At 46.4% G+C, this 71,850-nt stretch overlaps 1 protein-coding gene and 1 long non-coding RNA gene across 2 annotated transcripts; one reads left to right on the top strand and one right to left on the bottom strand.

The window, feature by feature from the left end:
* Window positions 1-19,517: 19,517 nt before the first annotated feature.
* Window positions 19,518-29,395, bottom strand: LOC135228616 (uncharacterized). The gene is made up of 2 exons (XR_010319305.1): window positions 29,148-29,395; window positions 19,518-21,036 (listed from the first exon to the last, which is right to left on the bottom strand). It is a non-coding gene; the product is annotated as an uncharacterized LOC135228616 (long non-coding RNA).
* Window positions 29,396-29,654: 259 nt separating this feature from the next.
* PEDS1 (plasmanylethanolamine desaturase 1) lies at window positions 29,655-62,724 on the top strand. Its single transcript, XM_003419892.4, has 6 exons — window positions 29,655-29,805; window positions 42,569-42,688; window positions 56,363-56,454; window positions 57,882-58,026; window positions 58,332-58,544; window positions 60,831-62,724. Exons 1-6 carry the CDS (start codon window positions 29,682-29,684, stop codon window positions 60,950-60,952), a joined length of 816 nt encoding a protein of 271 aa, XP_003419940.1. The 5' UTR covers window positions 29,655-29,681; the 3' UTR covers window positions 60,953-62,724.
* The last annotated feature ends 9,126 nt before the right edge of the window (window positions 62,725-71,850 follow it).

The raw sequence follows: 71,850 nt of genomic DNA, 5'->3' as shown, positions 1-71,850 counted from the left end.
TTCATCTGTGGCCTTAGTGGTTGGTGTGTAAATTTGAATAATAGTCATATTAACTGGTCTTCCTTGTAGGCGTATGGATATTATCCTATCACTGACAGCATTGTACTTCAGGATAGATCCTGAAATGTTCTTTTTGATCATGAATGCAATGCTATTCAAGTTGTCATTCCTGGCATAGTAGACCATATGATTGATTTGAAATGGCTGATACCAGTCCATTTCAGCTCACTAATGTCTGGGATACAGATGTTTATGCATTCCATTTCATTTTTGATGATTTCCAATTTTCCTAGATTCATACTTCGCACATTCCAGGTTCCGATTATTAATGAATGTTTGCTGCTCTTTCTCCTCGTTTTGGGTCATGCCACATCAGTAAATGAAGGTCCTGAAAGCTTTACTCCATCCACGTCATTAAGGTCGACTCTACTTTGAGGAAGCAGCTCTTCCCCATTCATCTTTGGGTGCCTTCGAACCTGGGGGGCTCATCTTCCAGCACTATATCAGATAATGTTCCACTGCTATTCATAAGGTTTTCACTGGCTAATTCTTTTCAGAAGTAGACCGCTGGGTCCTTCCTCCTAGTCTGTCTTAGTCTGGAAGCTCAGCTGAAACCTGTCTGCCACTGGTGACCCTGTTGGTATCTGAATACCAGTGGCATAGCTTCCAGCATCACAGCAACACACAAGCCCCCACAGTACAACAAACTGACGGACACACAGGGGTTCTGCCCCTGGGAACCACTAATAAACTTTGGTCTCTACGCATTGGTTTATTCTAGATATTTCATATAAGTATCATAGACTATTTGTTCTTTTGTGTTTGACCTGTTTCACTCAGTGTAATGTTTTCGAGGCTCATCCATGTCATGGCATGTATCAGAACTTCATTTCTCATTATGGTTGGGTAATGTTCTATTGTATGTATATACCACGTTTAGTTTATCCATTCATCTATTGATGGGCACGTGGGTTGTTTCCACCTTTTGGCAACCGTGGATAGTGCTGCAATGAACATTGATGTACGTGTGTGTTTGAGTCCCTGTTTTCAAGGCTTCTGGGAATATACCTATGAGTGGGATTGCTGAGTCATATGTAATTCTATGTTTAAATTTTTGAGGAACCACCAAGTGTTTTCCACAGCCATCCAAGCCCAGTTTTAAAGAGAAATATCCCACCCCCTCCTCAACTCGAAATTTGCTTCCTCAGGCAAACTGGCCTTGATTATAGGCATGCCAGCCACTGACAGATGCAGCCTCCTGATGAGTCTCCAAAATCCTGTACTGAGTGAAAGACACCAGACACCAGAGTGCATCCACCTGGCTCCATTGATGGGAAGCCCAGGAATAAACACACAGGACCCCTGGTGGGGCAGTGGTTAAGAGTTTAGCTGCTAACTGAAAAGGCTGGCAGTTTGAATCCACCAGCCACACCTTGGAAAGCCTATGGGGCGGTTCTGTCTGTCTTACAGGGTCATTATGAGTCGGAATTGACTTGACAGCAATAGGTTTGATTTTTTTAATCTATGATGGAAAATACCAGAACAGCGTTTCCCCCAAGCTGGGAGTATAGGGATGACAGAGAAGGTGTGAAGCAGATCTGGGGTGACAGTAAATGTCTGCCTTGGTTCCCTAGGGCTGTCGTAACAAAGTACCACAAACTGGGTGGCTGAAAACAACAGAAATTTATTATGGGTTGAACTGTGTCTCCCAATAAGACATGTTGAAGTCCTAACCCTGGGACCTGTGACTGTGGTCTTGTTGGCAAGTAGGGTCTTTGAAGATGTTACCAGTTAATGTGAGGTCTTGCTGGAGTAGGAGGGGCCCAAGTCCCATCTGAGTGCTGTCCTATAAAAGAGAAGAGCCACAGATAGACAGAAGGAGAGCAGCGAGGCTTAGTCCCCTTACTGGAGTTATGCTGCAGCTGCAAGGCAAGGAGAGCTGGGGCTACAGAAGCCGAGAGAGACCATAAAGGATCTTCCTCTGGAGCTCTGGAGAGGGCACAGCCCTGGCGACACCCTAGATGTGGACTTCTGGCCTCCAGAATGGTGAGACAATAGATTTCTGTTCTTCTAAGCCTCCCAATTATAGTACTTTGTTACGCAGCAGCACTAGGAGACAAATGCAATGCCCTAGTCAGTGGAGCACCAGATGTTTGCCAGGTGTTGACACCCTCTGTCTGGCACCCTCCAGACAAAAGAGTTTGGTCTCCTTTGCTAGCTCATCTTCTCAAAGAGCCCTGGTGACGTAGTGGTTAGGCACTCAGCCACTAACAGAAAGGTTGGTGGTTCAAACCCACCCAGCAAAAGACCTGGCAATCTGCTCCTGTAAAGACTACAGCCTAGAAAACCCTATAGGGCAGTTCTATTCTGTCCTATGGGGTTGAAACTGACTCAACAGCACTCAGCAACAAGCCAACAGCTTAGTGCCAATCCCAGCCCTGTCATCAGCCGCAGGAGGGACCTGGCCTCTGCTTCCTGGCACTTGCCACGGGCCCAGACATCATGCCAGGGGGGTTTGGTTTTCTTCTTCACACATTTATTCTCTCATCTCCTGTACCTGCCATCCACCTCCTCCCCAGACCCACTCATGGACACCCATTCTATTGTTCTAGGTCTTTCTGTTTGACCAAACCAAAAACCAAACCCATTGCCTTCGAGTTGATTCCGACTCACAGCGACCCTATAAGACAGAGTAGAATTGCCCCACAGGGTTTCCAAGGAACGCCTGGTGGATTTGAACTGCTGACTTTTTGGTTAGCAGCCATAGCTCTTAACCACTACGCCACCAGGGTTTCCTTCTGTTTGACAGTCTTCCTGAAAAACATGTGACATGAATGTCTAATTTTGGTAAAGAGTTTTGTGTATGCGTCTCACCCTTTCACTTTTGCTCAGTGGTAGGATTTTAGGATCCATCCATGTGGCGCTGGGTACAGGCAGCCGCTGCTCAAACAGCTGCCCAGTCCTTCCTGTGAGTGTCCCCCACATTCCCAAGGGGGGCACCTGACCCCAACCCCCCCTCACCTCAAATAAAGTAAACCTCCTCCTTCATATGCCCTCATGAGCTTGTGTGAGGATTTTTCTGGGACTTTTACCCGGGAATAGAACTGCTGGGCCACAGGATATGAGGGTACTTAACTTGACTAAGTACCACCAGGTTGCTGTACAAGAAGGCTGCCCACACCCCACACTCCTACAAGCTGTGCCCAAGGGTTAGTATATCCCCGTATCTATCCCCTACCAAAATTTGGCACTATCCACCTTCTCACTGAAAATATATATACGTATTTTTTAAAATAATTTCAGACCTAGAGAAAAGCTACAAATAGACCAAATATTTCCCATATAATTTTCATCCAAATTCCCCCAAATATTATCATTTTACTCCATTTGCTTTATCATCGCCTCTCTCAATCTCTCTCTCTCCCTCCCTCCACACTTCTTGTTGTTGTTGGGTGCCGTCAAGTCGATTTTCCACCCATAACAACCTTATATGACAGAGTAGAGCTGACTCATAGGGTTTTCTAGGCTGTAATCTTTGCTCATATGCAAGTTCAAATTGAAATTGAAGAAGATTAGAATAAGTCCACGAAAGCTAAAGTATGACCTTGAGTATATCCCACCTGAATTTAGAGATCATCTCAAGAATAGATTTGACACATTGAACACTAATGACCAAAGACCAGACGAGTTGCGGAATGACATCAAATATATCACACATGAAGACAGCAAGAGGTCAATAAAAAGACAAGTATGAAAAAAACAAAATGGATGTCAGAAGAGACTCAGAAACTTGCTATTAAACATAGAGTAGCTAAAGTGAAAAGGAGAAATGATGAAGTAAAAGAGCTGAATTGAAGATTTCAAAAGGCAGCTCAAGAAGACAAAGTGAAGTATGACAATGAAATGTTCAAAGACCTGGCATTTCTCAAGCTGAAAGAACTGAAGAAAAAACTCAAGCCTCAAATTGCAATACTGAAGGATTCTATGGTGAAAACATTAAACAACGCAGGCAGCATCAAAAGAAGATGGAAGAAATACAAAGAGTCACTGTACCAAAAAGAACTGGTGGACATTCAACCATTTCAGGAGGTAGCATATGATCAAGAACTGATGGTACGGAAGGAAGAGGTCCAAGCTGCACTGAAGGTGTTGGCAAAAAACAAGGCTCCAGGAATTGATGGAATACCAATTGAGATGTTTCAACAAATGGATGCAGAGCTGGAGGTGCTGACTCATCTACCCCAAGAAATTTAGAAGACAGCTACCTGGCCAACCGACTGGAAGAGATCCATAATTGTACCCATTCTGAAGAAAGGTAACCCAACAGAATGCGGAAATTACCAAACAATATCATTAATATCACACACAAATAAAATTTTGCTGAAGATCATTCAAAAACGGTTACAACAGTACATTAGACACGGAACTGCCAGAAATTCAAGCCAGATTCAGAAGATGATGTGGAACCAGGGATATTATTGCTGATGTCAGACGGATCCTGGCTGAAAGCAGAGAATACCAGACAGATGTTTACCTGTGTTTTATTTACTATGCAAAGGCATTCGACTGTGTGGATCATAATAAATTATGGGTAACACTGCGAAGAATAAGAATTCCAGAACACTTAATTGTGCTCATGCAGAACATGTACTTAGACCAAGAGGTAGTCATTTTAACAGAACAAGGGGATATTGCATGGTTTAAAGTCAAGAAAGGTGTGCATCAGGGTTGTATCCCTTCACCATACTTATTTAATCTGTATGCTGAGCAAATCATCCGAGAAGCTGGACTATGTGAGGAAGAATGAGGCATCAGGATTGGAGGAAGGCTCATTAACAACCAGTGATATGCAGATGACACAACCTTGCTTGCTGAAAGTGAAGAGGACTTGAAGCACTTACTGATGAAGATCAAAGACCATAGCCTTCAGTATAGATTACACCTCAACATAAAGAAAACAAAAATCCTCACAACTGGACCAATAAGCAACATAATAATAAATGGAGAAAAGACTGAAGTTGTCAAGGATTTCATTTTGCTTGGATCCACAATCAACACCCATGGAAGCAGTAGTCAAGAAATCAGAGGATGCATTGCATTGGGCAAATTCGCTGCAAGAGATCTTTTTAAAGTTTTAAAAAGCAAAGATGTCACTTTAAGGACTAAGATGCACCTGACCCAAGCCATGGTGTTTTCAATTGCCTCATATGCAGTGTGAAAGCTGTACAATGAATAAGGAAGACCAAAGAAGAATTGATGCATTTGAATTATGGCATTGGTGAAGAGTACTGAATATACTATGGGCTGCCAGAAGAACAAACAAATCTGTTTTGGAGGAAGTACTGCCAAAATGCTCATTAGAAGAAAGGATGGCAAGACTTTGTCTCACATACTTTGGACGTGTTATCAGGAGGGACCAGTCCCTGGAGAAGGAAATCATGCTTGGTAAAATAGAAGGTCAGTAAAAAAGAGGAAGACTCTCAACAAGATGGACTGACACAGTGGCTGGAACAATGGGCTCAAACATAACCAATAATTGTGAGAATGGTGCAGGACCAGGCAGTGTTTCCTTCTGTTGTACACAGGGTCACTGTGAATCGGAATCAACTCAACAGCACCTAACAACAACAACAATCTTTATGGGAGCAGATCGCCTGCCAGGTCTTTCTACCGAGGAGCCACTGGCTGGTTTAGAACTGCCAACCTCTCAATGAGCAGCTGAGCACTTAACCATTGTGCCACCAAGGCTCCTTACACATACACACTCAATTTTTTCTGAACCTTTGAGAGTTAATTGCAGACATCATGCCCCCGCTTTATCCCTAAATACCTCAGGCATATTTTGCAAGAATAAGGACCTTCTCTTACATAACCACAGTTATCTGGGAATTAACACTGACACTATACTATTATCTAATCTACAGCTCAAACCCAAATTTCACCAATTGTCCCCGTAATGTCCTCTATAGGTTCAGGGTCCAGTACACCTGCATTCAGTTGTCCTGTCTCTTTGGTCTCTTTTCATTGGGAACAGTTCCTCAGCCTCTCTTTTTCATTCATGATCTTAACACTTTGGAAGAGGACAGACAGTTATTTTACAGAATATCCCTCCTCATGGATCCATCTGGAGTTTCCTCATGGTTGGACCCAGGTTATGTGTCTTGGTCAGGAGCCACAGAAGTGCCACCATGTCCTTGATGCAGCCTCTCAGGAGACACACGGGGTTGGTTTGTCCCATGACTGTTGGCTCAAGGCCTCAGTTCCTCACCATGTGGGCCTCTTGATAGGACTGCTTGAGTAACCTCATGACATGTAAGCTGTTTCTCCTCAGAGGGAGTGATCCAGGAAAGAGAGCAAATAGGAGGCCGCATGCCTTTTATGACCTAGTCTCTAAAGTGACACATAGCATCACTTCTGCCATATTCTATTCCTTAGGATCAAGTCACTAAGTCTAATCTCCATTCAAGTGGGAGTGATTAGACTCCACCTTTTGAAGCGTGTTCAAATAATTTGTAGACATATTTTAAAACCACCACACATACCCCCCGTCCCCATTTATCTGCTTACTCATTTATATCAGCTTGGACTCATGAATTTAATTTTATTTCATGGGTTATAAGTCATTACTACCATTATTTATTTTGATGCTCAAATTGCCCCAGGTTTGGCCAGTGTGAGCCCTTTAGGCTGGCTCCTGTGTCCTTTCAACATGTCCTCATCATTCTTTGAGCATTTTCTTATTTTCTGGCACAATGATATGTTCCGGTTCAATGTCTATTTTTCTTACCCCAGCCTGTAATCTGCCATTCCTCCAAGTATCCCTGGTTTATTTTAGCGAGAACGGCATTGCCATGGATTGAACCGTGTCCCCCCAAAATATGTCAACTTAGATGGACCATGAGTCCCAATATGGTGTGATTGTCCACCATTTTATGCGATTTCCATATGTGTTGTAAACCTTATCAGCATGATGAAATGAGATGGATTAGTGGCAGTTATACTGATGAGATATATAAGATTAGATAGTGCCTTAAGCCAATCTCTTTGAAATACAAAAGAGAGAAGAGAGCAGAGAGACAGGAGACCTCACACCACCAAGAAAGCAACACCGGGAGCACAGTATGTCCTTTGGACCTGAAGTTCCTGAGCTGAGATGCTCCCAGACCAAGGGAAGATTGATGTATCACAAAGACCTACCTCCAGAGCCGACAGAGAAAGAAAGCCTTCCCCTGGAGCTGACGCCCTGAATTTGGACTTGTAGCCTACTGGACTGTGAGAGAATAAGCTTCTCTTTGTTCAAGCCATCCACTTGTGGTATTTCTGTTATAGCAGCACTAGATGACCAAGACAGGCATTTGGAGACCGAAATCTGGGTGCTATCCAACTTTTGAACTTTTACCAATCTAAAATGTAAAGTGACATCTCATTGTTTCAGTTTGCATTTTCTGTTACTAACAAGGTTGAGCCTTCATATACACTTGTGGTTTTCCTCTTCTATAAGCTGCTGCTCACATCTGTTGCCTTTTTTCCATTGAGGCAGCTAGTTTTTCTGTTGTTGATGATTTGCGAGAATTTCTTGTATGGTCTAAACACTGCAGTTTTAGACACTGCAATGTCATCTTTCACTCTGTCATCTGCCCGTTAACTTTGTCCATGGTATCCTTCTTTGTCCAGGATTTCTTAATTTTGATGTAATCAAAAAAATTTTTTTTTGCCGTTTATATATTTGTACTTTTGAAGTTTGCTTTAAGAAGTCTTTTCCCATCTCTAGACATAAAGATACTTTCTGACATGTTTCCTCTACTAAGTTTTATAATTTTGCATTTCACATTTAAGTCTTTAATCCATCAAGGGTCCACCTTTGTGGTATGAGGTAGGGATCAAGTGTGACCTGAGGCCAGTTTCCCAACACCAACTTCTGAAAAATCTCTCCTTCCCCAATGGATTCTGGTGCTGCCTTTACTGTATACTTAGTTCTCATAAAGCCACAGGACTGCTCCAACCCCACTGTTCTGTCTCATTGTCCTGTTTCCTTACGTCAGTATCCCACTATTTTTATTATAATGCCCATGTGTCTTTTAACAACTAGGAGGAGAGATGCCCTCTTTACCATCCATTTTTAAGATTGTGGCTAAATTCTTTCCACGGGCAGCTTACCAAATCCTCCTAACGGTCCTGTGTCAATAAGTACAATCCTTATGCCCACATGACAGATGAGGAAACTGAAGCCTCTGAGAGGGGAAGTATACAGAGCTGCAAGTGGCGGAGCTAGGATAAAACAAGCTCTGCCTCTCCCACCTGTAGACCCCCATGTTTCCATCTGAAAGAGAAGGAAGGGGTTGGAGAGGCCTGCTGGGCCAGTCACTTGCCAATCTGCTCTCAGGTCTATTCCCTGTATTCGTCAGTGTTTAACCTGGAAACGGAAAAGACTTGAGTGTTTAAACAGAGGGACTTTCCTCCAGGGAATTGGTTAACAGATATGATGGAGGAGCCAAGAAGCCAACATAGGCTTAGCAGCATCAGGAGGCCATGGCAACTCTAGGCTGGAGGAACCATGGGAGGGAACAGTGTTACAGTAGCCCAGGGAATGTGGTCACTCAGCAAAGCTGGAAACACCATGGGCCTATCCTGTGGGAGCTGGAGCCACAGAGGAGACTCAGTCATTGATGGAGATGTAGCTCAAGGTATGAGAAGGCGGGGAGAAATACTCTCACTTCTCCCTTCCTCCCACCCTCCAATCTCCCACCAGGGCCTCCCATTGGCTAGTGGGAAGTCAGCTGACCAAAGGAGCCTGGGAAACACAGCCTGCAAAAGTCAGCCCCCCGATAATACAGAGCAGAACAAGGACAGGCAGGCAATGGATCTGAGTACAAAGAAGGCTAACTTCTGCCCAACAGGCCTCCTTTCCTGGTCCCAGTTCCCACCAGGCAACCTCTACTATGATTCCAGCCCTGGCTTCTTGGATTCAGTGATTCCACCTCCTCCTTCTACCCATCTGGCCTAAGGTGGGGGCAACCTCCAGTTGTTGCTAATCCTGGGGGTGCCTCACCCTGCCCATTTGGCATCTCAGCTCTTCCATCCCTTGGATACCCAATCCCCTGTATTTAGTACTTCTGTTTGAAATACCTAGGGTGGTTTCCATTTTCTAGACGGGGCCCTGAGTGATACACAACTCTACCATAATCGATAGGCTGGCCAGAGTGGTATACATGAAGTTTGTAAATTGCCTGAGAATGAACCACAGAGGAGGGCAGGAATTGAGTGAGCTGGGTCCCTAAGGCAGGGCCAGTCAGTAAGCCCAGTGTGGGCCGGGCTGTCGGAGTGTGACTACAGCAATCCTAAGCCTGATGATGAGGCCTGCAGGGTGCTGGGTATTAACTAGTCAGGCCCTAGGCTCAGCTGAAAGGCTCAATGTGGCTGTGGCTCTGAGCCAAGGAAACCAGCCTCTGCTGAGACCCACTGTGCGCCCGCCGGTATGCATACATCACCTCCAGCCCCCCAAGGAAGGGCAGCCACTGTTTTCCAAATGAGGAAATGTGAGTCGAGACAGTGACTTCCTCAGGCCTGAGCTCTGTTCCCTCCACCCTGTTCCACCACCCTATAAGCTAGGACTGGTTCTCCAGCTGCCAGGCCCCAAGGAATCTTCTCTCTCACTCTCTGTGACTGCCTCAGATCCTAGAAAGTAGATCCCGGTCTTCTCTTTAATTTTCTTCCCTCTGATTTGTGTGATAATAATGTTATTGTTATTAGTTGCCATGGAGTCAGTTCTGATCCATGGAAGCCCCATGTGTGCAGAGTAGAACTGCACTCTATAGAGTTTTCAAGGGTGTGACCTTTTGAAAGCAGATTGTCAGACCTTTCTTCAGAGGTGCCTCTGGGTGGGTTTCAACCGCCAACCTTTTGACTAGTAGTCGCATGCTTAACCATTTGTGCCACCCAGGAATAATAATATAATCCACCATTTATTGAACATTTACCACGTACCAGGCTCTCCAGCTGGCATTTTATATGCACTCTGTGTACACATGGGATGTATCTCCTTCAGGCCTCTACTCAAACGTCACCTCCTCAGAGATGCTCTCCCTGACCACCCTATCTGTAATTATGCTTCCACCCACACAAATCTGCTTTATTGTCCTTTACAGCACTTATCAATACCTGAAATTCTCCCCATTAGACTGTAAGCTCCATGAGGGCAGGAGCCAGGTCTTGTTCACTGCTATATCCTTAGCACCTAGATTAGATTATCAACCAATCATTGACATCACAGCTATTCAGTATCAGTTCAATAAGTGATTGAATGAATGAATTCTCTCACAGAATCCCCACCATACATCTATAAGGTATCCCTTATGATCCTCGTTTTATAGAGAAGGGTACTGAGGCTCAGAGAAAGTCCCAAACTTGCCCAAACTCATCAAGCTAGTTAAGCAGTGAAGCTGGAATTCAAACCCAGGTCTGTGGATTCTAGAGCCTGTGTTCTCAACTGCCCCTACCAGACCAATCTCCTTGCCTTGACCTTGTGATTCCTTCCCTGCCCCCCTTGCCCCATGGCTTCCCCAACTACACTCACAACTACCCTGAACCTCTCTTGTTCTGGAAATTCCCAATACCTAGGCAAGCTGGGAGCCCCAGTGGCACAGTGGCTAAGAATTCAGTTGCTAACCACAGGGTTGGCAGTTCCAATCCACCAGCCGCTCCTTGGAAACCCTATATGGCACCTCTACTCTGTCCTATAGGGTCGCTAAGAGTTGGAATCCACTCAACAGCAACAGCTATGGGTATGGTTGCAGTATCACTTTATGCCAGTAGGAATCAGCAGAGAATTCTTCATAACCACACTCAGGAGTTTAACACGCCAGACCATGAGCATACCACAGTTTAATTACCTTTAAGGAGTGATTAACTAAAGTTTTGATTAAGTTTTTGATTCACATACCAAACTTCAGTTGCACCCTTGCATATGTGTTCGTGGGTACTGAGGGGAAAATTTCTCTGCGAATGGATGCCTAGAAGTGGAACTGCAAAGAGCATCTTTAAATTGCATGTTGTGGTTCTCATTAGGCGCTGTTCAGTCAGTTCCAACTCACAGTGACCCTAAGTGCAACAGAACAAAACACTGCCAGGTCCTGCATCGTTCTCACAATCGTTGCTATGTTTGAGCCCATTGTTGCAGCCACTGTGGCAATGGGTCTTCCTCTTTTTCACTGACCCTCTACTTTACCAAGCATGATGTCCTTCTCCAGGGACTGGTCCCCCCTGATATTATGTCCAGCGTACGTGAGATAAAGTCTCGCCATTTTTCGCTTCTAAGGAGCATTCATTCTGTCTGTACTTCTTCCAAAACGGAATTGTTCATTCTTCTGGCAGTCCATGGTATATTTAATATTCTTCGCCAACACCTTAATTCAGAGGCATCAATTCTTTGATCTTCCTTATTCATCGTCCAGCTTTCACATGTACATGAGGCAACTGAAAATACCATGGCACACCTTAGTCCTCAAGGTGACAGCTTTGCTTTTTAACACTTTAAAGAGGTCTTTTGCGGATTTGCCCAATGTCATACTTCAATTGATTTCTTGATGGCTGCTTCAATGGGTGTTGATTGTGGATCCAAGTCAAATGAAATCCTAGACAGCTTCAATCTTTTCTCCATTTATCATGATGCTGCTTACTGGTCCAGTTGTGAGGATTTTTGTGAGGATTTTTGTTTTCTCTGTATTGAGGCATAACCCATACTGAAGGCTGTAGTCTTTGATCTTCATCAGTAAGTGCTTCAGGTTCTCTTCATTTTCAGCAAGCAAGGTTGTATCATTTGTGTATCACAGGTTGTTTATGAGTCTTCCTCCAATCCCGATGCCCCATTCTTCTTCATATAGTACAGCTTCTTGGATAATTTGCTCAGCATACAGATTGAATAAGTATGGTGAAAGGATACAACCCTGATGCACACCGTTCCTGATTTCAAACCACACAGTATTCCCTTGTTCTGTTCAAACAATTGCCTCTTCATCTATGTACAAGATCTGCATGAGCACAATTAAGTGTTCTGGAATTTCCATTCTTCGTAGTGTTATCCATAATTTGTATTGATCCACACAACTGAGTGACTTTGCATAGTCAATAAAACACAGGTAGACATCCTTCTGGCATTCTCTGCTTTCAGCCATGATTCATCCAATATCAGCAGTGACATCCTTGTTCCACATCCTCTTCTGAATCCAGCTTGAATTTCTGGCAGTTCCCTGTCAATGTACTGCTACCACCACTTTTGAATGATCTTCAGCAAAATTTTACTTGTGTGTGATATTAATGATATTGTTCAATAATTTCAGCATTCCTTGGATCACCTTTCTTTGGAATAAACATGAATGGATCTCTTGCAGTCAGTTGGCCAGGTAGCTGTCTTCCAAATTTCTTGGTATAGACGAATGAGCACTTCCAGCGCTGCATCCATTTGTTGAAACATCTCAATTGGACTCCATCAGTTCCTAGAGCCTTATTTTTCACCAATGTGTTCAATGCAGCTTAGACTTCTTCTTTCAGTACCCTTGGTTCTTGATCATATGTTACCTCCTGAAATGGCTGAACATCCACCAATTTTTTTTTGGTACAGTAATTCTGGGTATTCCTTCCATCTTCTTTTGATGCTTTCTGCATTGTTCAATTTTTGCCCACAGAATCCTTCAATATTGCAACTCGAGACTTGATTTTTTTCTTTCGTTCTTTCAGCTTGAGAAATGCCAAGCATATTCTTCCCTTTTGGTTTTCTAATTCCAGGTCTTTGCACATTTCATTTTAATACTTTACTTTGTCTTCTTGAGCTGCCTTTTGAAACCTTCTGTCCAGCTCTTTTACTTCGTTTCTTCCATTCACTTTAATTACTCTATATTCAATAGCAAGTTCCAGAGTCTCTCCTTTGGTCTTTTCTTTCTTTCCTGTGTTTTTAATGACCTTTTGCTTTCTTCATGTATGAGGTCCTTGATGTCATCTCATGACTTGTCTGGTCTTTGGTCATTAGTGTTCAATATGTCAAATCTGTTCTTGAGATTGTCTCTAAATTCAGGTGGGATATACTCAAGGTTGTACTTTGGATCTCATGGACTTGTTTTAATTTTTTTTCACTTCAACTTGAACTTGCATATGAGCAATTAATGGTCTCTTCCACAGTCGGCACCTGGCCTTGCTCTGACTGGTGATATTGAACTCCTCCATCGTCTCTTTCCACAGATGTAGTCATTCCTGTGCATTCCATCCCGTGAGGTCCATATGTATAGTTGCCATTTTATGTTGTTGAAAAAAGTATTTGCAATGAATAAGTCATTGGTCTCACAAAATTCTATTATGTGATCTCCAACGTCATTTCTATCACCAAAGTGATATTTTCCAACTACTGATCCTTCTTTGTTTCTGACTTTCCCATTCCAATCACCAGCAATTATCAATGCAGCTTGACTGCATATTTGATAAATTTCAGACTGCAGAAGTGGGTAAAAATCTTCAATTTCTTCATCTTTGGCCTTAGTGGTTGGTGCATAAATTTGAGGAACAGTCGTATTAACTGGTCTTCTTTGTAGGCGTAGGATGTGAGCCTGTTGCTGCCAGCGTTGTACTTCAGGATAGATCTTGAAATGTTCTTTTTGACAATGAACGTGATGCCATTCTTCTTCAATCTGTAATTTCCAGCATAGTAGACTGTCGTGGATTGAATTGAGTCCCCCAAAAATATGTCAACTTGGTTAGGCCATGATTTCCAGTACTGTGTGGTTGTCCTCCATTTTGTGATTGTAATTTTATGTTAAAGAGGATTAGGGTGGGATTGTAACACCCTTACTAAGGTCCCACCCCTGATCCAATGTAAAGGGAGTTTTCCTGGAGTATAGCCTGCACCACCTTTTTTCTTACAAGAGATAAAAGGAAAGGGAAGTGAGCAGAGGGGCAGGGGGGGACTTCATACCACCAAGAAAGCAGTGCCAGGAGCAGAGCGCGTCCTTTGGACCTGAGGTTCTTGCATGGAGAAGCTCCTAGACCAAGGGAAGACTGATGACAAGGACCTTCCTCCAGGGCCAACAGGGAATGCCTTTTCCCGGAGCTGACGCCCCAGATTTGGATTTCTAGCCTATTAGACTGTGAGAGAATAAACTTTCCTTTGTTAAAGCCATCCACATGTGGTATTTCTATTATAACAGCACTGGATGACAAAGACATAGACCATATGATTGTCCAATTCAAAATGGCCAATACCAGTCCATTTCAGCTCAATAATGCCTATGATGTTGATCTTCAAGCATTCCATTTTTGAAAACTTCCAATTTTCCTTGATGCATCCTTTGGACACAGGGTCCATGTGCCTGAGAAGCTCCTTGACCAGGGAAAGATTGAGGACAAGGACCTTACTCCAGAGCCCACAGAGCCTTCCCCTGGAGCCAACGCCCTGAATTTGGACTTGTAACCTACTAGACTGTGAGAAAATAAATTTCTTTGTTAAAGCCATCCACTTGTGGTATTTCTGCTATGGCATCACTAGACGGCTAAAACACCAAGGGTACACAGCAAACTGGTGGAAGGGCCAGGATTAGAACTGGCTCCTCTGGCCATGAATTTTTCCATTGCACTTGGACCTGGTTTCTACCTGGGCTCAAATGCAGTCTTTGTGTGTTTATATACATGTGGGAGCCCGGATCTGACTGCTCCTTCTATCATTCAATCATTCATCCATCCATTCAACAAAATGTATGGGTGAGGAATGGGCTCAATGCTGTAAGAAAAGCTCAAATAACAGTATCTCGTAGACAATGAAATTGTTTATTTTACTCTCTTGTATCTGAACGAAAGTAACCTGAGGCTGGATGACGGTTTTATGGTGTCAGGAACCCAGGCTCTTTATATCTTGTAGTTCTTCCATCTTCAACCCACAGTTTCCATCTCATGGGCCAGGTACCTGCCATCACATTCACATTCCCGCTAGTGGGCAGTATAGAAAAGGAAGTAGAAGCCGGCCTTTTTAAAAGCAAGAACTAGAATTGTCATATCACTTCCACTCTCATTCTATTGGTCAGAATTAGTCACGTGTCACACTCTACTGTAAGGAAGGCTAGGAAGGGCAGTCATTAACTAACATGGCTAGGTAACCATGTTCCCTGCTAAAATTCAGGGGTGCTATCACCAAGGAACGGGAGAATGGATATTGTCCATTCTCTGCCATGTTTACCAAGCCCCTACCATGTATGGGAGAAGGTACAACAGACTAGAAACAGCACAGACATTGGAGTTTGACACATCCTGGGTTTGAATCCCGTGTTTGCCTTTCCCAGCTGTGTGTCATTATCCTCTGTCAAAGCACAAAAGACCACCAACACAAACTCTGTATTAAGAAATCAACAGAGATTTATTCAGCGAATAGAACAGCCCAGCTGGGAAACACAATGTGGAGTCACAAAGCGTTACGACTCATTGGAAAAAGGGTAAGCCTTTTACACAGTAAAGTGGGGAAGGAGTATGTGATTATAGCTGCAAGGCGGTCACATGATCACAGTCTCTCTTAACATCAGCAACCTATTTTAAACATACATTATTCTTGGGTCATGCTGTGTATTCTTGATAAACATCTTCTGACAAGCATATCCTGAACTTCCACAAACCACATTCTTGTTTTATCTTCATTTAAAGTTTTACCAGGTTGGAACACTTATTTTAAGACAGAAGCGAGAGCTGGGGACAAAATGGAATTTGATTCAAACCTGAGTTAGCCATTTTGTCATGCCAGGTGCCTCAATTTTAGGGTGCTCTCACACACCTGAGTCTCAGTAGCCTCTTTTGTAAAATGGAGATAAGAGAATATGTGCGTTCATTACACGCAGGAATCGTGAAAAGTCAGAATGTAGACTCAGCTTCGAGCCTGGTGGATAGCTGGTACTGAAGGAATGGAAGCTGCCTTTCAAATATGCCAGACCCTGCCTGAGGCTCCCGAGGGCCAGAGATGACTCAACAGAGGCTCCACTCTTGCTTCCTATGGGGGCACATTCCGGGGCAGCCTCATGTCGATAAAAGCCCAGAGGTGTGTCACCACATAATCCCAAAGAGTCAATCATGCATGAGTCACAGGCAGTTAAGCTTATAAGCTGTAAAGTAGCAGCTGGGTCCAAGATTCTTAGAGTCCTTCCAATCCTACCTCCCCAGCTCCATTTCTCAGAGGAGAAAACAAAGTCCAGGGAAGACCCATAAGCAGAGCATGACTACACCGTTTCATTTCACCCGTCTCCTAATGAGCCTGTGGGTTGGTTCCAGTTTGGTGCGATTGTAAATAGACTTGGTTGGGTCTCCCTCCACCCACATGGGTGAGTTATTCCAGGGTAGCTGAGGAGAAATGAAATTGCTGGGGTGAACTGCAGACCCATGAGGTGCTCCAATTGCAAGTTATTTCCATGCAGAAGGAGGCGTTTCTCCTCAATTTGCTGAAAGATCAGCTTTTCTCAACCGCTGCACTACTGACATTTTAATCCAGATCATTGTTTGTCTTGGGGGGCTGCCCTGTGCATTGTAGGATGTTTAGTAGTATCCTTGGCCTCTATCCACTAGGTGCCAGTAGCATCCACCCACACACCTAGTTGTGACAATAAAAAATGTATCCAGACATTGCCAAATGTCCCCTGGGGGCACAATGGCTCCCTGTTGAGAAGCCCTCTTTGGGATGAACAAAGCCATATGCAGGGTTTCTAAGTACAGAATCTTTAAGCAGATTTGTGGATGTTAATGATTTCTTTTAAAAATATTTTATTGCGATTTTGGAGAAAATTTGCATAGCAGATTAGTTTCTCACTTAAAATTTCTATACATATTACTCAGTGACATGGGTTACACTTTTCACAACATGCCAGCATTGTCATTATTTCCATTCAGGTTGTTCTGTTTCCGTTAATCTAGCTTCCTTTTCACGGCTTACCTTCTCATCTTTGGTCAAGCGTATTGTAACTGTTGACTATTAGGTCTCACTTAGATGATTGTTTATAGAGGAGCACAGTACTTACGGGTGATATTATATATGTTATGAGCCACTCTATCTTTTGGCGGATAGGTAACCTCCGGGAGTGGTTCAAGGTCCAAGTTTAAGGGTATTCTAGGGTGATAGTCTCGGGGATTCCTCTAGTCTCTGCTGGTCCAGTAAGTCTGGACTTTTTTCAGATATTTGAGCTTTGTTCTATATTTTTCTCCCATTCTATCTGGGACCTTCTATTGTGTCCCTGGTTGGAACAGTCAGTAGTGGTAGCTGGGCACCATCTAGTTCTTCTGGTCTCAAGGTAGGTAAAGCCATGGATCATGCAGACTATTAGTCCTGTAGACTAGTTTCTTCTTTGAGTCTTTGGTTTCCTTCTTTTTCTTTTGCTCCAGACATATAGAGACCAATAGTTGTAACTTAGAATATTAATGATTTTCCTGTCTTTAAACAGATACATGTTTTATCTTCTTGGAAGATGGAACAATGACTTTGGTAGTCACTAGTTTGAGAATAATTGTTTCAATACATTGTTGGGACAGACGGCAGGAGTTGAATATGGGCAATAGAAATTAAATTATAACACTGTATCAATGTTAAATTTCCTGATTTTCAAAACTCTACAGTGGTCAAGTAAGAGAACATCCTTGTTGTTAGGGGGGGCACACTGAAGCATTTAGGGTAAAAGGGCATCGTGTCTGTAACTGACAGTCAAATGGTTCAGAAAAAAATTAGAGAGGCAGAAAGAATGATAAATCAAACGTAGCAAAATGTTGACAATTTGAGGTTCTGGGTGAAGGGACCATGCAAGTTTATGATACTACTTAGTTTCAAGATTATAGACAAGTTGTAAGAAACTAAATTATTTCAAAACAATTTAGAAATTTTTCTTTTTGTTTGTTTTTGTTTTTTGGTCACATTTTATTCTAGTTTTTAAATCATGGTTTTAATCTATTCCCACCTGCTCTCAGAAAAAGGAAAAATAATTGCATGATAGTGCTGAGGACCTGGGCCCTATTTAGGGCACAGTCCTAAGGTTCCCAGAAAAGGTTCTCAGTATAAGTGTAGCAGGCAGGAAGATCCTCTGTGTTCACTGTACCAAGAATACCTAGACAAGGTCATGGTAGCTTCATAGACACATCCAAACTCCCAAGGGACTGAATTGCTGGGCTGAGAGCTGGTGGGGACCATCTCAGAGAACATCTAGCTCAGTTGGCATAACATAGTTTATAAAGAAAATGTTTTACATTCTACTTTGGTGAGTAGTGTCTGGGGTCTTAAAAGCCTGTGAGCAGCCATCTAGGATACTTCACTTGTCTTACCCCTTTGGAAGCAAGGAATAATGAAAACTAAAGACACAAGGGAAAGATTAATCCAAAGGACTAATGGACCATATCTACCATGGCCTCTACCAGACTGAGTCCAGTACACCTAGATGGTGCCTGGCTACCACCACTGACTGCTCTGACAGAGATCACAATACAGGGTCCTGGACAGAGCTGTAGAAAAACATAGAACAAAATTCTAACTCAGAAAGAAGGACCAGACTTGCTGGCCTCACAGAGACTGGTGAAACCCTAAAGTATGGCCCCCAGATGCCCTTTCAGCTCAGTAATGAAGTCACCCCTGAGGTTCACCCTTCAGCCAAAGATTGGACAGGTCCATAAAACAAAAACAAGACTAAAGGGGCACACCAGCCCAGGGGCAAGGACTAGAAGGCAGGAGGGAACAGGAAAGCTAGTAATAGGGAACCCAAGGTTGAGGAGGGAGAGTATTGACAAGTCGTGGGGTTGTTAACCAATGTCATGAAACAATATGTGTACTTACTGTTTAATGAGAAATTAGTTTGTTCTGTAAACCTTCATCTAAAGTACAATAAAAAAGGTGAGTAGTGTCTGGGGTCTTAAAAGCCTGTGAGTGGCCATCTAGGATACTCTACTGGTCTCACCCCTTCAGGAGCAAGGAAGAATGAAGAAAACTGAAGACATAAGGGGAAGATTAATCCCAAGGACTAAAGGACCACATCTACCACGGCCTCCACCAGACTGAGTCCAGTGCAACTAGATGGTGCCCAGCTACCACCACTGACAGCTCTGACAGGGACCACAATAGAGGGTCCCAGACAGAGCTGGAGAAACATGTACAACAAAATTCTAACTCAAAAAGAAAGACCAGACTTGCTGGCCTGCAGGGACTGGAGAGACCCTGAGAGTATGGCCCCTGGGCACCCTTTCAGCTCAGTAATGAGGCCACTCCTGGGATTCACCCTTCAGCCAAACATTGAACAGTCCCACGGAACAAAACAAGACTAAAGGGGCATACCAGCCCTGGGGCAGGGACTGGAAGGTAGGAGGAAACAGGACAGCTGGTAATAGGGAACCCAGGGCTGAGGAGGAATTGTGTTGACATGTTGTGGGGTTGTTAACCAATGTCATACAACAATGTGTGTACTGTTTAATGAGAAACTAGTTTGTTCTGTTAACCTTCATCTAAATTTCAATTAAAAAAAAAAAAGTACAATAAAAAAAGAGAGAGAGAGAAAAAAAAAGAATGCCTGGAAAGAAATTCCACAAGAATTTCTATCAGAAGTAGATCGCCAGGCCTTTCTTCCAAGGCTTCTCTGGGTGGACTCCAGCCAACATTTCTGTTAGTAGCCAAGCACTTAATTGTTTATACCAGCCAGTGACTCCCCAATTATGTATAAAAAACTAAACTAAACCAAACCAGTTGCCATGGGGTTAGGAATTGCCCCTGTTGTCTGTTGCCTCTCAGCAACCATCCTGGCCCTCACCCCTAGTTTTGTTCAAGTGTCTACCTCTCCCCCAGGCAGCCAGGGGTCTCAGGGACATGATCCCCTCTCCAGCTTCTTAGGAGGGACTGATGGGCCAAAGGGTAATCTCATCCTCCTGCTAGTGACTGGCCCGGAGTCCACCCAGAGGAGCCTTGGAAGAAAGGCCTGGCAATCTACTTCTAGTAGAAATTCCTGTGGAATTTCTTTCCAGGTATTCTCCGTACCCAAAACGTACCAAACAGTTAACATGATCGGCTGCTAACTGAAAGGTTGGAGGTTCAAGTCCACCCAGAGGCACTTCAGAAGAAAGATCTGGCAATCTACTTCTGAAAATCAGTCATTGAAAACCCTATGGAGCACAGTCCCAGTCTGATACCATGCGGAAGGTGAAAGATCAGCTAAGGTTTGATCTAGGGGCTCAAAGCTAATGATAACAATTGTTGTTGCTGTTAGTTGCTATGAAGTCGGTGCCCAATCATATGGTGACCTTACGCATAACAGAATGAAACATTGCGCCATCTCCATGATCTTTAATATGTTTGAGCTCATTATTGAGACCATTGTATAAATCCATCTCATTGTGGGTTTTTCTCATTTTCGTTGACCCTCTGCTTTAACAAACATGATGTCCTTTTCTAGATGACATGTTCAAAGTAATCAAGACAAAGTCTCTCCATCCTCACTTCTAAGAAGCACTCTGGTTATATTTTTTCTAAGACGGATTTGTTTGTTTTTCTGGCAGTCCATGGAATACTCAATATTTTCCATTCTTCCCCAGCACAATTAGAATGCATCAATTCTACCTTCCTTTTTCAATGTCCAGCTTTTGTATGCATATGGGATGATTGAAAAGACCATGGCTTAGGTTAGGCACACCTTAGTCATTGATTGTCTTAGGGTGGGTTCCCTAGAGAAGCAATATCAGCAAAGTGTATAGAGACAGACAGAGAGATTTATATCAAGGAAATGCCTCACATGGCTGTAGAGGACAGAAAGTTCCAAGTAGGTTGGTTAGGCTGGAGGCTTATCCTGACTCACATAGCTGCAGAGGCTGATGAAACCAAGATAGGCAGATCAGACACCAGGGCACTGACTCACAGGATGCAGAGGCTGACAAATCCCAAGATCGGCACGTAAGATGGCAGGCCACTGGCTCACAGCCTGTAGAGGCTGACAAATCCCAAGATTGGCAGGTAAGCTGCTAGCTCAAGTCCCAAGAAGCAGAGGTCAAGTCAGGAGCCAGCTGCAAGATCTAGAACAAGTAAAAGCCATTGAGTTTCACCAGGAAGTTCACATATACTAGATACAGACCACATCCCAAGGAAACTCCCTTTCAACTGATTGGCTGCTCATAGCAGATCTCATCATGGAGGCAATTACATTATATCAGATCTAATTATGGAGGTGATTACATCATTGCATAGCTGCCAAACTACATCATAACTGCCAAAGCATTGACAATCATGGACCAGCCAAGTTGACACACAACCTTAACCATCATAGCCATCAAAGTGACATCTCTGCTTTTTAAAACTTTGAAGAGGTCTTTTGCAGCAAATTTGCCCAAGGAAATACGTCTTTTGATTTCTCAACTGTTGCTTCCATGGACATTGATTGTTAATTCAGGTAGAATGAAATACTTGACAATTGCCTGGTATTAGATTATCTTTCTAGATGTTTATTGTCTTTCTCTCTCACAACTGTGAGGGCTGGGGCCTCGCCTGTTATGTTCACCCCTGTATTGCTGCATTTTACATAGCCCGTGGCCCACAGCAGGCCTCAGTAAAGATTTGATGAATAAATGAATGGGGTGATCAGCATCAGTGTGAGTCAGGGAAGGTCATGGGGGCTCTGTCCCCCAATACTGTGACACTTCAGAAGTGTCCATCTCAGGGTAGTTTCCAAGCTTGAGTCTCAGAGATGGAAGAAAATATTTGCAAATCTATTTGAAAATATTCTAAAGATATTTTAGTATTCAGAATACATATGTTGTTGTGAGGTGCCGTCGAGTCGGTTCCGACTCATAGCAACCCTATGCAAAACACAACAAAACACTGCCCAGTCCTGAGCCATCCTCACAATCATTGGTATGCTTGAGCTCAATGTTGCAGCCACTGTGTCAATCCACCTTGTCGAGGGTCTTCCTCTTTTCCGCTGATCCCGTACTCTCCCAAGCCATGATGTCCTTCTCCAGGGACTGATTCCTCCTGACAACATGTCCAAAGTATGTAAGACGCAGTCTCGCCATCCTTGCTTCTAAGGAGCATTCTGGTTGTACTTCTTCTAAGGCAGATTTGTTCATTCTTTTGGCAGTCCATGGTATATTCAATATTCTTTGCCAACACCACAATTCAAAGGCGTCAATTCTTCTTTGGTCTTCCTTATTTATTGTCCAGCTTTCACATGCATATGATGCAACTGAAAATACCGTGGCTTGGGTCAGGCGCACCTTAGTCTTCAAGATGACACCTTTGCTTTTCAAAACTTTAAAGAGGTTCTTTGCAGCAGATTTACCCAATGCAATGCATCTTTTGATTTCCTGACTGCTGCTTCCATGGCTGTTGATTGTGGATCCAAGTAAAATGAAATCCTTGACAACTTCAATCTTTTCTCTGTTTATCATGATGTTGCTCATTGATCCAGTTGTGAGGATTTCTGTTTTCCTTATGTTGAGGTGCAATCCAAACTGAAGGCTGTGGTCTTTGATCTTCATTAGTAAGTGCTTCAGGTCCTCTTCACTTTCAGCAAGCAAGGTTGTCATCTGCATAACGCAAGCTGTTAATGAGTCTTCCTCCACTCCTGATGCCCTGTTCTTCTTCATATAGTCCAGCTTCTCGGATTATCTGCTCAGCATACAGACTGAATAGGTGTGGTGAAAGAATACAACCCTGACGCACACCTTTCCTGACTTTAAACCAATCAGGATCCCCTTGTTCCATATAAACAACCGCCTCTTGATCTATGTAAAGGTTCCTCGTGAGCACAATTAATTGTTCGGGAATTCCCATTCTTCGCAATGTTATCCACAGTTTGTTATGATTCACTCAGTCGAATGCCTTTGCATAGTCAATAAAACACAGGTAAACATCCTTCTGGTATTCTCTGCTTTCAGCCAGGATCCATCTGACATCAGCAACGATATCCCTGGTTCCACGTCCTCTTCTGAAACTGGCCTGAATTTCTGGCAGTTCCCTGTCAATATACTGCTGCAGCCGTTTTTGAATGATCTTCAGCAAAATTTTGCTTGTGTGTGATATTAATGACATTGTTCTATAATTTCCACATTTGTTTGGATCACCTTTCTTGGGAATAGGGTTAAATATGCATCTCTTCCAATCAGTTGGCCAGGAAGCTGTCTTCTATATTTCTTGGGATAGATGAGTGAGCACCTCCATTGCTACATCTGTTTGTTGAAACATCTCAATTGATATTCCATCAATTCCTGGAGCCTTGTTTTCCGACAATGCCTTCAGAGCAGCTTGGGTTTCTTCCTTCAGTACCATCGGTTCCTGATCATATGCCACCCCTTGAAATGGTTGAACATCGACTAATTCTTTTTGGTATAATGACTCTGTGTATTTCTTCCATCTTCTTTTGATGCTTCCTGTGTCGTTTAATATTTTCCCCGTGGAAGCCTTCACTATTGCAACTTGGGGCTTGAATTTTTTCTTATAATTCTTTCAGCTTGAGAAATGCCGAGCGTGTTCTTCCCTTTTGGTTTTCCATCTCCAGCTCTTTGCACTTGTGCTTATAATACTTTGTCTTCTCGAGCTGCTCTTTGAAATCTTCTGTTCAGTTCTTTTACTTCATCAATTTTTCCTTTTACTTTAGCTGCTCAACGTTCGAGAGCAAGTTTCAGAGTCTCTTCTGACATCCATCTTGGTCTTTTCTTTCTTTCTTGTCTTTTCAATGACCTCTTGCTTTCTTCATGTACTATGTCCTTGATGTCATTCCACAACTCATCTGGTCTTTGGTCACTGGTGTTCAATGCGTCAAATCTATTCTTCAGATGGTCTCTAAATTCAGGTGGGATATACTCAAGGTCATATTTTGACTCTCGTGGACTTGCTCTGATTTTCTTCAGTTTCAGCTTGAACTTTCATATGAGCAATTGATGGTCTGTTCCACAGTCTGCCCCTGGCCTTGTTCTGACTGATGATATTGAGCTTTCCCATCGTCTCTTTCCACAGATGTAGTCAATTTGATTTCTGTGCATTCCATCTGGCGAGGTCCATGTGTATAGTCACCGTTTATGTTGGTGAAAGAAGGTATTTGCAGTGAAGAAGTCGTTGGTCTTGCAAAATTCTATCATTCCATCTCCGGCATTGTTTCTATCACCAAGGCCATATTTTCCAACTACTGATCCTTCTTCTTTGTTTCCAACTTTCGCATTCCAATTGCCAGTAATTATCAATGCATCTTGACTGCATGTTCGATCAATTTCAGACTGCAGCAGCTGATAAAAATCTTCTATTTCTTCATCTTTGGCTCTAGCGGTTGGTGCGTAAATTTGAATAATAGTGGTATTAACTGGTCTTCCTTGTAGGTGTATGGATATTACCCTATCGCTGACAGTGTTACACTTCAGGATACATCTTGAAATGTTCTTTTTGACGAAGAATACACCATTCCTCTTCAAGTTGTCATTCCCAGCATAGCAGGCTGTATGATTGTCCGATTCAAAATGGCCAATACCAGTCCACTTTAGCTCACTAATGCCTAGGATATCGATGTTTATGCATTCCATTTCATTTTTGACGATTTCCAAGTTTCCTAGATTCATACTTCGTACATTCCAGGTTCCGATTATTAATGGATGTTTGCAGCTGTTTCTTCTCATTTTGAGTCGTGCCACATCAGCAAATGAAGTCCCGAAAGCTTTACTCCATCCACGTCATTAAGGTCGACTCTACTTTGAGGGGGCAGCTCTTCCCCAGTCATCTTTTGAGTGCCTTCCAACCTGGGGGGCTCATCTTCCAGCACTATATCAGACAGTGTTCCACTGCTATTCATAAGGTTTTCACTGGCTAATGCTTTTCAGAAGTAGACTGTCGGGTCCTTCTTCCTAATCTGTCTTAGTCTGGAAGCTCAGCTGAAACCTGTCCTCCATGGGTGATCCTGCTGGTATCTGAATACCGGTGGCATAGCTTCCAGCTTCACAGCAACATGCAAGCCCCCACAGTATGACAAACTGACAAACATGTGGGGGCAGAATACATATAGAACTCTTATAACTCAAAAATAAAAAGATAGCAATCCAATTTAAAAATGGGCAAAGGATCTGAATAGACATTTCTCCAAAGAAGATATATAAATAGGCGACAAGCACATGAAAATAAGCTCAACATTAGTCATTAGTGAAATGTAAATCAAAACCACAATGAGATAGCACTTCACACACATAGGATAGCCATAAAAAAATTTAGAAATAACAAGTGTTGGCGAGTATGTAGAAAAATTAAAAAAAAAAAAAACCATTGCCATTGACTCAGTTTTCACTAATAAAGCCCCTATAGAACAAAGTAGAACTGCCTGATAGGGTTTTCTAGGCTGTAATCTTTACAGAAGCAGACTGCCACATCTTTTGCCAGTGGAGCTGCTGAGGGGCTCGAACCACTGACCTCAGCAGCCAAGCACTTAACCTCTGCACCACCAGAGCTCCTATGAAGAAATTAGAACCCTCATGTATTGGTGGAAATGTAAAATGGTACAGCCCTTGTAGAAAACAGTTTGGCAGCGTCTTGAAAAGTTAAACATAAAGTTACCATTTGACCCAGTAATTCCATTCCTAGATATATCCAAGAGAAATGAAAACATGTCCACACAAACACTTGTACACAAATGTCCATAGCAGCATTATTTATAATAAACAAAAACTAGAAATGATGCAAATATCCATCAACTGATGAATGGCTAAGCAAATGTAGTGTATCTACACAATGGAATAATACTTAACCATAAAAAAGGAATGAAGTATTGATACACGCCATAACACGGATGGACCTTGACAATGTGACGCTAAGGGAAAGGAGCCAGATACAAAAGGCCACATATTATGATTCCAACTTATATGAAATGTCCAAAAGCCAAAATCAAACCCATTGCCACTGAGTCGATTCCAACTCATAGCCACCCTATAGGACTGAGTAGAACTGCCCCATAGCATTTCCAAGGCTGTAATCTTTATTTTAATCTTTATGGAAGCAGCCAAGAGCTTAACCATTACACCACCAGGGCTCCTTATGAAATGTCCCTAAGAGGCAAATCCACATAGACAGAAAGTAGATAAGTGGTTGCCGGGGTTTGGGGGGAGGAGGGAAGTGGGAAGTGACTAGTAATGGGTGCAGGGTTTCTTCTGGGGATAGTGAAGATGTTATAGAATTAGATCATGGTGATCGTTGCACAACCTAGTAAATATATTAAAGAACACTGAATTGTACACATTAAAAAGGTGAATTTTAGAAAAACAATTGAAAGAGTTAACAAGACCAAAAGCTGTTTCTTTGAGAAAATTAACAAAATTGATAAACCATTGGCCAAACTGAAAAAAGAAAAGGGAGAATTTTTTGGTATGTAAATTACCTCCCAATTAAAAAAAAAAAAGAATGAGCAGATTAAGATGAAAAAACTCATGAAACTCTAGGAGCAGGATACTTTGTGCATCTTTTCTGTAAAAAGAGGAGGGTAATAAGATATATTTGTTTTGTCTGTATTTTGCATTAAAAATACTAGAAGGATACACAAGTAACTACTAAGTGATTACCAGGGGTGGACTGAGGAAGGGGTGGATAAGGACAGAGCTGGGAGCAAGACTTATCTATCAATGTATACCTTTTGATTTTCACCTTGATTTCAAAGGACGTGAATGTTTTATCTATTAAATATACATACGGATTTTTAAATGTAGGTCAGGCCATGGCGTTCCTCTGTTGAAAGCCCTTCAGGGAAGAGACTTCCCAGCTTACTGTAAGTAAAACCCAAAGACTTTATAACTCCTTTCAAGGCCCTACCCCACCTGCCCGCCCCCTTTCCTCTCAGACTTCACCTCTTCCCAACAATCCCAGCTGAACTTGATACAGTCACCCTGGCCTCTTTGCGATTTCTGGAACAGGGCCTCAGGACCTCTGCACTGGCTGTTCCCTCTACTTGGAACAATTTGTTCCCAGATATTTACACATCTGGCTTCTTCACATCCTTTACTTCTTGGCTCAAATATCACCTTCTTGAGCGGGCCTTCCCTGAACCCCACCCCTATTCCCAGGAAAACAGAGGCTCTGTTGTGCTCCCTGCTGGCTGTTTCCCTAGAATAGCACCTGAGCCAGGTTGGTGGTTAATAAATATGTGTTAAGTGAAAGAAAAAATGAATGCATTTTGGGCAGTTCATTGTCCACCGTGCATCCTGTGCTGGTTACTGAGGGGGTCTCCAGCCCCTCGGAGGCTCCAGGACACATACAGAGAACTTTGGAGTGTATTTCCTTGGAATCTGAGATCCAGCCTCCAGCAAGGCAGGTGCCTTAAGCTCCTCAGGTAAAAATCTAACCATGCAGTTAATAAATGATGCAAAGCCAGCCAGCTTCCCCCTCCTCCCCACCACGCAAGGGGCTTTTCTTTCCTGGAAGGTGTAGGAAAGAAGCAGAGGGGGAATGTGGGCCTGGCTGGGGACAGTCGCCCCCCAGGGCCACAACACTCAGGAAACAGCTCTTCGAGTGACTGGTTTGACCTGGTAGCTGTAGAACCAGGACAGGATGGAGTCTCAGAAATTCTGGGAGGGGTCTTACCTCCCTGCTCCCTCCCTGCTCCCCTCAGGCATCTCTTTGGTCCTTCCACAGTCTCTACAAAAAAATTTGATCACAGTGTATAGAACTTATGTGAGCAATTATAGTGTACTTTGTAATCAGCTGGGGCCCTGGTAGCACAGTGGTTAGGCGTTTGGGTACTAACCAAAAGGCTGGCAGTTCAAATCCACCCAGCCGCTCCTTGGAAGCCCTATGGGGCAGTTCTACTCTGTCCTACAGGGTCACTGTGAGTCCACAACAATGGGTTTGTTTTTTGTGTTTTTGGTTTGTAGTCAGCCCCCAGACCCAGGTAAAACCCTGCCCTTGTTATTTACCTGCTGAGCTATTAGAGGCGTTTGGCTGAGCCTGTTGTAGGGTAAAAACATCACAAAGTTTAGTAAAGCAAAAAGAAAGTTTTATTCAGCATACATTTAAAGAAGCAAAAGCAGGAAACGAACAAGCATAGTGCCAGAGCCATGTCTGCCTGAATCCAAGGAATATTACAGAACAGAAAAATGTGGGAAAACCAACAAGCATGCTGCTAGAGCCCTGTCTGCCCAAGTCCATGGGAGTCCAGGGAACATTACATTACATCATCAGTATATATTAACATTGCAAATGGGAAAAACCACTGAAAACTTCACCTTTTCACAGACCTGCTAGAAACTGCTAAATTTCCAGAATCTTACATTTTGAATTGGCTTTCTTTACAATCATTGGTACAAGTTTCAGTAATGACTGGCGGGTCTTCATTGGTCCAAAAAATCTTACTATTCACGAAAAGCTAATAGAAAAAGATAAGACTGTAAATTCTCTTGTGAAAGCTGTTTGGTGATTTGTTTGTGTGAAAGTTTCCCTACAAGAAATCTTCCAAGATTGCCCTAGATATTGTCTTTATACCTCAGTTGCATGAATGGTGTCCTTGTGAGTCCTTGTGAGTCCAGCTCCTGCTGGGTCACATTTTAGGACAGGGAATAATGGCCCCTATATTATCTCCTAAATAAGCCTTAGTCTCTTATCCACAGAACGCCTACTCTCTCAAAAAGTATTTACTGAGCTTCTGCTATGAGGCAGACACGGATTCAGACGCGGAGTTCTGCTGTGAACAAAGCAAGTCCCTGCCCTCAGAAGCTCATTTGCTGGTGGGGAAGACATGAATCTGCAAGCTCACTGGCCATGACAAGCGCTGTGAAGACAAAACAGGGTGATGTCACAGTGACGGGAGGAGGGGGCCACTCTGAGCGGGGTAATGGGGGTGGCCTCTCTGAGGAGGCAGCACTACGGGGCATTAAGAGTAAATGAAGTGCCGCTCAGCTAGCTCTTGGCCCATCGCCTAACAAACATTTAAGCGCTCAACAAATCTTAAAGCGACTCTTACTGTTCTTTTCATCAATTTATTGTCCCTCTCCCTGGGGAGAACATGAGCCCCTGGAGGGCAGGATGGAGGTTCCTCCTCTCCGGCGCACAGCACAGAGCTGGCACGGTAGTAGGCGCACCCACGACCCTAGGGACCCCCGCGTAAAGTGGGGCTTGATAAAACGGCGGAATGTAAATCAGCCCCAGCTGAGGGCACTGTGTAAGGGCTCACCAAGCGCTCGGTCCTTGGCCCCCGGCCCGCCGCCTTCCATTCGCGTCTGTGCACATAGTAGGCGCTTAGCAGTGCGTACTGACGAAATGTCGGTTTCTGGGCCCGGCGCGCACGGCCCCGGCCCACTACACGGGCCGGAAAACCGAGACCTGCGCTGGGGGGCGGCGCGCCCAGGGTTTCCCCCAGGTTAAGCCCCGACCGGGGCGAAGCCGGGCGGGCGGGTACCCGCCACCGCCCAGCATTTCCGAGCCCAGCTGCGGCCAGCTGCGGCTCGGCCCTCCGCGCACCGCGGTTGGCTGCGGCTCGGCGGCCGCCAATTGGCCGTCGCCGCCCCGGCGCGGGTCCCGATTGGCTGTGACGCGCGGCCGGGCGAGGTCCCCGCCGGCGCCGCCGCCGCGCTTGTCTCTGGGCGGTCATTGGGCGGCGTGATCTCGCCGCGATTCCGTGGCCCTGCCGCCCCTGCCGCCCCGGGCGCCGCCGCCGCCGCCGCCGCCGCCGCCAGCAGAGCGCACCGGGCGGGCCAGGCGAGTGGCCATGGCGGGCGCCGAGTATGGGCCGAGCCAGCACCCGGAATTCGACGAGGACGAAGGGGCGGCTTGCCGGCGCTGGGGCGCGCAACACGCCGGGGCCCGCGAGCTGGCCGCGCTTTACTCGCCAGGTAGGACCTCCATGCCCCCCTCTGGGCCTGCCGTCACCAGCTCGCGCTGCAGGCGGCCACCGTGGGTTCGCCCAGATCAGAACTCCAGCCTCGGGCCCAGACGTGGGACTCCAGCCCTGGCTTCTGATTTGCAAATAGCGTCCCCAAGTCCGGGGACCCCACCCAAAGCCCTTTCCAACTCCAAGGTAGAACCCCAGCCCCGGGACTCCCTGGCTGAAAGGAGCGCCTCCAGATCTAGGAACTAACATACCAGCGCCCCAAGCTACAAACAGAGCTCCCGTCGCACTCCAGATCAGGAGTTCTAGCCTTGGGGCATCCCAGATGCAAACACTGCCCCTAGTTTTAGGGACCTCCCCACCCCAAGGCCCGGTCCAAGCTGGAGTCAGCCCCCCCAACTACAGGCATTGCCTCCGGCCGCCTGAAAGTCTCACCCCATCCCGGGTTCCCCAAATCCAGAATCCACACCCTAGCACCCAGCTGCTCCCCAGCCAGGTCCCTGGGCTACAAACAGTGACTTCATCCCCCCAAATCTGGGACCATCTGTCTCCTAGCTCCAGGAACTACCAACTTAGGGACCCTCAGTTGCAAAGTACCCTAGAGCCCTTCCACCAAAGTTATAGCCTCAGATTGGAGCTACAGACTTCTACCCCCGCCCCTTACCCGACCTGTACTCTTCAGGGGGGACCATCAACCCTCACCCAGTATCCAGGAATCCCCTGTGGGTGGGGGAAACGCAACCCCAGCCCTCGCCCCTCCCCCATGTACAAATATCAGCCAGCTGGGTCTGGACTTGGGAAGGTGGAGCTCACTACTCCCCAGACCAGATCAAACTTAGAGATCCTTGCACCTGGCTGCTCTGCCCTTTTCTGCCAGGCCAAGGTCCCTGGCTTCTTCCTGCTCTGCCTACCATTCGTGCTCCAGCAAGCACCAGCCTGTACCCGCTTCATGACTCCCGCTTCAGCTCAGGAATCTCTTTGCCTGGCCCCAGCCGGCTGGGTGTCCCCAGGGGTTAAGGAAGTGCCTTTGAGAACTCCAGAGTCAGGTGACAGGGCACTGCTGGAGGCCTCTTTGCCTGGGTGTCAGCCATCACATGAAGCTTTGTTTGCCTGACATTCTGACATCTTCTGCCCATGGGCAACCACCAAACAGTCCTTGACTGGGGTGGGCATGGGGCCACCAGCCACCCCCCCCCACCCCCCCACCCCTGTGGCTTCTGGCCTGGGCTAGCCTGGATTTGAGTGCCATAACTAGTTACATGACCTTGGGCTATTGACTTTCTCTCTTTGAGTCTCTGAAAGGGCTGATGATCACCAGCTGCCTTCCTGGCCTTGCAATTCTGTGCTCTATTTGTGCAAACATAACTTGGGCACCTGCTCCATGCTGCCACCATTTCTTTGTTTCCAAAGCATTCAGCCTGTGGCCTTAAACCTTATTGCTGTCTCTGGGGCAAGCCGGGGTTGCCATCTTAATCTACAACTTAGCTGCATGACCTAGGCCAAGCCACTTTCCCTCTCTGAGCCTCAGTTTCCTCATCTTTAAAATAGGCACAGGTAAAGTTTACTTTCTTTTTGGTGTTGTTGGGAAAAGGCAATGAGATCAGCCACGTGGGCACAGTGCCTGGCATACAGTAGGCACTCCTCGTTGTTAACCCGACAGTCTAACTTTGGCTGTGGGGCTCAGAGCAAGCTGCTTCGCCTCTCTGGCTCTCAGACCACATCCCCCCCCACCCCACCCCACCCCCCAGGAATTGAGAGGAAGGATTCAAAGAACTCTTCTTTGGTGCCTAGCTCTGCCCTCCCTAGCCAACACCACTTGCTTTCAGCCAGCCCAAATCATAATCAGGCATTCCTGGCCTCTGAGGGACCATCTCTGCCCTGTACCCTGATTACATCTCTATCAGGTTCTGGCTTCCCCAAGTGCCTGTCACTCTCTGAAGAGCAACTACAAAAGGTGCCCCAAAACTGCAGTCACAGCCTTATCCCCTCATCCTCCTGACATGGACAGAGGGACTAGGTAGGCACTGGCCTGACTGGTTTCTCCAAATTCTTTTCCATAAGCCTCACTCTGTCTGCCTCTGTCCCATTGCTGTGTGGCCTTAGGGAAGTACCTTGACCTCTCTGGGCTGTAAAATGGAGGATCCGGTGTATTAAGTATGGAGCACCTGTGTACGAGTCCTTGTGCTAGGCACTAGGGGCAAAGTGGTGAACAAGACAGAACAAATGGAATTGCATTTTAGTAGGAAGACAGACAAGCCCAATAAAGAAGTGAAATATCTTGTAGGCTAGATGGTGGGAAGTGCTGTGGAGCAAGCATACAGCAGGAAAAGGGGAGGTGAAATGCTGGGGGGTGATGTTTTAGAGAGGGAGCAGGGTAGGCCTCACTGAATGGGTGACTTTTGAGCAGAGACCTGAGGGAGAAGGGGAGGAAATATTCATGAGGATATGAAGATTTTTATCAGCTGCTGCAGTCTGAAATTGATCGAACATGCAATCAAGATGCATTGATAATTACTGGATTGGAACGCGAAAGTTGGAAACAAAGAAGAAGGATCAATAGTTGGAAAATATGGCCTTGGTGATAGAAACAATGCCGGAGATGGAATGATAGAATTTTGCAAGACCAACAACTTCTTCACTGCAAATACCTTCTTTCACCAACATAAACGGCGACTATACACATGGACCTCGCCAGATGGAATGCACAGAAATCAAATTGACTACGTCTGTGGAAAGAGACGATGGGAAAGCTTAATATCATCAGTCAGGACAAAGGCCAGAGGCAGACTGTGGAACAGACTATCAATTGCTTGTATGCAAGTTCAAGCTGAAACTGAAGAAAATCAGAGTAAGTCCACGAGAGCTAAAATATGACCTTGAGTATATCCCACCTGAATTTAGAGACCATCTGAAGAATAGATTTGATGCATTGAACACTAGTAACTGAAGACCAGACGGGTTGTGGAATGACATCAAGGACACCGTACATGAAGAAAGCAAAAGGTCATTGAAAAGACAGGAAAGAAAGAAAAGACCAAGATGGATGTCAGAGGAGACTCTGAAACTTGCTCTCGAACTTTGAGCAGCTAAAGTAAAAGGAAGAATTGATGAAGTAAAAGAACTGAACAGAAGATTTCAAAGGGCAGCTCGAGAAGACAAAGTAAAGTATTATAAGCACAAGTGCAAAGAGCTGGAGATGGAAAACCAAAAGGGAAGAACACGTCGGCGTTTCTCAAGCTGAAGAAAAAATTCAAGCCTCAAGTTGCAATAGCGAAGGATTCTATGGGGAAAACATTAAACGACTCAGGAAGCATCAAAAGAAGATGGAAGGAATACACAGAGTCATTATACCAAAAAGAATTAGTTGATGTTCAACCATTTCAAGAGGTGGAATATGATCAGGAACCGATGGTACTGAAGGAAGAAGTCCAAGCTGCTCTGAAGACACTGGCGAAAACAAGGCTCCAGGAATTGATGGAATATCAATTGAGATGTTTCAACAAACAGATGCAGCTCTGGAAGTGCTCACTCGTCTGTGCCAAGAAACATGGAAGACAGCTTCCTGGCCAACTGATTGGAAGAGATCCATATTTCTGCCTAGTCCCAAGAAAGGTGATCCAACTGAATGTGGAAATTATAGAAAGATATCAATAGTATCACACACAAACAAAATTTTGCTGAAGATCATTCAAAAACGGCTGCAGCAGTATATTGACAGGGAACTACCAGAAATTCAGGCCGGTTTCAGAAGAGGATGTGGAACCAGGGATATCATTGCTGATGTCAGATGGATCCTGGCTGAAAGCAGAGAATACCAGAAGGATGTTCACCTGTGTTTTATTGACTATGCAAAGGCATTCGACTGAGTGAATCATAACAAACTATGGATAACATTGCGAAGAATGGGAATTCCAGAACACTTAATTGTGCTCACGAGGAACCTTTACATAGACCAAGAGGCGGTTGTTCGTATGGAACAAGGGGATCCTGATTGGTTTAAAGTCAGGAAAGGTGTGCGTCAGGGTTGTATTCTTTCACCATACTTATTCAATCTGTATGCTGAGCAGATAATCCGAGAAGCTGGACTATATGAAGAAGAACAGGGCATCAGGATTGGGGGAAGACTCATTAACAACCTGTGATATGCAGATGACAACCTTGCTTGCTGAAAGTGAAGAGGACTTGAAGCACTTACTAATGAAGATCAAAGACCACAGCCTTCAGTATGGATTGCACCTCAACATAAAGAAAATAAAAATCCTCACAACTGTACCAATGAGCAACATCATGATAAACAGAGAAAAGATTGAAGTTGTCAAGGATTTCATTTTACTTGGATCCACAATCAACAGCCATGGAAGCAGCAGTCAAGAAATCAAAAGATGCATTGCATTGGGTAAACCTGCTGCAAAAGACCTCTTTAAAGTGTTAAAGAGCAAAGATGTCACCTTGAAGACTAAGGTGCGCCTGACCCAAGCCATGGTATTTTCAAGCGCATCATATGCATGTGAAAGCTGGACGATGAATAAGGAAAACCGAAGAAGAGTTGACGCCTTTGAATTGTGGTGTTGGCAAAGATTATTGAATATACCATGGACTGCCAAAAGAACGAACAAATCTTTCTTGGAAGAAGTACAACCAGAATGCTTAGAAGCAAGGATGGTGAGACTGTGTCTTACATACTTTGGACATGTTGTCAGGAGGGATCAGTCCCTGGAGAAGGACATCATGCTTGGCAGAGTACAGGGTCAGCGGAAAAGAAGAAGACCCTCAACAAGGTGGATTGACACAGTGGCTGCAACAATGAGCTCAAGCATAACAACGGTTGTGAGGATGGCTCAGGACCGGGCGGTGTTTCATTCTGTCATGCATAAAGTTGCTATGAGTCGGAACCAACTCGACGGCACCTAACAACAACAACATCGCAGGAAGGATTGCTCCAGGCAAAGGGAACAGCAAATGCAAAGCCCCTGAAGCATTACCATGCCTGGTGTGTCTGAGGACACTAAGAAGGCTTGTAGGCTGAGGAGCGTAGGAGAGGTCCTGGGTTCTAGAACTGAATTCTTGAGATTCCTGGAGCAAGAGGTGGTTTGGCCTTTTGCTGACAATTGACAACAATAATAATGGCAGTTCACGTAGTTGACATTTAGTGACCACTGGCTGTGTTTTGGAAGCACTGGTGGTGTAGTGGTTAAGTGCTACAGCTGCTAACCAAAAGGTCAGCAGCTCGAATCTGCCAGGCGCTCCTTGGAAACCCTGTGGAGCAGTTCTCCTCTATCCTGTAGGGTTGCTATGAGTCAGGATTGACGGCAATGGGTTTGTTTTTTTCTGGTTTAGCTGTGTTTTGGGCATTTCCCTGCATGTTCTTATATCATGCTTACTACAATTTTCTGAGGAGTCCCTGGGTGGCACAAATGGTTAAGCACTCGACTACTAGCCAAAAGGTTGGTAGTTCGAACCCACCTAGAGGCACCTCAGGCAAAAGGCCTAGAGATCTACTCCAAAAGGTTTTTTCCCTGAGAACCGTACAGAGCAATTCTACCCTACACACGTGGGGTTATCATGTGTTAGAACTGACTTGACAGCAAACAACAACAGACTTTCTGAAGTGCATCCTGGTATTAACCCCATTTTACAGAGGAAGAAACCAAGCCTCCTCCTAGTCCCTGCTTACCTGTGTTCTTCCTGACACCTTTCCAGCATCTGTTCTGTATTGGTGCCCACTTGACAGGAAGGTCAGCAAGGCCAGGGGCTGCCTGTTTTGTGTTAGCGGCGCCTGGCAGGCATGAGCACCAACTCCAGTCCTAAGACATTTCCTGAGGCTTAGAAAAGAGCAGCGACCTACCCAAGGTTGCACAGCGGGTCAGCAGCGGGTCAGAACCGGAACACAGGTGTGGGGGGGATGGTTCCGAGTTCCATGTTCTTAATCTTCACCATGGAAGTGAGCTGGCCAGGAGCGAGGGTGTGGGAGGCAGACAAATGTTTTGGGTCAGCAGCACAGCATGCCTGAGGGGCTGGCAGTGGAGAGAGCTGGCCTAGTACACGTGGGGAACTGTGAGTGAGGAGTGAGTTGCAAGGGTGGGAGTGACTGGTCCCGAAGGGCCCTGAGTGTCTGGCCAAGGAGCTGTGGCCTGGTCCTGCGGGGCCTGGGAGCCATGGAGAGTCATATACAATCTGCTGTGCTCCAGAGGTGGGGTTCTCAGCAGCAGCCTGCCCTGTCCTAGGTACAGGGGCTTGAGAAGGGCCTGGCAGGCTGGCATGCCTCCCTGGGCAGGTGGACACCCAAAACTAGCTATGTGTATGCTACTCCTGGTGCCCTGGGCACCAGAGGTAAGCCTGAGGGGTCCCTGGAGCCAGCTGCCCACCCAATCCTGGCCAACTGGGAGGCACAGGAACTCTTGGGTGGGGTGAAGGGAAAGGCAGGGGGGTGTCAGGAGTGCTGGGCAGGGTCCTGGCCTGTACTCCCAAACCTGGGCCTGGCTGAAGCCAGTGGACAGAGGTCTGGCCTTAGGTACCTTCCTGACTAGGCCTGGTCCCTGCCACACTCTGGGCACAGCTTTCTTTCTGTCTCCCTCAGCCCTTGTCTTTTTCCAAGGTTATCCACCCCTCTCTGGCCATGCTCTTTGTCTTTCCTCTCTCTGTCTCCCTGTGTCTCTCACTGTCTTTCTCTGGCTCCTCTCCTTTCTTACACCCTCTCCCATGTCCCTCAGGTTGAGGGTCTCCCGGTGCCCAAGGGGCATCAGAGGTGCAGGTTTTTGGGGACTTGGCTCTGGCGAACCAGAGGACTTTGGGCATGAGTCAGGCCTGACGCTGAGCCTTTGGCTGCGGCCTGCCCCAGGAGAGCTGAGATGGCAGAGGCCTGGCACCTGCCCACCCCTGCCCCTCCCAGTCACCCCATACTCCCAGGCCTGGCCCCCTCTCCCAGGCCAACAAGTCATTCTCTCCTGGAACTTGGCCCAGATCCATCAACCCTGCCAAGCCAGGGGCTGGCTCAGGAAACAAGGCCCCAGCACCCCCAGCACTGGGCATCCTGGGCCTCCTGTGCTCCAAACAATGTCCTTCCCCTCCCTAGGCCTCAGTCTGCCCATCTGTAAAGTGACACCATCTTGGCTGCTTAACCCCACAGGCCTTGCCAGGCTGGTGATCTGTGCAGTGACTTTGGTGACCCTTTGAGTGACTTTGGACAAATCACTGCATCTCTAGGCCCAGTTTCCCTCTCTGAAGGGTGGGGCAAGTGGCCCCAGCCTACAGGGTGCAGGGATGATAACCCTTACCACTGTGTCTGACTCGTAGTCAGCCTCTGTGACACAGCTGATCATTCTCTGTGCTTTTTAATGGATTAAAGTTGAGACACTTAGTCTGCAAAAGGATCCAGTTTCCAGAGGCCAAAGAGATGGCGTTTAGGTGGAAATATATTCAGATTTAGGGGACGCTCTCCATGGCACGGGGAGAGGGGCTGAGCCATCTGTGGAATCAGGACAGCCCCGAGCATTCAGGGTAGCATGTCCCGATTATGAGCCCAGGATCCAAACCCAGCTCTGCCTCTTACCCACTGAGCCTCAGTTTCCTCATCTGGAAAATGGGATCACACAGTTCCTCCCTTAAGGACTGAGTAAGAGACTGTACCTCAGGCTCAAAACCTCAGATGACCAGAGGGGCCTGGCCAGGGCTGCTACTGAGGGCGGCTACCCAGTGTGAGACGGCGGTGGGGGGAGGACGGAGCAGGGTGAACCAAGTAATCATCCCCGGCTAATGCGGGCAGCCACCGCTACTCTGACCCAGGGGGCGAGAACCCTATGTTCCCAAGGAAAGTGGGAAGCTAGGAATTTTATATGCGAAATGCCCCAGTTTTTAAAGTATAGGTCATTTTTTTAAAACTGTGAGCAAAATTTGTCCAACGGGACCAGTTTGCAGCTTCTCTGATGTGAGCTGTACCAGCCTCAGTGGGTGTCAGCCTTTGTTATTGTCACTGTGATATGATCTCTGCCCCCATCCCCGAAGGTTGGGCAGGCAGGCAGGTCACATGGAAAACTGACCTGCTCTTTACTACCCACTGCCCCTCTCACCACAGCCCTCACCGTGGACCAGATACCTCCCCTGGGCTTTCCCCTTCCAAGCCCAGGGCCTGACCACAAACAGGAACGAGAAAGGAGAAGGCACTTTAGGGCAGGGGCATGGTGCCCCAGGTGGGGGCTGTTGGGGCAGTAGGGCTGCTGACTGGAAAGCAGGCTCCCAGCCCACTTCTGCCGCTAGGTGACCTCTATCAAGGTCTTTGCCCTTTCTGGGCCTCAGTGTCCCCATCTATACAGAGAGGGCCAAGGGGATATGTCCCAGGACGTAGTCCCCCCACCCAGCCTTGGTCTTTTTCCTGGGCAGGGGAGGGCAGGTCAGGCAGCCTTTGTCTGCAGCAGGCTGCTGTGGGACCTGGACAAGGCCGTCTCCCTCTGAGCCTCCATTTCCCTATCAGGGAAAGTGGGGAGCCTACCATGTCCTTCCCAAGGTGATTTGATGAGGGGTGCCCAGAGGCAAAGCCTGGTGTTTTCTCTTAAGGGTTGCGGTTGGGAATTTGTTCATTTTGCAAGCATTTATTGAGTATCAACTGTGTACCATGTCCCTGGTGAGTGACCCAGATGTGATCCCGTTGGTCCTGGGCCTCCCACGTTCACATTTGGGTCGGGGAGACAGATGTTACACAGGCAGTGAGATGGATGTTATACAGGCAACTATGGTCCCCACATTGGGGAACACAGGGTTGGAGGAGACATCAAGGATAGCTTCCTGGAGGAGGTGGTGTCCAGGTTGAGATCTACTGGAGAGGCGTTGGAGCCAGCCAGGTGTAGGGGAGGTGAAGGGTACTGTGGACAAGGGAAATGGCACTTGCAAAGTCCCAGAGAGAGGAGAAGACAGACTCCTTATCTGCTCTGGTCCCTGGCCCCATCTGTCATTAACCAGTCACAGGGGCCTGCCCAGTCATATTGCTTAAGATGAGAATAGGCCGTTGGCCCGAGAATGTCATTGGGGCAATAAGGGTGGTGGGGAAGGGAGAGAGAGACCTGAGGCAGCAGGAGGTACATCTTGGGAGACAGTTCCTCTGGCTATAGGATCCTGGTCTGTAGCTGATTCGCTAGTTCCTTGACCACTCTGACCCTCAGTTTACACATCTGTAAAATGGGGGTGATACTACCTCAGCAGGATGCCTGGCGTGTAGTAACTACTCAGTAGATGTTAAACACTGATAATGAAAGTGTTGCCATTAAAGGGTCTTCCACGCCCTTGGGACCAGCTGCCTGGCAAAGCGACATTCCCAGGGGCCCAGTCCCACTGGGAGAACCATTCTGTGCCACCCACATGGTGTTTTTCTTTCATTTTCTTTTTTAATATTTTTTTTTTTTGTGCTTTAGGTGAAAATTTACAGCTCAAGTTAATTTTTTGTACAAAAATGTATACACATATTGTCATGTGACATTAGTTGCAACCTTTATAATGTGACAGCACACCCCCCCTTTCCACCCTCGGTTTCTTGTATCCATTCAACCAGCTCCTGTCCCTTCCTGCCTTCTCATCCTGCCTCGGGACAGGAGCCATCCACTTGGTCTTGATTATCTGCTTGAACTAAGAAAGAAGCACACTCTTCATTAGTATTATTTTATGTTTTACAGTCCAGTCTAATCTTTGAAGAGCGGGCTTCAGGAATGGTTTTAGTTCTGGGTTAACAGAGTGTCCGGGGCCCATGGCTTTGGGGGTTCCTCCAGTCTCAGTCAGACCATTAAGTCTGATCTTTTTACGTGAATTTGAGTTCTGTTCCACACTTTCCTCCTGCTCCATCAGGGACTCTGTGTTGTGTTCCCTGTCAGGGCAGTCATTGATGGTAGCCAGGCACCCTCTAGTTCTTCTGGTCTCAGGCTGATGGAGTCTCTGGTTTATGTGGCCCTCTTGTCTCTTGGGAAACCCTGGTGGCATAGCAGTTAAGAGCTATGCTTGCTAACCAAAAGGTCAGCAGTTCAAAACCACCAGGCGCTCCTTGGAAACCATATGGGGCAGTTCTACTCTGTCCTGTAGGGTCGCTATGAGGCGGAATTTTACGGGGCTTTGTCTCTTGGGCTAATTAATATTTTCTTTGTGCTTTTGGTGTTCTTCTTTCTCCTTTGCTGCAAGTGTATTGAGACTAATTGATACATCTTAGATGGCCACTCACAAGCTTTTAGGACCCCAGACGCTACTCACCAAAGTGGGATGCAGAACATTTTTTTAATAAACTTTGTTACACTAATTGACTTAGATGTCCCCTGAAACCGTGGTCGCCAGACCTTAGCCCCAGTTACTCTGCCCCTCAGGGTGTTTGGTTGTGTTTAAGAAACTTCTTAGTTTTTGCTTTAGTCCTGCTGTGCTGATTTCCCCTGTGTTGTGTATTGTCTTTCCCTTCACCGAAGATAAATTTTTAATATAAAATTAAAAGAAAAAAAATTAATGTGGTAGTACATTCACAAATTCTAACTTCAAAAGGGAATAAGCAAACAGCCAATCTCAACTGTGTGGCCTTTTTTTTTTTTTTTGCATAAATGACTGCTCTCCTGCACTTTGCTTTTGCACTCACTCACATGACCTGGGCACCCCTCCACGTCCACACGTAGACCACCACCCAGGCTTTTCCCAGCCTCAGAGCTGCCTGGGACGGTAGTTAATTTGGCTAATGCCCAGGCAGTAGACACTTAAGGTATTGACAGTGTTTTGACACCTCAAACAAAGCTGCAGTGAATAAGCTTGTTCTGGCCTCACTGTGCCCTTTAAAAATATGAGTCAACATTTGAATAGGAGATTTCACACCCAAATTCAGATTTCTGGCTTCGCTTGAGAATCCAAAGAGCAGTCTCCCTGGACCCACACTTGAACTTGGCAGCAGTCAGGCAGATAGTGGCCACCCCTTTAGAAGGGGCACATGTGCTGGTGCCCCCTGCCCCACTCCGCCCACTTCCCTCTTTCACCTCACCTGCCTGGCTCCTAGAGCCTTGAGAGCTTCAGACCTCTCATCTTCACTGCCTCTTCTTCTCCCTCGTCTCACTTGGAGACCCACTGCTCCTGATGGGTATCCTGGGAGTGGTGCCTAGGGACTTGTTTCTCCACAAATACCTGGCTCACCACCTGGAGCCCTGCCTGAGGGAGGGCCAGGTCTGAGCCTCCAGCATTAACGGCTGTTTGTAGCCTCCACCTCCAGATAATCACATAGGACAGGGGACAGGTGAAGCCCTGAAGATGCAGGTTAAAAAAAGCTCATTAAAGTCCCCTCAAGTGTCTCCAGAGAACTGGTGTGTCTGCTAAAGAATTGGTGTGTGCAGGGCCGGCTTCATGGGCACAGGGTGCTGTGCTCAGAAGGGCCCCGAGCTTGGTTTAATGCTCTACTATTGTCATCTTGAAATTCGTAATGTAACAAGATATTAAGGATAATAATTCCTTTTTTTTTTTGGCAGCCGTTTGCCAGGTGCCATTATGTATTACCCCATGTTTTTTAAAAAGTTTTACAGAATAAAATAAATTGCTATGAGAACACGATTTTTTCATGCCTCATCCCACCAATCCTACACCAGAGTCGAGTGGAACCTATGTGTCCCACCTAATATTTATCAAAATCCATATTATCTAACGAAAATTTTAAAAGGCTCAGCAATTCAGCATGCATTCTGCTACTGAAAAACCATTCTATCAACAAAAAATTCACAACAAAAAATAATTCGGTCATAAAAGGGTCATCTGCTTGTATTTATCCCATTCTAGGGTAAGTTGGTTAAGGATAATTCTTAAATTTTTTTTTTAAATAATTTTTATTGTGCTTTAAGTGAAAGTTTACAAATCAAGTCAGTCTGTCACATATAAGCTTATATACACCTTACTATATACTCTCATTTACTCACCCCCTAATGAGTCAGCCCACTCCCTCCTTCCAGTCTCTCCTTTCATGACCGCTTTTGCCAGTTTCTAACCCTCTCTACCCTCCCATCTCCCCTCCAGACAGGAGATGCCAACACAGTGTCAAGTGTCCACCTGATACAAGTAGCTCACTCTTCATCAGCATCTCTCTCCAACCCATTGTCCAGTCCCTTCCATGTCTGATGAGTTGTCTTCAGGAATGGTTCCTGTCCTGGGCCAACAGAAGGTTTGGGGACCATGACCACTGGGATTCTTTTAGTCTCAGTCAGACCATTAAGTCTGGTCTTTTTATGAGAATTTGGGGTCTGCATCCCACTGTTCTCCTGCTCCCTCAGGGGTTCTCTGTTGTGCTCCCCGTGAGGGCAGTCATCGGTTGTGGCTGGGCACCATCTAGTTCTTCTGGTTAATTCTTAATTTTTGAACAAGGGGCCCACATTTCCATCTTATACTTTTCGTTGTGAGTGCCGTGGAGTCAGTTCAACTCATAGTGACCCCAAGTGATAGAACAGAACCCCCAATAGGGTTCTCTAGGCTGCAGTCTTTATGGGAGCAGATTGATGGGTCTTTGTCCCTCAGAGTGAGTGGAGGTAGCTGGTCCTGATGTATGACCTTGGGCAAGCCCTTCCCCTTCTCTGGGCTCCAATAGCATCATCTGTGAAATGGGTGGGTTGGAGCCTTTCCCTCGTAAGAGTGCGACTTGGCCTACTCTGAGCTCAGCCTGTGGGTTAGAACCATAGACCCCCGACTACAGATCCACAGTACTGTTGAAGAGCCCCCAGCTCTGCCTGGCTTTGACCCCAGCCTCCGCCCTGCCGGCACTTACCCCTCACCACCTCTCCCCACAGGCAAACGCTTCCAGGAGTGGTGCTGCGTGATCCTGTGCTTCAGCCTCATTGCCCACAACTTCGTCCACCTCCTGCTGCTGGCCTGCTGGGAACACGCGCCTCTCGTCATGCTGGGCGTCGGTGAGTGCCCAGGAACCTAGCTGGTGTCTGTGCCGCTCAGATGTGTGTATGTGTGTGTGCATGTGCACACGTGCGTGTTCACGTGTGTGTGTGAACATACACGTGCACAGGTTTCATGACGTGAGAACTCTGCCTCCCCGTCTCAGCCAATGGCACCTCTGTCTCTCCTATCACTTGGGCCAAAACCTGGGCATAAACCTCAGGTCCCTTCTCTCTCTCTCCCTCACACACATATTCCACATCCAAACCGTCAGCAAACCCTTCCAGTTCTGCTTTCAAAATGCACCCAGAATCCAACCACTTCTGCCCCGCTTGCTGTCCCTACCCTGGTTCAGCACCGTCCTCTCCACCTGGACTCCAGGGCCTCCCTGCCCCCACCCCCAACTGTCCATTCTCCACACGTAGCCAGAGAGATCCTATCAGAACCTAAGCAGGTGATGTCACTCCTCTGCTCTGAACACTGTACTAGAATCAAATGCCAGCTCTTTAGCACAGTCTGCAAGGCCCTACCCGGCCTGGCCCCTGCTCCTTTCTGACGGCCTTGCTCCACTTTTGCCCTGGCTCATCCCCCTTCCACCACACTAGCCTCCTCACTCTGCCTCCAACATGGACTGTGGGGCACACTCCCACCTTAGGGCCTTAGGATATGCTGTTACCTCTGCCTGGAATGCTCTTCCTGCAGACATACCCGTGGTTCATTCCCTCATGACCAGGTCTCTGCTCAGAAGTCACCTCAGGGAGGCCCTCCCTGATTGTCCTTCCAAAAAATAGCAGCCCTGTCATAGGCTATCTCCCCCCGACTCTGTCATACAATATATGTTTTTATTTGTATGTTATGACTCCCCTGACTCAAACATCCGCTCCCTGAGGGCAGGGATTTTGTCTCTTTCGTTCAGGGCTGTGCCCCAGCACCAAGCACAAGGCCTGGCATACAGCAGGTGCTCAGTAATCGAATGAATGAATGAATGAGCAAGGTGCAGTGTATCGTACCCGCTTGATGGTTTCCATTGGTGATTGTCACCAAGCTACAACCTGGGAGATAGATACGAAGGTCATCATCATTTTTCAAATGAGGAAGCTGAGCCTCAGAGAGAAGAAGGAAGGGACCCGCCCAGAGTCAGACTCCAAGCCAAATGGACAATACAGTTCTTTGCTCCCTGTCCCCATTCCGAGGCACTGGGGTAACTCAGTTTCCTTCCTCACCATGTGACACTCTCCCCTCTTCCCTCTGGCTTGTGCACGCATCCCCTCCCCTGACCTGGGCTCCCAGCTGGCTGTGTCCTCTGTCTGCCCCAGCCTTCTCGGAAGGAGTGTTTGGCTCCCACAATCTCATTAAGAGCATTCTGGCTGCCTAAGCCAATAGTGCTCAGCCGGCTGATTGCACCTTCTGGGTCTGGGATGGGGTGGGGAGGTGCTGGGAGCTGGACCGGCAGGAAGGGAAGGAGACTAACCTGTCCACTCCCGGGGAGGCAGTACCACCCCCCCAACCCCGCCCCCAGGAGTGAGCGAGACCTGCACTTCCAGCCTCTCGGCCTCAGAACACCACCTTCAAGGGCAGGAATGTGGACAGCTTGACCTTGGAGCCTCATCTGGGGTGATCACAAACAGGTCCCTGCAGATCTGCATTCAGGTCTCAGCTCCCCCGCTTCCTGGCCATGTGGCCTTGGGTGAGGGCCCTTGTGTCTCTGATGCTCGCTTTTGATGTCTTTGGAATGAGGATGCTCGCAGTCCTGACTCCTAGGCTGCCATGAGGGCAAGATGCTGGTGGTGTGTTTAAGTGCTGAGCGCATAGTGGGGCTCATGGATTTCGTCAGGTCAGTGACTGAATACAGGTGGGAAGGGGATGCTAGCCACCAGGCTGCTGACCAAGGCTTGGGCCTTCAGTGTCTCTGGTCAATTTAACAATGGAAATTTTGTGAGCACCTGCTGTATGCCAGGCCCCTTGCTCATGGCAACCAGTGAGGGGATTTTGGTCACTATCCTCTGAGAAGCCAAGTGACTTGCCCAGTAGCCCTCACCCGGGCAGCAGAGAGTCTAGGGTTGCAAGTCCTGACCTGCCTGGCTCCTAAACCTCAACTCCCTGCTCCCAGGCTGTGTGACCTCCTGTTAACATTGGAGGACAGTGTGTTCTGGGCGGTGAGCCTGGCGTGGCCTGAGGATTGACAGGGTCAGAGCCCAGGTTTCTGAGTTCGAGGGTGGGCGTCCCAAGCGAGTCACCGCCTGCCTTCGCAGGTTGAGGCCTGTGCTTCTAGCCTCCAGCCCAGCACAGCTGTCTGTGTCTGTTGAACCACCGACTGTCGACTGTTGTGTCATCTCCCAGCCCCTGGGCTGATTAGAGCAGACAATTCCCTGATAGTGGTGTTTGCACAGTTCCTGATCGATTTCTGTGTTAACTCACAGGCAGCAGGGGCACTGTGCCAGCCTGCTAAGCCTGCCCCATGGCCTTCACTGTCTCCTCTGAGGCTCTGGTGCCATGGGGAAGGCCCTGGAAGCCAGGAAGGGCAGAGGCCTGAAAAGGTGCCCGGTTAATAAACACAGACCTGGGTGATACAGTGCTGGAAGCAAAATCAAGATGGGGGGTGGGGAGGGAAGGGGGAGAAGAGGGTCAGGGAAGAGCCTCGTGGGCAGGTGATATTGAATTGAGTGGAGACCTGAAGGAGGTGAGAAAGAGGTTCCTGCAACAAACATCTGGGGAGGGATGTTCCCGGCAGCAGGAACAGTGTAAAGGCCCTAGCCTGGAGTGTGCCTGCTACATTTGGGGACTAGAGAGGAGGCCACTGGGCTGGATAAAATTGATCAAAGGGGGAGTGATTGGTGGCAGCTCAGAGACACAGTGGGGGTAGACGGTTAGGGCCTTGAAGGCTGTGGTTGGGACTTGGGGTTTTATTCTCCACGCTGGGAGAAGCCATCAGGGAGTCCCCATGGGGAGCTGACGCTGTCTAATGTTGTGCTGAGGATGGATGGGTTGGGGAGGGGCGGGGAGGAGCAGGCGAGGATGGGCAGTGGAGGTGGTGAGAAGTTGTCAGTTGGGGATGCGCTTTGAAAGGCGAGCCACCAGAATGTGCTGCAATGGTGGATGTGGAGGTGAGAGAGGAGGGGGCCGGTGTGACCACCAGGGATGAGGCTGCTATTAGCAGGGATGGGGATGCAGCAGGGGAGCAGGCTTGAGGGAGATGGAAAGCCAAGGGGAGGTGTCAAACAGGAAGTTGGGAATACAGTCTGGAGCCTGTGAGAAGTGTCCAGAGATAGAAATCTGGAAGTCAGTAGGGGGTAGGGATGGTGTTTGAAGCCCTGAGGCTAGCGGGCGCTCCCAGGGGCTGAGTGCCTTGTGGGGGAGCCATCACAGGAAGGGTGTCTTAGTTATCTAGTGTTACTATAACAGAAATACCACAAGCAGATGGCCTTAACAAAGAGAAGTTTATTTTCTCACAGTAATGTAGGCTAAAAGTCCAAATTCAGGGTATCAGCTCCAGGGTAAGGCTTTCTCTGTCTGTTGGCTCTAGAAGAGGTCCTTGTCCTTAGTCTTCCCCTGGTCAAGGAGCTTCTTAGCCGCAGGGTCCCCGGGTCCAAAGGACCGCTCTGCTCCTGGTGCTGCTTTCTTGGTGGTATGAGGTCCCCCGTCTCTCTTCTTGCTTCTCTCTTTTATATCTCAAGAGATTGTCCCAAGACACAGTCCAATTCTGTAGGTTGAGTCCTGCCTCACTAACACAACTGTCACCCATCCTCCCTCATTAACATCATAGAGGCAGGATTTACAACATATAGGAAAATCGCACAATACAGAGAATCATGGCCCAGCCCAACTGATACACATGTTTTTGGGGGGACATAATTCAATGCATGACAAAGGGGTTACAAAGCCCAATAGGAAAATGTGTTTTCAGAAGACTTGGGGTCAACTAGGAACAGCCACCAAGCAGACGCAGCAAGATGGGGACAACAAAGGGACCCCTGGATTTGGCCACGTGGAAGTCATTGGTAGTGACCCTGACAAGGACAGTATTGTCATGAAGGAACGGATGGCCACGGGAGCCTTGAGCTATTTGTTCCACTTGAGAAAAACTGAAGAAAAGTTTGGGGGCTTTGAGTTGGTCCTTCAGAGGTGAATAGGAGTTCTCTGGCAAACAGGCAAAGGTGAAAGTGTTCCAGTACAGAGGTGGGGAATCAGGCCAGAGAGGTCATGGAGCCTCAGACCATGCCCAGCCTTATGGAAAGGTGGTAAAGGCAGTATCTTAGTTATTTAGTGCTGCTATAACAGATATACCCCAAGTGGATGGCTTTAACAAACAGAAATTTATTCTCTCACCGTTTAGGAGGCTAGAAGTCCGAATTCAGGGGACCAGCTCCAGGGGGAGGTTTCTCTCTCTGTCAGCTCTGAGGGAAGGTCCTTATCATCAATCTTCCTCTGGGTCTCGGAGTTTCTCAGCTCAGGGACTCCGGGTCCAAAGGACATGCTCCACGCCCGACTCTTCTTTCTTGATGGTAGGAGATCCTCCTCTTCTCTGCTCGCTTCTCTTTCTTAATCTTAAAAGAGATTGACTCAAGATAAACCTAATCCTGTAGATTATGTCCTGCCTCATTAACATAACTGCCTCTAATCCTGTGTCATTAACATCATAGAGGTTAGGATTTACAACACATAGGATAATTACATCAGATCACAAAATGGAAGACAACCACACAATACTGGGAGTCATGGCCTAGCCAAGTTGATACACATTTTGGGGGGACATAATTCAATCCATAACAGGCAAGATTTGAACTCAGGACCACTTGTGAGTAAAGCCCATGGGCTTGCCCTTGGCCACTGTGCCTCCACACCAGTCCTGTGAGACGGGCAGGGGCAAAGAAGTCCCAGCTGGGTGGGGAAATGGAGGTCTCAGGGGCCCAGGGCCTGTCTCCAGGTCACCCAGCGAGTCGGGGCAGCCTGGAGTTCATTATCCCCCATCCCTACCCTGCCCTTGTGTTCTGCAGAGAGGGGTGATAACCAAGCTGAGCCACCCGCAGGGAGAGATAGTGCCAGCCACTGCCACCAGAGCTGGGACAAAGAAGCTTCTGTCTGCCTGCTTCTGCCACCCTTGCCCCCATTAAAGAGATCTTGAGCACCTGGCCTGGGGCCTGGAACTGGTGCCTTAGAAACAGCCACCCGAAGAGCCCCAGGAATCATGGGCCCATTTCCTACCCCGGGGGGGTTCCTTCTCTCCTAAAATAATTCGTGACAGCTATCCAAAGCGCCTCCCTTCCTGGCCCCAGAAGGCCAGGTTCTCGTCATTTGACAGATGACAAGACTGAGGCTCAGAGAGAAGAGTACTTCTTAAACTATTCACGACTGACAGAGCTTCCTGTGTCCTGGGTACCACGTGTCCTGGGTACCATGCTAAGCACTTGACCTGCGTTAACCCATTTTATTAACTTGCTAGAGGTTAAGTGAGATGTTGTGGCTAGGTGCTATTGAGTCAATTTCGACTCGTAGCGACTCTGTGTAACATACTAGTACTGCCCATGGGATTTTCTAGGCTGAAATCTTTATGGGAACAGACCTCCAGGTCTTTCTCCCAAGGAGCACACTGGCTGGGTTCAAACTGCTGACCTTTCAGTTAGCAGCCAAGTTCTTAACCATTGTACCACTAGGGCTCCTTGAAAGAAACCATAAGCAAGTATAATTATTTATTTAGCTTCTATCCTAACTAGCCTTAAAGGGAAGGAGAGCTGCTTCTTAAGAAATACTGTTGTTGTGTGCTGTCAAGTCAATTCCAACTCATGGCAACCCCATGTGACAGAGTAGAACTGCCCCATAGGGTTTCCTAGGCTGTAATCTTTATAGGAGCAGATGGCCAAGTCTTTCTTCCTTGGAGCCTCTGAGTGGATTCACACTGCTAACCTTTTGGTTAGCAGCCAAGTGCTTGACGTTTGTGCCACCAGGGCCCCTCTAAGCGAGGTGAGTACTATTAATATCCCCATTTCCCAGACCCGAATGTAAAGGCTCAGCCACACCATCATGAGTGATCATAGCAATGGTCCCTGGCCACTCACCACTAGCCCTGACTTGTCCTTGCCACTGTGTGACCTTGGGTGGGCCTAACCCTCGGAGTCTTAGTTTTTTCCTCTGGAAACTCGGGATGCAGTGGAGCCGGTAACTGTGGAGATGAAATGAGATAATACACTTTTTTGAAAAATAGACTTTATTTTTTATGCAAATTTTTAGCCGATGTACACAAAAATCGAGCAGATAGTACAGAGAACTTCCACGTATCTCCCATCCCTCCAATTTTTCTTACTATTAATGTCTTATTTGTGTGGTATATTTGTTACAGTTAATGTAACAAGCTACATCATGGTCATTGATACATTATCACTCACTAAAGTCCGCAACCTTAGATGTTGAGATGTTTCAGCAAATGGATGCAATGCTGACTCATTTATACCAAGAAATTTGGAAGACAGCTACCTGGCCAACTGACTGCAAGAGATCCATATTTATATCCATTCCAAAGGAAGGTGATCCAACAGAATGTGAAAATTATTAAACAGTATCATTAATATCACACATAAGGAGGCCTCACACTACCTGATTTTAGAACCTATTATACCACCTATTAAACCTATTATACCACCACAGTGGTTAAAACAGCCTGGTACTAGTACAACAACAGATACATGGACCAATGGAACAGAATTGAGAATCCAGACATAAATCCATCCACACAGGAGCAGCTGATATTTGACAAAGGCCCAGAGTCAGTTAAATGGGGAAAAGACAGCCTCTTTAACAAATGGTGCTGGCATAACTGGATATCCATCTGCAAAAAAATGAAACAAGACCCATACCTCACACCATGCACAAAAACTAACTCAAAATGGATCAAAGACCTAAATATAAATCTAAAACTATAAAGATCATGGAAGAAAAAATAGGGACAACGCTAGGAGCCCTTATACGTGGCGTAAACAATATACAAAACATTACTAACAATGCAGAAGAGAAACTAGATAACTGGGAGCTCCTAAAAATCAAACACCTATGCTCAGCCAAAGACTTCACCAAAAGAGTAAAAAGATTACCCACAGACTGGGAAAAAGTTTTTAGCTATGACAATTCCGATCAGCGTCTGATCTCTAAAATCTACATGATACTGCAAAAACTCAACGACAAAAAGACAACCCAATTGCAAATTGGGCAAAGGATATGAACAGGCACCTGACTAAAGAAGACATTCATGTAGAAAACAGATACATGAGGAAATGCTCACGATCATTAGCCACTAGAGAAAGGCAAATCAAAACTACAATGAGATTCCATCTCCAACAAGGCTGGCATTAATGCAAAAAACACAAAGTAATAAAACTTGGAGCGGTTGTGGAGAGACTGGAACAGTTATACACTGCTGGTAGGAATGTAAAATGGTGTAACCACTTTGGAAATCAATTTGGCGCTTCCTTAAAAAGCTAGAAATAGAACTACCATACGATCCAGCAATCCCACTCCTTGGAATATATCCTAGAGAAATAAGAGCCTTTACGCAAACAGATGTATGCATACCCACGTTCATTGCAGCACTATTTGTAACAGCGAAAAGATGGAAGCAACCAAGGTGCCCATCAACAGACAAATGGATAAATAAATTATGGTATATTTACACAATGGAATACTACGCATCGATAAAGAATGATAATAAATCCTTTAAACATTTCATAACATGAAGGAATCTGGAAGGCATTATGCTGAGTGAAATGAGTCAGTTGCAAAAGGACAAATATTATATGAGACCACTATTATAAGAATTCAAGAAATGGTTTAAACAGAAGAAAGTGTTCTTTGATGGTTACGAGAGTGGGGAGGGAGGGAGGGAGGGGGTATTCAGTAATTAGATAGTAGACAAGAACTATTTTAGGTAAAGGAAAAGACAACACACAATACAGGAGAGGTCAACTGAACTAAACCAAAAGCAAAAAAGTTGCCTGAATAAACTGAACTCTTTGAAGGCCAGCGTAGCAGGGGTGGGGGTTTGGGGACCATGGTTTCAGGGGACATCTAGGTCAACTGGCATAATCTATTAAGAAAATATTCTGCATCCCACTTTGGAGAGTGGCACCTGGGGTCTTAAACGCTCACAAGCGGCCATCTAAGATGCATCAATTGGTCTCAGCCCACCTGGACCAAAGGAGAATGAAGAACACCAAAAACACAAAGGTAATTATGAGCCCAAGAGACAGAAAGGACCACATAAACCAGAGACTACATCAGCCTGAGACCAGAATAACTAGGTGGTGCCTGGCTACAACCGATGACTGCCCTGACAGGGAACACAGCAGAGAACCCCTGAGGGTGCAGGAGAGCAGTGGGATGCAGAACCTCAAATTCATAAAAACACCAGACTTAATGGTCTGACTGAGACTAGAAGGACCCCAGTGGTCATGGTCCCCAGACCTTTTGTTAGCCCAAGACAGGAACCGTTCCCAAAGCCAACTCTTCAGACAGGGATTGGACTGGACTATAGGAGAGAAAATGATACTGGTGAGGAGCAAGCTTCTTGGATCAAGTAGACACATGAGAGTATGTGGGCAGCCCCTGTCTGGAGGAGAGACGAGAGGGCAGAGGGAGTCAGAAGCTGGCTGAAGGACACAAAAATAGAGGGTGGAGAGAAGGAGCATGCTGTCTCATTAGGGGGAGAGCAACTAGGAGTATATAAATTTTTGTATGACAGACTGGATTTGTAAACTTGCACTTAAAACACAATAAAAATTTTTTTAAAATCACATGTAAGTAAAATTTTGCTGAAGATAATTTAAAAATGGTTGCAGCAGTACATCAACAGGGAACTGCCAGAAATTCATACCAGATTCAGAAGAGGACATGGAGAGAGGGATATCATTGCTGATGTGAGATAGATCTTGGCTGAAATGGGAAAATACCAGAAAGATGTTTACCTGTGTTTTATTGACTGTGCAAAGGCATTCAACTGTGTGGATCATAACCAAAACCAAACCCAACGCCATCGAGTCAATTCTGACTCATAGTGACCCTATAGGACAGAGCAGAACTGCCCCATAGAGTTTCCAAGGAGCGCCTGGTGGATTCGAACTGCCGACCCTTTGGTTAGGGGCTGTACTGCTTAGCCATTACGCCACCAGGGTTTCCTGTATCATAACAAGTTATGGATAACATGGTGAAGAATGGGAATTCAGATGACACAGCCCTGCTTGCTGAAAGCAAGGAGGACTTGAAACACTTATTGACGAAGATCAAAGACCATAGCCTTCAGTACGGATTACACCTCAACATAAAACAAAAATCCTCAAAACTGGACTAATAAACAACACCAGGATAAACGGAGAAAATATTGAAGTTGTCAAGGATTTCATTTTACTTGGATCCACAGTCAACACCCAAGAAATCAAAAGACTAATTGCATTGGACAAAATTTGCTGCAAAAGACCTCTTTAAAGTCTTACAAAGCAAAGATGTCACCTTGAGGACTAAGGAGTGCCTGACCCAAGCATGGTATTTCCAGTCACCTCATATGCTTGTGAAAGCTGGACGATGAATAAAGAAGACTGAAGAAGAATTGATACCTTTGAATTAAGGTGTTGGTGAAGAACATTGAATATACCACGGACTGCCAGAAGAACAAACAAATCTGTTTTGGAAGAAGTATAGCCAGAAAGCTCCTTAGAAGCGAGAAGGGCAAGACTTCATCTCACATACTTTGGACATGGTACCAGGAGAGACCAGTCCCTAGGGAAGGACATCATGCTTGATAAAGTAGAGGTCAGCAGAAAAGAGGAGGACCCTTAATAAGATGAACTGACAACAGTGGCTGAAACAATGGGCTCAAAATATAGCAAGAAATGTGAGGCTGGCGCAGGACCGGGCACTGTTTCATTCTGTCGTACATAGGGTCACTATGAGTCGGAACCAACACGGCACCTAATGGCAACAGTCCATACTTCATAAATAGTCACTAATACATTATTATTACCTGAAGCCCATACTTTAAGGAACCTTAGTTGTGCAGTGCTTAAGTGCTCAGCTGCAAAACCAAAACGTAGGCAGTTCAAACCCACCAGCCACTCCATGGGAGAAAGATGTGGCAGTCCCATGGGGCAATTCTACTCTGCCCTATAGGGTTGGTATGAATTGGAATCAACTCTACAGCGACGGGTTCTAAAGTCCATACTTTTTTTTTGTACTTTAGATGAAGGTTTACAGAACAGACTAGCTTCTCATTAAACAATTAGTATGCATATTATTTTGCAACATTGGATACCAACTCCATGACATGTCAGGACTCTCCCTACTGGAACTTGGGTTCCCTATTACCAGTTTTCTCGTCCTCTCTTGCCTTCTAGTCCTTGCCCCTGGGCTGGTGTGCCCATTTTGTCTTGTGCTGTTATATGGGTCTGTCTAATCTTTGGCTGAAGGGTGAACCTCAGGAGTGACTTCATTACTGAGCTGAGCTAAAAGGGCGTCCGGGAGCCATACTCTCAGGGTTTCTTCAGTCTCTGTCAGGCCAGTGAGTCTGGTCTTTTTTTGTGTGTGGTTAGAATTTTGTTCTACATTTTTCTCTGGCTCTGTCCGGCCCCCTCTATTGTGATCCCTGTGAGGGCAGAGGTAGCTGGTTACTATCTACTTTTGCTGGACTCAGTCCCGCGGAGGCTGTGGTAATTGTGTTCCATTAGTCCTTTGGACTAATCTTGCCCTTGTGTCTTTGTGTTTTTGGTTTCCTTCATTCTCCCTTGCTTCCGATGGGGTGAGACCAGAGGAATATCTTAGATGGCTGCTCACTTAAAGTCCATATTTTATTCAGATTCCCTTAACATTTTACCTAATGTTCTTTTTCTGTCTAAGGATCCCATCCAGGATGCCACAGTACATTTAGCTGTCATGTCTCCTTAGGCTCCTTTTAGCTATGACAGTTTCTCAGACTGCCCTTGTTTTTAATGACCTTGGTGCTTTTGAGGAGTAGTGGTCAGGTATTTTGTAGCATGCCCCTCTGTCGGAATTTGTGTGAGGCTTTTCTCATGACTGGGGTTCTGGGTTTGGGGGAGGAAGATCTCAGAGGTAAAGTTCCCTTTTCATCACATCGTAAAAAATCAACTTCATTTTTGACCGTCGATACTGACCATGATCACCTGGCAGAGGTAGTGTCTGTCAGGTTTCTCTGCTGTAAAGTTACTCCCTTCCCCCGTTCCATACTGTCTTCTTTGGAAAGAAGTCCCTAAGCGCAGCCCACACTTACAGAGTAGAGAGTTATGCTTCCCAATAGTGTGCTGTTAACACCCTCCACATGCTGCCTTTGACACAAAAGGGCTCCATAAATGTCAACCGCTGTCTTAGTCATCTAGTGCTGCTATAACAGAAATACCACAAGCAGATGGCTTTAACAAAGAGAATTTTATTCTCTCACAGTCTAGTAAGCTACAAGTCCAAATTCAGGGCATCAGCTCCAGGGGAAGGCTTCCTCCTCTCTGTCAGCTCTGGAGGAAGGTCCTTGTCATCAGTCTTTCCTGGTCAAGGAGCTTCTCAGTGCAGGGACCTCGGGTCCAAAGCACGCGCTATGATCCCAGTGCTTCTTTTTTGGTGGTAAGCTCCCCCCAGCCCCGCGCCCGCTGATGGCACAGTGGTTAAGCATTCGTCTGCTAACTAAAAGGTCGGGCCGTTCAAACTCACCAGCCGCTCCTTGAGAGAAAGATGTGGCAGTCTGCTTCCAGAAATAGTACATCCTTGGAAACCCTATGGGGCAGTTCTACTCTGTTCTATAGAGTGGCTATGAGCCGAAATCAACTCAACAATGGGTTTTGGTTTGGTTTCTACACATCTGTCTCTTCCCATCCCAGCATTGCCACTCGCAAGCTGTGTGACTGGGGTGGATGGCTGTTTGACTTCTCTGAGCCTCTTTCTTCATCCAAGAAGTGGGATCATAAAATCATATGTGAGACCATTTCAGGGAGTATCACATGACATGAAGGAAATAAATGAGGAGGACGTGACCAAGAACACCCACGTGGAGGGTTGGGTGGCTTTTTGCCCTGAGCTCAAAGGCTGAGGAAGAGCAGCCACAGAGGCGGTTTAGGGAGGGGGTGCCAGGCAGAGGGAACAGCAAGTGCAAAGGCCAGTGGGCAGCAAGCTCAGAGCCTGATGTATCTTTGTCTGTAGAGTTTGGCACACGGTAGGTCTAATGGAATGTTGATTTTTTGATTAAATGACTGAATAATAATAGCAGCAGCAACAAAGATATGTATTGAGAGCTTAGTATGTGCCAAGCATTTTATGTAGGGTTCTAACTAGATTAATTCAACAGACGTTTCCTGAGTCCCTACTGTGTACCCTGCCGGTTGCCTCGAGTCGGTTCTGACTCCTAGTGACCCTGTAGGACAGAGTAGAACTGCCCCATAGAGTTTCCAAGGAGCGCTGGTGCATTTGAAGTGCCGACCTTTTTGGTTAGCAGCCAAGCTCTTAACCACTGCATCAGGAATAGAGCCATAAACAAAGCCGACTAAACTCCCTGATCTTGCGGAGCGGGAGACAGTAAACCAAACAAAGAAGTTATATGTGATACGTGCTTAGAGAAAAACAAAGCAGGACAGGAGATAGAAAGTGCTGGAAGAGGAGGGGGAAGGTGCCGTTTTAGATCAGGTATCTATCCAGGGAGGACATTTGAGCAATGAAGGAAGTGAGGGAGTGAGCTTACATATACATCTTGGGAAAGAGTGTTCCAGGCAGAGAGAACAGCAAATACAAAGTCTCAGAGGCAGCAGGGAACCAACAGGGCTGGGATGCAGTGAGTGGAGGAAGGGCGATGGGAGGTGGCTCCAAGTTGCTGCCCACTTGGCCTCAGTTTCCCCATGTGTACGATGGTGTTGGTGTATCCTGCTGGGTTAGATCAATCAGGTGAAGAGCCCAGCTCTGCCACTTGCCAGCTGTGTGACCTTGGCTCAGTTATTTCCACACTCTAAGCCTCAGTTTCTACTTCTGTGAAATGGAAATAAAAGTGGTACCAGCTTCCCAACAGATGGTGAGAATTCAGTATATAACGCCCTTGTGCCTGGCGTTGAGAAAGTGCTCAATAAATGGTAGCTGCTTTTTTTTGTTTGTTTTTAATCATCGTCACTCTCATTTTATGAGGAAACTGGGACGCACAGCTAATGAGTGACAGAGCTGGAATTTGAGCCCAGACCTAACAGCTCTTAACTTCTGTTATATTGAACCCACAAATGAGTGAGTAGTGTTCGGGGCCTCTGAGGGGACCCAATAACCAGCACTCTGTTTCCCCACTTCAGTTCTGAACAATTTGAGAACAAAGACAAGAAGGCTGCTGAGGGCTAAATTATTGTGTTGATTGCTGAGAAAAGCTAGGCTGGGAGATGTGGCTTCTATCTGTAGGCAAGGTACTTCCTGGAACCAAACTCCAGAAGGAACCAGACATCTTCATCCTATTACTGTCAGCACTAGAGCAGAACGGACTTCCCCACATGGAGCTGTTTGGGGGCAGAGAGAAGGGGCTAGCTCCTGATAGGGAAAGGTTGAGCTGAGCATGCCCAGTTTATTCCTTCCACACTCACCAAGCAGATGGGCAGAGCAAGTTAAAGGGGTGATCAAGGTCAGAAGTGCTATGGGCAGGCAGGGTGTCCGATGCACGTTGCCCCACCCCCACCTCATCTTCTCATCCACAGTTGCAGGGGCTCTCATTGCTGACTTTCTGTCCGGCCTGGTGCACTGGGGTGCCGACACATGGGGTTCCGTGGAGCTGCCCATCGTGGGAAAGGTACGTATGTCAACCCCACCCTGCATCCCAGCCCACTTCCTCCAGAAGTTAGGTTGGGCTGTATGACCTTGGGTGAGCCCCCTTTCACTCTGAGCCTTTGTTTTCCTGTCTGGAAGATGGAAACTGTCATTCCAGCCTGCCCCCACCCTCATTCCTGAGACTGGACCAGGAATCTGCTGGAATCCTCTGGAAGGAAAAGCATCAGGCACTGGAAAGCCAGAGAGATTTGATAGGTGCCTGTCTCACCAGAATGCCTTGAATTTGGGGGCTGTGTTCTCCAGTGCTCCATTATTATATCAGTCAGGTTTTTGTTTTGTTTTGTTTTTTGGTACAGAAAATTCAGTCCAAACTGGTGTACTCAAACAAGAGTATTTGGTTCATGTAACTGAAAGTGTCAGGGATAGAGCCAGATTGAGGCATGGCTGGATCCAGTAAGACAGACATGATGTTCTTTAGACTCAGTCTCTCTCCATCTCTATCTCTGCTTATCTTTCTGTTGGCTTCACTCTCAGACAGGCTTTCCCCTCATGAGGTGGCCAAAATGGCCCCCAGCTGCCCTAGACTTCCATCTTCCCAGCTGTCACCCCAGTGGAAAGAGAGCTTCCCCTTTCCAGTGTTGTCGTTGTTAGTTGCTGTCGAATCAGTTCTGACTCATGGTGACCCCATGTGTACAGAGCAGAACTGCCCCATAGGGTTGTCAGGGCTGTGACCTTTTGGAAGCAGATCACCAGGCCTGTCTTCCAAAGCATCTCTGGAAGGGTTTGAACTGCCAGCCTCTTGGCTAGTAGTCAAGTACTTAACAGTTTGCACCACCCAGAGACTCCTCCTTTCCCCTAGTTACAGCCAAAGTCCCAGGGCTTATTCCCATTGGCCCAGCTTGGATCACATGCCCATCTCCCAGCCAGTTCCTTTGCCCAGAGGGGTGGAATATTCTAATTGGCCAGGCCTGGGTCACGTGTTCACCTCCTAGCTAGGTGGTGAGGTCAGTCCTATCAGAACCACTTCAACCAAGAGAAGGGGGAGGGCTATTACCAGAAGGAGGGGCTTGGGTGCTGGAGAGGCAAAGAGAGGTCCCAGCCTGTTACCATGAGGTGCCTGACTATCCCAGGCCAGGAAAGAAGCATGGAGATGATCTCCAAGCCCCTTCATAGCATAGATGGGGAGAATGAGGCCCAGGGAAGGGCATTAACCAGCCTAAGGTCTCTGCCAGGATCATTTCAACCCATCTTCAGCTCTAGTTGCTGGACCTAGCCCCTGAAGGCTGGGTGGGATCTTTGTCAGCCTCAGGGTGGTGGGAATGTTGGGGCATCCCTGGGGCAGGGTGGTGAGCCCGAGTTGAGTGTGTTTAGGATGTCATAGAGAACGGCTGACCACCATGGGGTGACTGCTTGGGCCGTATCCCCACCCCCACCCCACCCCGACCCCAGGCTTTCATCCGCCCATTCCGGGAGCACCACATCGACCCAACGGCCATTACACGGCACGACTTCATTGAGACCAATGGGGACAACTGTCTGTTGACACTGCTGCCGCTGCTAAACATGGCCTACAAGTTCCGCACCCAGAGCCCTGGTAAGCCATGCCAGGTGGTGGTGGACTGGGAGGGGACTGTCAGGGGCAGAGACTACCCCTCCTTTTGTGGCTCATGTGCATTGGACCCTTCACAGGGTTTAAAAAACTCTAAGCGGAAGGGGAGACTGAGGCCCGGCAGGGGGTGGGGACCGAGCTCACCTGAGGCCATGTGGGAGGTTAGAAGAAGGCTCCTGGGTGCTGTCCTGGGACAGGAGCTGCCCACGGGTATATGTCGAGGTCCAGGCTGACGGTGTCCCCCTACCGCACGTGACGAGCCCTGCGAGCACTTTCTCCTCACCTTACAGAAGCCCTGGAGCAGCTATACCCCTGGGAGTGCTTCGTCTTCTGCTTGATGATCTTTAGCACCTTCACCAACCAGATCCACAAGTGGTCGCACACATACTTCGGGCTGCCACCCTGGGTCACCCTCCTGCAGGACTGGCACATCATCCTGCCGCGGAAACACCACCGCATCCACCACGTCTCGCCCCACGAGACCTACTTCTGCATTACCACAGGTGCGGCCGCCCCTGCCTGTCTCAGCAACATCCTCAGGGCCAGACCTAACCCTCCTGGAAGGCCATCCCAGAACAGCACTTACTGAGCACCTACTATGTGCCGGGCAGTATTCTAGGTGCTAAGGGCATAGCAGTACGTAAGACAGACAGTCCCCTCCCCTACCCTGCCTCTTGGAGGTGTGCCTTCAACCACCCATCTACCCAGCAGATCTTAATTGAGCACCTACTATGTGCAAGGCAGTGCCCTAGGCTTAGGATACAGGAGCGAACAAAATAGGCAAAATCCCTGGCCCCAGGAAGTTTGCATTCTAGTGGGAGAAACAGACAATAAATAGAACACATAGTCTGTCTGATATGCTAACTGTCATGGAGGCAAATAAAGCAGGGAGTCGGGGAGGACACCCTTCTAAAGCGGGTGGTCAGAGAAGGCCTCTCTGAGGCAGTGACATTTGAACAAAGACCTGAAGGAGGTAAGAAAGGGGGCCAGGCAGCTCTCTGGAGGAAGAGCATTCCAGATAGCGGGGACAGTAGGTGCAAAGACCCTGAGGCTGGAACATGTGTCTCATTTGGCAGAAGCAAGGAGGCCAGTGTGGCTAGAGCAGAGGGAGTGAGGGGGAGAGTGACAGGAGAGATGACAAAGTCCAGGTGTGGTAAATCTGTGGAGGTAAACAAAGCAGGTGGGAGGCAGAGAGCAATGGGGAAAGGGAGTTGGGGGCCAGCTGTTTATGTGAGGAGATCAGGGAAGGTCTCTCCAAGGCTGCATCATAAGATCGGAAATCTGAAAAAACTGTGGGAGAGGCCCCCCAAATAATGAGACATATCAGCCCAAGCAAAAGTCCAAGTGCAAAGGCCTTCAGCAGGAACACGCCTGCTGTGATCCAGGAACAGTGAAGAAGGTCACATGCCGTTGGCAGTTAATATGCTAGTGCCAAAGACATGAGGTGGGGTGAGCAGGTGTCCCGGGGCACCAGAGACGTGAGGTGAGGTGAGGTGAGCAGGTGTTCTGGGGCACCAGAGACATGAGGTGAGGTGAGCAGGTGTTCTGGGGCGCCAGAGACATGAGGTGAGGTGAGCAGATCTTCTGGGGTGCCAGAGACATGAGGTGTTATGTGGCGTCCCCGGGGCCAGTATATTAGAGGTGCTGTCAAGTCAGGCCAACTGAAGTTTGAATACCAGCTCCTTCATGTGTGCCTCACAAACCTCCTTGGGTGTCACTTTTCTCATCCACAAAATGAGGCTACAGCCACCTCCTCCACATGCCGCCTTCATTGGGCAGCAGTGAGGACGGCAAGATAGCAGATGCAAAGTGCTTGGTGCATAGTAGGTACTCAGCAAAATACAGCTGGTGCTGTTATATTTTTAAAGGCAGAGCTGAGAGGCACAAAAGAGATTTTGCAGATCCTAAAGTCATGCCTGTCAGAGAGCAGTTGGAGGAGTTAAAATTTAGGCTCTTTAGGGAGATTGGTTAGCTACTCAGGCATGCCTGGCTTCAGATCTGGATTGGCCACCTACTAATGAAGAGACCCCTCTCAGAACCTCATCTGTAGAAAATGAGACTGATAATAGTATCTGCCTCATGGTGGGAGTAAGGAGGCTTTTGTATGGATTAAATAAATAAGATTGTTAGCAATATTTATTAAGTACCTACTATTGCCAGGCAAAGGAGCCCTGGTGGTGCCCTGGTTAAGTGCTCGCTTGGCTGCTAACTAATAGGTCTGCAGTTTGAACCCACCAGCCACTCCTCAGGAGAAAGATGTGGCAATCTGCTTCCATAAAGATTACAGGCTAGGATCTGTGGGGCAGTTCTCCTCTGTCCTGTAGGGTTGCTACGAGTCCGAATCAACTCAGCAGCACCTAACATTGCCAGGCACTGTTCTGGGCACTGGGGATAAGACAATGAAAGACACAGGGTTTCTGCCTTTCAGAACTTACATTTTAGTTATAGGTTGGGGCAGAGACCAGCATGAAACAGAGAAATAGTGAATTAATGAAGATCATCACAGGTTATGATAGAGGCTATAAAGAAATGAGAGGCTGACGTGACAGGTCTTGGGTGCTGCTTAAGCAAGGTGGTCAGAGAAGGATTCCCTGCAGAGGTGGTGACAAGAAACACCCCTGGCGTGCTCAGCCTATAGGAAGCACTCAGTAAGAAAGTGAATGTGTCTGGTGGATCCCGATCCCCCGCCCTGTGCTGGCTTGTGCCCTCCACCCCAGCCAAGGCCAGTTCCCTCACAACTTCCCCCTGACTGCTCCCCGACTCAAGCCCTGGTGCCCGTTCCCCTGCAGGCTGGCTCAACTACCCCCTGGAGAAGATCGGCTTCTGGCGACGCCTGGAGGACATCATTCAGGGCCTGACGGGCGAGAAGCCTCGGGCGGATGACATGAAATGGGCCCAGAAGATCAAATAACTCTCTGAGCCTGCCACCTCGTTGCCAACCTTCCCTAGCCCCCCCAAACCGAAGCCATCTGCCAAACTCCAGCCTCCTCGCCGCTAGCCCCTCCGATGGAGAGGACGCCTCCTGGGCTGGGCCCAGGCCCCCCAGTCAACCCCTTGTGACACAGAATACTTGAGCCACTGACAGTTTTTTTCTGTTTTCTTTCCTTTGCCCCTCCCCAGCCACCTGAGCTCTATCTGCCAAGCCTCTGACCCGCAGAAAAAGGAGCCCCGCCCTGCCACCCGTCCCTGGGTAGATAGGGCACTCACCCACCCCTGCACACCAGCTGCCCCCCAACTCACTGGGCAGCCCTTCCATGTGGCTAGTGTTGGGGCCATTGAGTCATCTTTTTCTGTCCCCAGTGGTTTGGGGAGCTGCTGGCATGCCTGAGTGTCCACGGAGCTGGCCCTGCAAACTGACCCCAGAGCAGCAAAGCTCATTGAGGGTCTCTGAGGTCAGGTGGACAAGAGAGACCGGAGTCCCCTGACCAAGTGTAGACCTCCTCCCCAACCCACTCCACCTGTCCACATGGTTCCAGCCAGAGCTGATTATTTCCCATCTGAGGTGTCTTCACAGGGCACAGCCCCTGCCAAGGGTCTTGGTCATTTGGAACGGGACACAGTGTCCCCTCTGGTCAGGGGTATGTCAGGGAAGGAAGAGTGGGGCTTTTTTGTTTTGTTTTTGTTTTTTTTTTTTAAAGGTGCTTGCTTGTTTAATGTAAATAATAGAAAGCCTTAATATCTTTTCTGTAACACGGAGTAATATTTTAATGTCATGTTTTGGATGTACATAATATATTTATAACAAAGCAGCAAGAGTCTACTTACCCTTGGCTGCCTTGTGGTATTTCCTGGTTGGCTCTTGGGGAGAAGAGTGGTAACGGGGCCCAGTGGTGAGGCCTCACCCCACCCTAGCACCCCTCAGTCCTAGGCTCAGAGTGGGGCTTTGGCCACCAGAGACAGTGGATTAATGTTACCCACTCCCAGCACTCTGGAAGGCTCCCCAGTTGGGTGAGGAAGGGTCTTCAGCAGACCATGAGGAGGAGGATAAGGAAGGCTGGTCCCTGTTCCTGAATTCCTTCAGCTGATGTTCACTGGCACCTGGTGTGTCCCAGTTTCCGGCCTGGCCACCAGGGTGCAGCCATGAACAAACCAACAAGGACCTGCTCTGGTGGTGTTAACCCCCTGGGGAGAGAGCAACAGTAAACATAAGTGCACCTGGAAACACAGATGGTGATTTGTAAGGAGAGTCAAACAGGATGGGAGCCATCAGAAAAGCAGGGAGGGGCTCTGAGGGGACACTGGAACTGAGATCCGGAGGAGGAGATGGAGTTAGGTGGGGGAAGAGCTGAGGGAAGAAACCTCCTGACGAACAGCAAAGGCGCGGAGGCAGGAAGCTTGGAGTTTGTGACAGCGAGGCAGCAATTGTGACTGGAGTATAGGGAATGAGGGGAAAGTAGGAGGAGATGAAAAAAAAGGAGGAGATGAGGTTGGAGAAATAGGGCCTGGGTTGGGTCATGTGCCTATCTGTGAGCCAATCACCTTGCTGGGGGGAGGGGGTAGTGATGTGTTCTGATTGGCCCCACCTGGATCATCCCTTCTCAAGCCACAGGGGCTAAGAGGACAGAGGGATGGTTCCCAAAAGAAAAATTAAGGTGTTCTTACCAAAGAAGTCGCTGGCAGGGCAGGCAGCCAAACTTGGGAGGAGCCCGGTAGGCAGCCTTGGGGCTGCAGGGGTTGGTTTCCTGCCCGCAGGCCCTGGTGGGGTAGTCTCATGGCAGTTGCCAGGGAGCCAGCAAAGACCCCCAGACCTCCAGAGAGTTTAATAATTTGCCCAAGTTTCCACAGATAGTAATGGCAGAATCAGGTCTCAGACCCAGACTGTCTTGCTGCTCCAAGTCCAAAGGGCTGGAAGATACTTTCCAAAACTGATATAAGGTGTTTTGCATCAGTTCTGGGAGTAGTGGGTAACTTGTGGGATCGGGGATTGCTACCACGAAGCTGTGAGGCCAGGCAGGGGGAGATTCTAAAATCTGCTGAACACTTAGCACGTATGCAAAGAGGTCTGTGTGCAGGGGTCAGCCAGCAGGCCCTGCAGCTCGGCCAGGAGGGTACTATTAGGCCCCATTTGCAGATAAGGAAAGGGAAGCAATGAAAGGTCATGTAACACGCTCAAGGTCACACTGCTGGTGGGTGGCAGAGCTCTTTCACTTTCGTATCTGTCCCACCATCCCCATCTGTATGGAGAAAGGAAGTGAGGCAGGTAGCAAGGGAGACGTGTGTCCGCTCAGAAAACAGCACACATGGGAGCAGCAGGGGACCTAGATGACCTGGAGACGTCAGGCCCCAAAGGGCAGCTGCTACTCGCATCCACCAATTCAATAGGAGCCAGAAGTCCAGACTTTTTAAATACTGGCTTATTTTTTGAAACCCTGGTGGTGTAAGTGGTTAAGAGCTATGGCCGCTAACCAAAAGGTCGGCAGTTTGAATCTACCATTTCCTGTTTGGAAACTATGGGGTAGTTTCACTCTGACCTATAGGGTCGCTATGAGTCAAAATCACCTCAAAGGCAATGGGTTTTTTGGGTATGGCTTGAATTCTGCCCAGCACTTCCCCCTAGGTGCAGGGCTGGCCTGGATTTAGGTGAGTTTGTGCTGCTCTCTGCTGCTGTCTGGTGACTGAGCGGGGTAGGTGGAAGGCACACGGATGGACTTCCAGACAGGATGTCACATGTCCCCGTTGGGACCTGCTTCTCAGAGGGGTATCAGCCAGAGTGAGTCCTCCAGAGAAACACAACCAATAGGATGTATATGTGTGGTGTGTGTATGTATGTGTATATTCACATACATACACACACCACACGTATACATATATAGGGTTTATTTTAAGGAATTCACTCACAAGATTGACGGGGCTGGAAAGTCTGAAATCTGTAGGGCAGGCCAGCAGGCTGGAAACGTGGGAGTTGATGGCATCTTAAATAAGGAGACTTGAGGCAGAATTTATTTGCAAAGCAACCCCTGCAGCCCCAAGCCACCCATCTGGCCCTCCAAAGAGCCTGGCTGTCAGTCCCATGGCCATGAATGTCTTTTGGTAACAACACCTTTGTTTTTCTTTTGGGAGCCATCCCTTCCTCCTCAGACTTTGCTCTTAAGGCCCGCCCACATTATCAAGAGTAATCTCCTTTACTTGAAGTCAACTGATTGTAGATGTTAGCCACATCTACAAAAACACCTTCAGAGCAACACCTAGATCCGTGTTTGATTAAATAGCTGGATACCATGGCCTAGCCAAGTTGGCACATAAAATTAGCCATCACAGAGAGGTCAGGGCACATGCCTCAGGGTACTTGCCCCCAACTTTAGCCCCCACACCCCTTTTAATACACCTAAATATTTCAAGCTACCCTTTTAAACATCATTTCATAATAGGTAGTGCATGTATAAGGTAAAGAATAAGCCTCAAACAGTACACTATGGTCTAGCACATGGGTCAGCCAACGACGACCAGTGGCCAAATTTGGCCCACCAATTTTTCTATGGCCCAAAAGCATTTTTAAATGGTTGAGAAAAAAAAAATATTTCATGGCACATGAAATTCAAATTTAACTATCAATAAAGTTTTATTGGAACGGTCACACCCATTCATTTATGTATTGTCTATGGCTGCTATACACAGGCAGAGTTGAATAGTTGCAACAGAGGCCATATAGCCCGCAAAGCCTAAAATATTTACTGTCTGGCCTTTTACAGAAAAAGGTTTACCACCTTCTGGTCTACAGTGAGGAGCCCTGGTGGTGCAGTGGTTAAAGTGCTCAGCTGCCAACCAAAAGGTTGGCAGTTCAAACCCACCAACCGCACCATGGGAGAAAGATGTGGTAGTTGGCTTCCATAAAGATTTAATGTTGAAAACCCAACGGGGCAGTTCTACTCTGTCCTATAGTGTTGCTCTGAGTTGAAATTGACTCGGTGGCAGTGGGTTTGGTTTTGGGTGGGTCTCGAGTGAAAAGTGAATTTCTCTCCTACATATGTTCCCAGTTCCCCTCCCTGGGGGCCATCATAACAAGAAGACCCTTGGAAGTTCCTGTCCCCTTTTCCATGAGACCAGAACTAGATGGTGCCCAGCTACCATTACTGAACATTTTGATCAAAGATTCTATAGAAGCATCCTGATCAAATGGGAGGAAAATGCAGAACAGAATTTCAAATTCTCATGAAATCCAGAAATTCTGGAGCCATGGAGGCTGAATGAACCCCCAAAACTACTGCCCCAAGATAATCTTTAAACCTTAAACCAAAAATATCCCCTGGAGTCATCTTAAAACCAGACAATAGTTTAGCTTAACTATTAAAAAAGGTCTGCCTTGAGCATTATGCTCTTTTTTTTTCCTAAATTTTATTTTGTTGAGAATATATACAGCAAAACATACACCAATTCAACAATTTCTACATGTACAATTTAGTGATATTGGTTATATTCTTTGAGTTGTGCAACCATTCTCACCCTCCTCTGAGTTACCCCTCCATCACTAACGTAAATTCACTGCCCCCTAAGGTTCCTATCTAATCTTTCAAGTTGCCATTTTGCTCTTTTAAGAACTATCTATATGACAACAGCAACTTGAAAGATTAAATAGGAAGCTTAGGGGGCAGTGAGTTTATGTTAATGAGGGAGGAACAACGTGGAAAAGGAGCGTGAGAATGGTTGTGCAACTCGAAGAACGTAATCGGTGTCATTAAATTGTGCATGTAGAAACGAATTTGTATGTCTTGCTGTGTATATTCTCAAGAGCAGCAACAAAATAAAATTTAGACCAAAAAAAGAAGTCCACAAGAGCCAAAGTAAAACCTTGAGTATATCCCACCTGAATTTAAAGACCATCTCAAGAACAAACTTGAAGTACTGAACACTAATGACTGACGACCAGAAAAGTTGTGAAATGACATCAAGGACATCATACATGAAGAAACCGAAAGGTCATTAAAAGGAAAGAAAGAAAAGACCAAAATCGATGTCAGAAGAGACTCTGGAACTTGCTCTTGAAAGTAGCATCGCTAAAGCAAATGATGAAGTAAAAGAGCTGAACAAAAGATTTCAAAGGGCAGCTTGAGAAGACAAAGCCCTATAAGGAAATGTGCAAAGAACTGTAATTAGAAAACCAAAAGGGAAGAAAATGCTCAACATCTCTCAAGCTAAAAAAACTGAAGAGAAAACTCAAGCCTCAAGTTGCAATATTGAAGGATTCTGTGGGCAAAATATTGAACAAACACAGGAAGCATCAAAAGAAGATGGAAGAAATGCATACAGTCACTGTACCAAAAACAATTGGTCAAAGTTCAACCATTTCAGGAGGTAGGCTGTGATCAAGAACCAATGGTGAAGGAAGAAGACCAAGCTGCACTGAAGGCACTGGTGAAAAACAAGGCTACAGGAACGGACAGAATACCAACTGAGATGTTTCAACAAACGGATGCAGCATTCTAGGTGTTCATTTGTTTTTGCCAAGAAATTTGAAAGATAGCTACCTGGCCAGCCAACTGGAACAGATGCATATTTGTGCCCATTCCAAGGAAAGGTGATTTAACAGAATGCAGAAGTTACTGAACAATATCATTAATATCGCACACAAGTAAGATTTTGCTGAAGATAATTTAAAAATGGCTAAAGCAGTATATCCACAGGGAACGGCCAGAAATTCAAGCCAGATTCAGAGAGGATGTAGAAGCAGGGATATCATTGCTGATGTCAGATGGATCTTGGCTGAAAGCAGAGAATACCAGAATGATGTTTACCTGTGTTTTGTTGACTATGCAAAGGCATTCAACTGTGTGGATCATAATAAATTAGAGATAACATTGCAAAGAATGGCAATTCCAGAACAATTAATTGTGCCCCTGCAGAACCTGTACATAGACCAAGAGGTAGTCATTCAAACAGAACAAGAGGATAATGCGTGGTTTAAAATCAGGAAAGGTGTGCATCAAGGACGTATCCTTTCACTATACTTATTCAATCTGTATATTGAACTAATAATCCAAGAAGCTGAACTATATGAAGAAGAAAAGGGCATCAGGATTGGACGAAGACTCATTAACAACCTGTGATATGCAGATGACACAACCTTGCTTGCTGAAAGTGAGAACTTGAAGCACCTACCGAAGAAGATCAAAGACCATACTCTTCAGTATGGATTACACCACAACATAAAGAAAACAAAAATCCTCACAACTGGACTAAAAAGCAACATCATGATAAACGCAGAAAATGCTGAAGTTGTCAAGGATTTCATTTTACTTGAATCCACAGTCAATGCCCATGGAAGCAGTAGTCAAGAAATCAAATGAGGTATTGCATTGGGCAAATCTGCTGCAAAAGACCTCTTTAAAGTGTTAAAAAGCAAGGATGTCACGTTAAGGACTAAGGTGCGCCTGACCCAAGCCCTGGTATTTTCAAGTGCCTCATATGCATGCGAAAGCTGGACAATGAATAAGAAAACCAAAGAAAAATTAATGTCTTTGAATTATGGTGTTGGTGAAGAATATTGAATATACCATGGACTGCCAAAAGAATGAACAAATCTGTTTTGGAAGAAGTACAGCCAGAATCCTCCCTAGAAGCAAGGATGGTTAGACTTCATCTCCCGTACTTTGGACATGTTATCAGGAGGGACCTGCAGCCCTGATGACGCTGTGGTTAAGTGCTTGGCAGCTAAGCAAAAGGTCGGCAGTTCAAATCCAGTAGATGTTCCTCAGAAATCCTATGGGGTAGTTCTACCCTGTCCTATAGGGTCGCTGTGAGTCGGAACCAACTCCACAGGTTTGCTTTTTTGGTATCAGGAGGGACCAGTCTCTGGAGAAGAACATTATGCTTGGTAAAGCAGAGGGTCATCAAAAAAGAGGAAGACCCTAAATGCTAACAAGCGGCCATCTAAGATGCATCAATTGGTCTCAACCCACCTGGACAAAAGGAGAATGAAGAACACCAAGGTCTCACGATAACTATGAGCCCAAGAGACAGAAAGGGCCACATGAATCAGAGACTTAAATCATCCTGAGACCAGAAGAACTAGATGGTCCCCGGCCACAACCGATGACTGCCCTGACAGGGAGCACAACAGTGAACCCCTGAGGGAGCAGGAGAACAGTGGGATGCAGACCCCAAATTCTCATAAAAAGACCAGACTTAATGGTCTGACTGAGACTAGAAGAATCCCGGCGGTCATGGTCCCCAAACCTTCTGTTGGCCCAGGACAGGAACCATTCCCGAAGACAACTCATCAGACATGGAAGGGACTGGACAATGGGTTGGAGAGAGATGCTGATGAAGAGTGAGCTACTTGTATCAGGTGGACACTTGACACTGTGTTGGCATCTCCTGTCTGGAGGGGAGATGGGAGGGTAGAGAGGGTTAGAAACTGGCAAAAGGGTCATGAGAGACTGGAAGGAGGGATCAGGCTGACTCATTAGGGGGAGAGTAAATGGGAGTATGTAGTAAGGTGTATATAAGCTTATATGTGACAGACTGACTTGATTTGTAAACTTTCACTTAAAGCACAATAAAAATTATTTAAAAAAAAAAAGAGGAAGACCCTCAATAAGATGGATTGACACAGTGGTTGCAACAATGGGCTCAAACAGAGTAACAATTGTGAGGATGGCACAGGACCAGGCAGTGTTTCCTTCCATTGTACGTAGGGTCAGTATGAGTTGGAGTCAACTGGACAGCATCTAAAAACAAAACAGCATACCCGTGGTTATAATCCCACTTGGGAATGGGTATTCTTTGTTATGGTAACGAGACAGTGTAGAATGTGTCTTGAGTCAATCTCTTTTGATATATGCTACGCCCCATGAAGATCACCAAGGAACCAAGGAATTCAGGGTCTACAGATGCTGAAAAGAGACAAGGACCTATCTCCAGAGCCAGAAGAGAGAACGCCTTCCCCTAGAGCCAGAGCCCTGAATTTGGACTTTTAGCCTCCTAAACTGTGAGAAAATAAATTCCTGTTCGTTAAAGTCATCCACTTGTGGTATTTCTGTTACAGTAGCACTAGATGACTAGGACACGCATCTTGCCTTTTCTCACTTATATTTTGGAGATATCTTTTTATCAATGCTCAGAAAGTTTCCTTATTCTTTTTGACAGCTGCATAACCACCTCAGGATGGAACATCATTTTTTAACCTATCTCTTGTTGAATATTGTTTTTTTCAGTCTCAGGTATTATAAATTGCTATTATGTGCACCAGAGAGCTTAAGTCTTCACTCATAAGGGCCATCAGATTCTAAAGGGCCAGTGCCTAGGAAACGAAATTGCTGGGCCAGAGGGTGTTTGTGTTTTAAATTTTGATAGCTCATGCCAAATAGTCTTCCACAGAAGCTGTGAGAAGTTGTACTCTCACAACAACGTTTGAGAGTAACTTTTCCCACACCCTTGTCAACACCTTGTGTTATCGAATGTTTTGTTCTTTGCCACTCTGATAGGTGGTTTTGATTTGCATTTCTCTTACCGTATTTCATTGGATCTAAGATGTCATTTTACTCTAAGGATTTCATTTTTTTGGATCCACAATCAACATCCATGGAAGCAGCAGTCAAGAAATCAAATGACTCATTTCACTGGGCAAATCTGCCGCAAAAGAGCTTTTTAAAACGTTAAAAAGCAAAGATGTTACCTTGAGGACTAAGGCGCATCTGATCCAAGTCATGGTATTTTCAGTTGCCTCATGTACATGCGAAAGCTGGATGTTGAATATGGGAGATCGAAGAATTGATGCATCTGAATTATGGTGTTGGCAAAGAATATTGAATATTATATGGACTGCCAGAAGAACGAACAAATCTGTCCTGGAAGAAGTACAGCCCGAATACTCCTTAGAAGCGAGGATGACAAGACTTTGTCTCACATACTTTGGACATGTTATCAGGAGGGACAGGCCCTGGAGAAGGACATCATGCTTCGTAAAGTAGAAGGTCAGTGAAAAAGAGGAAGACCCTCAACAAGATAGATTGATACACTGGCTGCAACAATGGGCTTAAGAATAACAATCGAGAGGATGGCGCAGAACCGGGCAGTGTTTTGCTCTGTTGTGCACAGAGTCACTGTATGTCAGAACAGACTCGATGACACCTAACAACAGCAACAATAACAACAAGATGTCATTGGTTGTAAGATGCATCCTGATTTCGGAGATGTTTATAAAAATTTGCATCTTGGAATCACTGAAATACAACACATTGAATGAGATTGGGTAGCTTATTGTGAGTTTAAAAGGCATTTGAATTTCTTAATTCTGTTCATGTCCTTTGCTTATTCTTTGGAAGCAGGTTAAGAGCTTGGGGTTCAGATCCCAGCTCTACCACTTACAAGCTGCATGACTTTGGGCAAGTTACTTAACCTCTATGTGCCTCAGTTTCCTCGTCTGTAAAATGGAAATAATGATACTTACCTCATAGGATTGTTTCGAGGATCAAATAAATTAATATGTGCAAAACACTACGTGCCTAGACTATAGAAAATGCTCAATAAATGTTTGTCACTTTCTTTTGGGCTGTTCTTTTTTTAAGTTGCAAGAGCTCTTTATAAATTAAGGAAACTTATTCTTTTTCTCGTCCCCCCCCCCCCCATCCCTGGTTCTTATTCCTTTTTTTCTGGCCATCTGTTAAAAAAGTAACAGATGGAACAAACCTCAGATATTACAGAAATAAATTGTATAGGAAGAAGACAACGGAAAGGACTCAGATGTCCCTCAAGAGGGGAGTGAGTAAATGAATTGTACCATGACCCCCTACCCACACACTCCCAACTTTCTTCAGTAGTATATTTTCACAATGACAAGATCTAACTTCAAATAAAATATCTACTCATTTCTCAGAGAAAATCACACTTATGTTTAATGCTGTGGATCAGACACACCCCAGGCATACATGGCTCCATGAGTGTGCCATAAGATATTACCAGCAAATGTGTCACACACCCTAACAACCACAGACCCCCTCCCAGGGATTTTACTCTTGGTCTTCTAGGTGCCCGTGACCTCTCCTGTCAACAGTTTGTCAGCTTTACTTTCTTTAGTTTGCATTTAAAAAGCCAGAGCATTCCATTGGGGTTTTTTTTCCTCCCTTAACTATAAATACAAAATATAAACATAAAATTATATGATGTTATCCATAACCTTGCAATCTTTGGATTAACATTGGCATCCTCTGGGGACTTGTTAGAAATGCAGAGTCTCAGCGACCTTCCTCTACACACACACATAATCAAAATCTGCATTTAAAAAAATTGCATTTTAGTGATTGCTGTGCACAGAGTTTGGAAACCATTGCTGTAAAAAATAAGATACAAGTTTTATAAACTATATTGAAGATTATGTAGACTATAATACAAATAATCGCCCCAACGGCACTGGGTTTTTTTATAATACAAATATAGCGAATATATTTCTGTTTTGAACATACTTTTTCAAAGTACTCACGCCTTTCACATCCTAAAAAAACCCAGTGCCGTCGGGTTGATTCCGACTCATAGCGACCCTAGAGATTCCAGAACAGCCAGGTATTTTCCCACCTCGTTGAGAACAGACTTTTTGAATGAATACCTTGGAACAGTCCAGGCCTGTATGTCTCTCTGCACTGCCTCAATGTGCCAGCTTCCTGTATCTGTTAGGTATGCTTTTGGCTGAAGGTAACACCTACCTTTAAGAGCAGCTTAAGCAATAAAGACATTACCTGTCTAGGAAGCCAGTCCCAAAATTAATTCAGTAGTTTAACCACATCATCCATGACCTGGCTCTTGCCATCTTTCTGGGCTACAGTCTTCAGTGTGTATCTTTTTGGCCTCAGGCTTGTACCTCATGGTCTCAGTTTGGCT

The sequence above is a fragment of the Loxodonta africana genome, chromosome 24 (genome assembly GCF_030014295.1).
Source record: "Loxodonta africana isolate mLoxAfr1 chromosome 24, mLoxAfr1.hap2, whole genome shotgun sequence".
Lineage (NCBI taxonomy): Eukaryota > Metazoa > Chordata > Mammalia > Proboscidea > Elephantidae > Loxodonta > Loxodonta africana.
The sequence above is the reverse complement of the archived record's forward strand: the minus strand, read 5'-3'. Positions and strand labels throughout refer to the sequence as shown.

Bases quoted from the DNA above. Each gene is read 5' to 3' on its own strand.
- PEDS1 (XM_003419892.4), top strand. From the start codon at position 29,682: ATGGCGGGCGCCGAGTATGGGCCGAGCCAGCACCCGGAATTCGACGAG. The intron at 29,806-42,568 runs GTAGGACCTCCA...CTCTCCCCACAG, and splicing joins GGCCGCGCTTTACTCGCCAG to GCAAACGCTTCCAGGAGTGG. The intron at 56,455-57,881 runs GTACGTATGTCA...CCCCGACCCCAG, and splicing joins AGCTGCCCATCGTGGGAAAG to GCTTTCATCCGCCCATTCCG.